Here is a 72,089-nt window from a genome sequence, read left to right as displayed (position 1 = left end):
CAATTGATTGAGGAATTAATCAGCAGAATAATCAGTCATGAAAATAACTACTGCAGTCCTACAAAAAACACATTTCATTGCATTGTCTCCAACTACAATCTGTAGTAAAGATACAAGTTTCATTACAATAACAGATTTATTTGTACAAAAACGTTCAAGTTTTATTCATTTTAAACTGACATGTATAGTGTAGGTTACAGCATAACTTTCAACCTACACACACTCCTTCAGTGGGTATGTATGACTTCATATCTTGTCCTCACAGAATTGTACACTCATAAAAATCCCCTTGATCAAATCACAGAGGCGACATTTGATGATTTTTTTACTGAGGTTATATACGATCCCAAAAGATATGTCATCACCCACACTAAATCAAAGCAGGAAGTTGAAATAAAAAGCACAGATTTATGAAGGACAAGTTGATTACCAAAGGCAAGAAGTTTGGAAAGATCGCATAAATTTTCCTTTAAGACAATAATATTTATGTGCCTCCGGTCAGACTTTAAAACAGCAACACCCCCCGCCCCCTTTCACATCTTACTCATCCTCACAGCTTCCTGAAAACAGTGATTCACTGCAAACACAAAGCACCAGCACCAGCAGAAACACACACATACAATCACTGAAACAGCAGAGCGCACACGTCCTCTCTCTCAGCTAATTCATGCACACACACACAGACAAATTCCGTTGTGCCCCTTCCCTGTAGTCCTGAATCCAATTACCTCTAAAGCATCTTTCGGATGCTTCATCAAGTAATAGGACAGACCGTGCTCAGAGGAAAAACCTGGAGATATAGAAGAGGACAACACATGCCAAGTAGGGTTTCAAACCAAACTGCTTTGATGCAAACAGAAAAACACAAAATCAGACAGAAGAACAGACAGCCGAAGACAGACAGACAGGGAGAGACAGGGAGAGGAACAGATCTGGCGGATGGAGACAGACATGAAATCAATTAGTTTGTCTTCCTCTCTTTAACCCAAAATGTCACCGCAGCCATGTTGCTGGAGGCTCCAAATTAAGTTAAAAGCAGTCCTTGGTATTTAGAACAAATGCATATGGCTATTTGGTATTAAGAAACACTGACTCATGCAGGAAACAACAGAGGGATAAACATCAAACTGCCCTGAGGGCAAGAGAGCTTTTTGCTTTGCTCAGATACATGTGAGCTACTGGAAATTTGGTCAAGCCTTACAGTCATGCAAATTAGGAGAATTCTCTTCAGTCAAATAGAAAAAACCTTTCCTAGAAAACAGAGGAGGCTCAACACTAAACGTGTGGGTTTACAGAATGCAATCATTGTAATAAATTCACAACAGAGCAGTTTTGGTAAGGCTGTTCACTGACTTGGCCCCAAAAAACAGAATAACTAACATTTGATAGGAACACTGGGGAAAGCATCCACTAATTCAGCATTGGGATCACTACAGTAGATTGTCAATCATCTTTAAGACTGTGACTATATTAATGTATTCAGATGCAAAACAGAGACAAACACTGAGGATGGCTTCAAATCTGTGTACTACCCTGAATGATGTATCTGTGTTAAAAGGGAATTCAAACATCTGTCTCAACACATCAACATCTTCCTCCTGTGTGTTGAATTCCTCTGAACATCGTGGTGCATTCATTATTCATTTTCTGTTTAAAACGATCCTAGTGGTTAAGACACGCGTCCAATTAACCCAAATGCAAGTCTGTTAATGCTGTGAATGGATACTGTGCACGTCTGTCAGTGTGCAATAAGGCAGCCGTTCAAATTGATTAGTTCTTGGCAGCTTTGTTAATGTTCTTGTGTGATAATCATACAGGCCGTATATAGCTTACATTACAGGAACAACAGTTTGTCTCTGCTGCTAAAAAAACCATCTTATTATTTAAATTGCAGCTCGCAGAATGTAAAGAGGTTTGTGGGCAAATCGTAGCGAAATGAAAAACGCAAAACAGTCTTAGTTACATTCAATCAGTGACAAATGATTGTTCCCTTGGTGGTGCAGAATCAATGGGCTAATTTAGCCCAGCCTTATCCCCTATTTTCCGCATTCGCAAACGTTTAATTCATCAATGCATGTGGGTGACCTTCGCTTTGCACATGGAAAACATCAGCAAGAAATGCACCTACCTCCCCCTTATTCAATGTCCACTCTCACTCGCAATTTATTCTTGGCTAATGCCATTTTATGAGAATTCATCTTTTTCTTTTTCTTTTTTTAAACATATAGGATTCAATGAAAGCCTTCTTAATTGATCAGCCGCAGCGAAAGATGTGAGTAAAAGCGCGCAGCAGTCACCGAAAACAAGTCAAAAGGAACTTACCGATGCGTAATTTTCAGAGGGGCACATTTCAACACATGAAGCCATCGGTATTCACGGGCAACAGGGGTGTTGGGGTGTGAATTTCTCAGGTTAATATCTCGTCTTTACTCCTAAGACGTGCCACGGTTATCGTCCTGAAAACGACAGGTGCCGTGACTGCTTCTGCTGCTGTTGCTGCTGCTGCAGGACTCACTCACCGTGTTGGCTGCTGCTGCTGCTGCACCACGACGAGGTGGAGGAGGAAGAGGAGGAGGATGAGGAGGAGGTGGAGGGGGGTGGGTGGATGTCAGTTCCTTAGGGATTTGCACCTCGTCAGACAGAGAGGGCAACAAAGTGAGACAACAGTTTAGTCTATAAATGCAGGTACCGAAAGCAGCTGGAGGAGAGAGAGAGAGAGAGAGAGAGAGAGAGAGAGAGAGAGAGAGAGAGAGAGAGAGAGAGAGAGAGAGAGAGAGAGAGAGAGAGAGAGAGAGAGAGCGCTGAACTGAAAGTGAAAAATCCTCTGATACGTCTCCGGGTCGTAAGCGTGGTAGTTTATTCCAAAAAAACAACTACTCATAAAACTCCCGCTGCTGACATTTGCGCCTGCGCTTCTCAGATGCTCCAGAAGGCACACGGTCCGGTTCCCTGCTGAGTGCAATTTGTGAGGCACTGAGTCGACTGGCTGTGACTGACATTCAGTCAAAAGTTGAACATCTGAATTCCAGCATGTTGAAGTGATCTGCAGTGGCCACAGTGGCTGCTGGCAATCTTGTTTACTTTCAGCACCACGGACAGCGATCATACAACCGCCTGCGGGCATTAATGAGCTGAAAACAAAAGCCTCAAATAAACTCAATCAAGCATTTGATCTGCAAATAAACAATCATTTCCAAGAGCTGCTTTACTTAAATCTCATCGGAACTGTAGTGATCCAGGTTAGACAGTTTTTAGTGGCAGCTGCATGCAGGCTAGTGTTTTGAGTGCAGCACAACACAGAAGTGATTGATCACCCAACTGAGGCCTTTTGATGGGTTGGACATAAATCAATGAGGCATAAAAAGTATTAAACCCCGCCATGATGTGGATATTCTGGACGAACAAAACAGGAAATGGGAAAGGCCGCAATAAGACACTGACCCTATCAAAATGTATTAAATGTAAGAAAAAAAAGGAAAAGAAAAATCAATGAAAACGCCTGATTGGATGAAGGGTAGTGACGCATGTTTCCTATCGTTCCCGGAACATTTTAACACTGTTACTGGACCTGCCTCAAGGACATGCATGGAAATGCTCCCATTGAGAGAAATTCAAAACATTCTCTGTGTAGCCGTCAGTCAGCAATCTTCAGGCTATTTTTGTCGCATAATAGCAGGCAAGACAATGATTTGAGTCTTGTTTCCATGGCAAACACTCAGCTGCATCTTCCAGTGGCTTCAAGTGTTTTGGCTTTTCAGTCATCTGTGAACTTTAAATCGAGCACGGACGGAGGCAAAGACTGTGTTTTTACTGCTGCGATAATTACAGCTGCATGTGAGCAGAACAACTAGAGAGAAAGGAGAGAACAACTGTAATTACTGTGCTTTTATTTAGATTTCTTTTCAGGAATATCTCTCAGACACAGACACAGTTAGTTTAGTTGCTTTGCACAATAATGAGGATACAAATATATTCAATAGAAAAGACAGTAATTACAGTGCAGGAGAGGAAGGAAGCCAAAAAGACTTATTCAGAGTCCTTATTCAAAAAAATAAAAATGACATTGTTACTTGTCAAAAAATTAGCAAGACAGACAAACAAACCAGTCTAGAATAAGTAGATATGTACAGCAAACAGAAACATCTTACCATGAGGTTCAAGATGACATAAGACATTTTTCAACTGTGTCCTAAAAACTGGCAAAGACAACAATGACTTCAGTCTCATATTCAATGATTTCCATGACTGTGGACCCTTAAATGTGATCAAAATTGATGTGTCGGTGTATAACAATAAGATGGGTCTTGTTACAAACTGTGAAATCATTCTCAAACATCTCTTCTGAAATAAATGTCATTTGGTAAGATATGATAGATATGTAGCTGCCTAAAATACACTGCAGTTCATGATTCAGCTTTGAGTTGGAGCAGCAGATCCTTTCTTTTTTTGTCGGACACTTTTGGAGAAGTCATCGATAAAGAAGTTAGCACCATTCAGATACTTTGCTCGCTTCAGAATGTCCTCCTTATCTTTTAAGCAGTAGCTTCAGCAGTATTGATCTTGGGCGTCCTGTGGGATCATATATTTTCCTACGCAATGTGCTCTCTCAATTTAATTGAGTTTCGGGTCAATTTTGAGGTGGTTGGTAAACAGTTTTTTTTTTTTGCCTTGATCTCGATGTAAGATCATGATTCAGTTTTAGCTTCAGGTATGTCATCAATAATCACATTACTTCTTCTGGACTGGTTTTCCAGGTATTCCAGTTTTGCAGAAAATCATTCATAGAGCTTTGGTAACCTTAGATGCTCCCAGAGATTGCTTGCATTTCCTCTGTACTTTTCATGTTGCTGGTTTTCAAGTCATCCAGATCCACCTGAGAAAACTGCAGACAGGTTTTCAGATTCAGATTCAGATTTATTTATCCCCGAGGGGCAATTCAGTTTCTACAAGCCCAACCTCACATAAACAAACAGTAATCAACAACTTTCGTTTCTACACAACAATATCAGAGGAGGCGATAAATGACCAGCGGGGAAATAAAATACAATACTACACAATACTATACTAATACAGCTGAATGAGAAACAGCTGAATAAAGTGCTTGAGAATATTGCACAAAAGTGTTGCTCTGAATAGAGTGAAGTGCAAAATGCAAAGTGCAAAGTGCAAAGTGCAAAGTGCAAAGTGCAAAGTGCAAAGTGCAAAGTGAAGTGCCAAGGTTCCTTGCACACAAAATAAACATAAATAAATATATACATATATATATACATATACATATACACGTACACATATAAGAGCCCTAAGTGCAAAGGACAGTACCAGGCACCAAGGAAAAGAAAAAGAGATCTATTCTGCATTCAGCAGCTTAATGGCAGAGGGAATGAATGAACTGGAGTAGCGGTTTGTCTTTCTTTGTGGGGGCAAGTAACGCCGCCCTGACGTCATTAATGTAAATTCTTTGGATAGAGCATGCTCGCTGTTAATGATACTTACTGCTTTCTGGAGGACCCGACGCTCCCAGAGAGAGTTTAGATCAGTCAACTTCACTCCAATAATTTTTGAACAGACTTTGACCACACTGCCAAGACAATTTTTGTCTTTCACCGACAAACCGCCAAACCAGCGGTTTTTAGGTCTTCAATATCCACATTAGCAATAGTACAATCAACAAAAACTTGTGGGCACAATTTAAAAACTCCTTTCTTGCTGCTTAAATAAGTCTTTGAAATACGTTTTCTGTTATAATTTGTATACCACTGATATGGTAACAAAACCTTCACAACTTGACTTAACCATTGCACAAACAGCAGACCACTTTAGAGTTGCAGTCTAGCCTCGGCTAATATGGCTAGCCAGGCTAAACACAGCTCAAAAAAACAAACGTGCTGATGTTACTCCTGATTAATGGTTGTTTTGGAAAAGGCTGATAGTGAATGACGATGAGAAAAACAATCCTGCAATGAAACGCTTCAAAGGTGGCATTTCAGTTTTAGTTCAAGAACTAAGCTCAAATTCAAGAATGAACACAGGCAGGAAGATCCAGCAAGACTGCGACCACACTTTGAGTCTTCAGTGCAGCCCCAGAATATAATAATCGATTTAAGGTTTCAGACATTTCCTCAAGGACGTAGTGACACTCATAGTGGGTGCCATAATTGAAATGTCTGTCAGTGTCAAAGGTCAAAACAGCACCCTTCTGGCTGTTAAATGGCCTGCACCCCCCTTACTTCTCTCTACATACACGCACACACACGCACACACACGAACACACGAACACACGCACACACACGCACACACAGGTTTTTATATCAACCAAATGCTACAACAGGTAATTCCACATATTTGAAGCCAATGCTTCTGGTTTCAAATTCTTAAATAAATAATAGTAATGTATAGATCAGCAGCAATGAAATTTCTAGTTAGGAAACAAAAGTAACCCCTGAAAACTGTTTTATCAAGACTGTGTGGGTGTAGTTTGATCTTATTTTATAGGCAGTGGTCTGGAAACTCAATAGGACTCAATAGCACAACTGAGATATAGACAGTTTTCAAACTCAGTATCTTACTTCACGTAAGGTTGTTACATGGTGATACAGTCTGACACAGGCAAACAGATCCAAGGAATAAGGCTGAGGCAGAATCGATATCAAGTCAATCAAATCAAAATAAACTTTATTGTCCTCAAGGAGGAAATTTGTCTTGGACAACAGTGTATAGTGGCTTCAATCACATTAAATTTACATACGACATAAGTGACATACAGGAACATCGACATTAATGTGGTTTCTGGATTTTCAATCAGATATTGCACTAAATCTAATAAGAAATATTGCACATACATTAAAGTGACTTTTGCTGGAACCGATTTAAACAAGAATAAAAGAAAGTTGAGACTACTGTGCACCAGGTAGCTCACCCTTAATAACTAGTGGCTTTAGTAAGAGAACAAGTACAATAATACAATAAAACACAGGGCAGGGACCAAGTTTTTAAAATGGATAAAGTGCAAGAGTTCCAATTTAATAAATAGATAATTAAATTAATATTGAAATTTGGCAGGTTGTTTATTAAGAAGAGCAAATAATGTTGGGAGGAAGGAGAACCTGTAATGGTTAGTTTTGTACCTGCAGGTTCTATTTCTCCTTCTTGAGTGTAGGAGTACATATTTTGGAAATAGAATATGTGAGGTATCGTTAAAGATACGATAAGATTGTTTGATTACCGTTTCCTCAAGGTTGTTTGAAGGGACATGTATATATTAATATATATACATATACATAACTGAATTCATACATTGGGAGGTTAACACAAGGAAATAAACAGGAGAAATCTTGTCACAAAGGAATGAAGACGCACTGGCACAAGGGACAGGGGAGATGCAGACTAAATACACCAGGACAGTGGAAACAATGGGGAATCAAGTGGGAGTAATCAGACACAGGTGAAACACATCAGGGCAAAGCAGACAATCACAGAAGAGGGAAACCACATGCAGTAGGTGACTCTAGGGGAGTGTGTCTATGTTCCCATAGCTCTATGTTCCCACAGCACCTATGTTCCCATAGCTCTATGTTCCCACAGCTCTATGTTCCCACAGCACCTACATGTATGTTCCCATAGCTCTATGTTCCCACAGCACCTATGTTCCCATAGCACTATGTTCCCACATTTCTAAGAGATTATTAAAATTTAGACCCTATGTTCTCACAGCCCTCCATCCCACAGACATGTGGGGTGTCCTGGCACCTCTGTGAGGCTACGAGTGAAAGTCCCTCATGAGCAATAATTTACAAATTAAGCACTGGAGCAGGCACAACGCTGTCCTGATTGGGCCGTCTTTTTGCACACGCAAGATCAGGTAGATCAGGCTTTTCTCCTCATTGGGTTGACCAATCCATCTGATACGGCACAGCACATGGGCTTTGAGCATTGGCATTACCAGGGACTTATGGAGCCGAATTTTAAAATGTCACAAACTTAAAACATTTAAATGTTAAAGTTCTATCCAATCTGCTGATGCCTGACCATCATGCTGGAGACTGGGGTTTGTTTCCCACTCAGGCCGAAAAGATTCATGTGTGACACTGGGTGCCGTACACCCGGAGGAGTTTGAGGAACATTTTGGGTGGTGAATGTAATGGATGCAGTTGTAAAATATAACCCTAACCCTAACCCTAAGCCTGTGGGAACATAGGGCATAATTTTGAAAAAAATGTGGGACCTGAGCTAAGCAGTGGAGTGGAGCATGAAACAAGGGACCAACCCCACAGTTATTGTCATGTTTTGATTAAAATATTTCTAATCCCTGTAGGGTCCATGGAAATATGTTTTTTGTTTTTCCAACTCAGACTCGCCCACTTGAAATTTATGTAAACAACATCAGAAAAGAAAATTACATAAATCTCTCAAGTTCATTAACCACAACTCAAAATTTTCCAGAACATGTGTGTATTTCCGTAGAGTGGAGGAGAAAACACATTTTCAGGTCCTTTAAAGAAAATCTTCAACAGAGCTGACATAAGGGTAGAGGAAGATAGGGAAATGGGATAGTTTTATTTGTATTGTATGGGCAAACTACATGGATTAATTTTACTTGGTTTGCACTGTAACCTCAGCATTAGAAATGATTTGACTTTTTTCTCCCTAAGATAAGCACATTTTGTTCCAGTTAGTGGAATTCAAAGGGTTTTATGGATGACTGACAAGCTGATAATAAGGTACAAATGTAAACAGTAAAACAAATTGAGACTGATGCAGGAAGAGGAATGACAACGATGAAGATTTAGACCTTTTAAAAAGGTGTATAGGGCAAACTTCCATGCTGGAAAGGCTTACAACATCCTAAGTTTCCAGTCTTGCCTTGTCAACATGATCTCAAAGACATGAGAAGAGTGGGTTTGTGTCTTCAGTTGCTTTATTGATATAACAGTCTCTTGAAGGTGTGTATGCTCTGTTGCACTGCCACTCAATGAGCCTCTCCACAGGACATCTCTCCCTCTCTCTGTCTGGCTTTCTTCTGCCATCAAGCGCCAATCAGACTCTAGGATTGCCATGGTGACTCGTCTTCGACAGAATGTGGGAGGGAAGCATCAAGTGGTTGAGTGCTGAGCCCACCTACCCAGCTCATCGCAAAGAGGACACCATGGGGAACCAGGCGAGACCTCATCCTCACCCTCGTTCCCTCTTCATTCTCCTCCCACATATCGGTCTCCCACTGAGTGTCTCACTTGTAGGGGATTAATCAATCAGCGGTGCACATGAAAAACAGCAGAGAAAGGGGTAAACAGTGCTATCCACTAAAACTGTGTTGGGTGAAGAAACCAAAAATAAAAAGAGTGAAAGGAGAAATAGAAAATATATTGCTAATCTGCCAGTAACTGAAAACAACACAAACCAATTTAAAGGAGAATGAGAACATTTCTTTTACAGTAATTGTTTTTTAAATGTGTGCTATGGCTATTTTGATAAAACAAGGGCCATCAAAACAACAAAAAAAGCAATTTGGAGCTTCCAATAAAAATCCCTGAGTTGCAATTAAAAAACAACAACAACAGTTTCAAACTTTGCCAGCAGCTTTAAAGCACAAGAAAACATCTGACATTTTAACACATTCATTCAGTAGGTGGTGAATCCACAGGTGTATGACAATCACACTCACTCAAACTCACAAAGCAAGATTGAAAGAAACTGGACTGGACTATTTCTTAAAATTTTCTTTCAGAAATATAATAAGTCTTGCAGCTCTGAGTTAATATAGACACATTTGCATGCAGGAATGTGCTTACTTGCCTTTATGTAGCACTGACCTGTTTTGCCATCGTCACTGAATAACATATTCAGCATGAGTGTCATTAAAATGTCTGTTTTTTAAATATTTAAGGTCCTGTGTGCAGCATTTTAACATTAACATATCATCAACTCTATTAATTTTGATAAATTGTTATACAGTAATTACCATAAGCAAAGAGACCACTGCCAAGATGATTGGCAGCCTCTGCTGGACCACATTTTGTGTGCTACCAGGTTAAGACTTCACAGGAAGTCTGTTAGGTTGCTTTATGGCACAAAAAGAAGAAAAAAAAAGAAGGAGGGGCATTTTCTAGTGTAGAAGGAGCAATTTCTTTTTCTTTTTTCGCAATGGCAGATGGTGATATGAGCAAAGGGCTGATGGAAAATTCTCAGTTCTCAGTTATGAGCTTGCACTCTCTTTCTTGCTCTTAAAAACTAAATCATGCAGATAGATGCCAGTGAAACAGAGGGGGGTTTGTGGAGAATGTGTCCTTAATTTTCTGACATGAGCGCCAACCAACTGTATGTATACAACTACAGTGTAAGAAGCATGCAAGTTGCTTTGAACATGGACTAACTTTATCACTTATAATATTGGACAAAAACTTTAAAATAGCACTGACCCACAGCTACTGAGGGCTTGTGTGCTACTAGAAGACGGTAAAACTACACAGCAGAATTGTACATTTCTTCTTGCAAATACAATATTGAATTCCAAGTTATTAACAATAATTTGAGAATGGTATATTGAGGTAAATATTTAACACAGAGAGACATAGCAAATGTTTAAACATTCTTTCACGAAGCTTGCTCTGAAGCTGTTAGTGTCAGTGCAACAGTATAAGGCCTGGCTTCCATTTTGTTACTGACAAGTCTGTTCAAAAGCTTTTGATTGCCTTTAATGTGAGGCTGGCAGCGTGGATTGACTTCTCTGAGCATACTGATGTAATTGCAGGTTGTCAGAGAGAGAGAAAAGCAGCTCAAAGAAATTTTCTGTAATGGATGACAAATGTCGTCATGAGGTCCTTTTGCTAGTGTGGGAGAAGAGGATGACAAATCACGCAGCAGAAGTCTCAGCAGGGGAGATTTTCAGTGCGTCTGAGTGTGTGAGAGTGTTTGTTTCGACTGTATCTATTGTTAGTTACCATGTTCAGGCATTCTAGACAATGGCGGTGGCAAAAAAAAAGATAAAGGAGAACTAATAATTACTTATGCCATTCGAATAAAATAACACACAAATAACCACTTAATGCAGAAAAATAAAAGTTCTGCACAAATCCTTCAAATTAAATAAATAGGGAGAGCACCTTTTACTACTTTATCTTTAAAACTACATGATATGTACTATATGTATATATCCTCTTCTGTTGTGAGACCAATTCGGCCAAAGACCGTTTTTCCTGGATCAGTCTGAATCATTTTTAAAAGGTCTGAAATGCATAAAATCATCCAGGAATTTAAAAGAAAAAGCAGAAGATTAGAAGAAAATCCTAAACTCTGCTTCCCTGTTCTTTAATACTCTCAACCCCTCAGACTGTATCAAGACAGGCAGTCTTGACCCCCCAAGTTGGGAACAATAACTTTCATTTTAGGGGAAAAGTTAGCATATCTGGTGTGTTAAGACACATAAAGAGGATTAATCCTTTATAGATCCCTTTAACCTCCATTTGGAAACACTCATGATATGCTTCAACATTTCACCAAATAAATGTTTGTTACAAGACCTTTGATTTATTTTGCGTTACACATCCATCACATGCAAACTTGCATGTGTCTTTGTTTTCTCAAGTTCAATAAAACCTTGGTTCTGTAGCTTTCACAAGCCAAAATACATAAACTAGAACATGAGGGACTAATTGGCTCAAGGGTCTGCTTCTCAACACATCATGTGGATCATCAAAGAGAGGAATGGAGTTATGGTTGATTGTGTTTTTGATATTCAACAAAATACTGAAGTGGGAGCACATGCAAGTTGCACAAAATACACAGATATTAGTTTTATATCTTCCTCCTCTTTTGTGGGTTTTGTAATGTATGCCAGGCATTCATGAACAAGTACTACAACGGCTTGAGAGTGTTAAAGATAGACAAGAGACTAAATTGTAATCTTTGCAGACAAAAATAAATAAATAATTAGCAGGACTGATATGGAAATCAGCGCATAGCAGGAGAGAAAAGTAGCTCTAATGTTGTACTCTGCACAGATTTGTTTATTTTAAAAAGTGTGGCATTGATGTCTTTGTTTCAACCGCTATGACTTTTATTTTTTAGTCATTGCCTCGCTAATGATGTCAGCCAACAGCACTACAAACTCTTCCAAATGGCATTTTGCAGGTTGTGTCTAAACATAATGGTTTGTTTGGAACATTATGTATCTCCTGCACATATTAAAGTTTAGAGAGAGACAATTAGGGAATAATGCCCACCCCCCAGTCAGTGAATAATCATGCTAAATGCACCTGAATCTAGAGAGCAGAAAACGAAAAGCCATTCCTCCTTGATGATGACAGCCACTGAGAGCAAATCTGAAACATTTTGTCTGCTCAGAGGGGTGTTTGTTTTCGTATGGCTGCAGATTGTAGACTGGAAAAACTTACATAAGGGAAGAAGACTGTTTTCAGTTTTTGTCAACATTTACTTCACTGCGACTGGTCATTCCAAACACATCTCCCACAGCTTGGTCAGACAGGTCTATCTATGAGCAAAGATCTGCCATATTGATCACTACGCAGTTGCACAGCTGATTAATGGTGCAATATAGTAATCACTGTCATTCTGCTTTAGACAACTAATTATAAGGCGAGTGGAAACCAGCTGCATGACCCCCAGGCTTTGTTCGAGCAGCTGGAGCTTTTCAACACGCTACAATGACCGTTTCTGATGGCTGAGATCTCATGAATCTCCTGAGGCTGGATTACAGTGTTATTACTGGATGCTACTTGTTGGTGATCCCTGAATATTAATTGTAGGACTAATAATAATAATCCTCATGAGATATTTTGTAATGATGGGACTGATTTCAGGTTGTGTAGCCTCTGGCTTATTCGTCTAGGGAAACTTTTGCCACATTTTTTGTGTGCTTGTTCATTAATCTACTACTCAGTCTTTTTTATATACACGTTCTTAGCCATGCTAGCAGTGTGGCTCTATGGATGGCAATGTTGGTCAGTCAGTCAGTCCACCACTTTGATCCAGACTGAAATATCTCAACAATTATCAAATGGATCACTATGATTCTTTTTTTACAAACATTCATAATCCCCAAAGGATGAATCTCTATGACTTTGGTGACTCCCTGACTTTTCATCTATCCCACCAGCAGGTCAAAATGTTCACTTGGTTATGTATCTTATTGAACTAAATCCCCTGACTTGTCTTAGCACCATTATGAAGTTGTGTTTTGTGGTTTCAAGTGAATTGTCTCAACAACTAAAAGATTGATTTGTCGTGAAACTTGGTAAACACTTTCACATCCCACTCAGGTGAAATTGTAGTAATACGTTTGGTAAACCCTTAACTTTTCATCTATTGACATCATCATTTAAATTTTCATTGGTTTCAGACCAAACACCTGCAAATCTAATGACTTTCCCATCAGCTTTAGCGGTGCTTTGTGTTTAGAGCTAATTAGCAAATGTCAGACTAAGATCATCACCATGTTAGCATTGTCACTGTGAGCATATTAGCATTCTGACATTAGCATTTAGCTCAAAGCAAAAATGTGCCTAAATACAGCCTCCAGGGAGCTGTTATCATGGTTGTAGACTTTTACTGGATGTGAGTTCTCTTTCCAATGTCTTTTATTTTTTCATACAAGCAGTTTTCTGATTGTGGCTCATGGCTGTGTGCAGATTATTTTACTTTCAATTTCATACTGAATATTTGCTGTTATTATAATGTCCTTTTTGAAGTTTGAAATGATTTCATCACTGTTCAGTTTCCCTTTTAAATATAATATACAGAAATCCTAATCATTATGTTTTCATTAATTGTGTGAGCTTTTCTCTCTTTTTATGCATAGGCTCTGTGATTTTAATGTCTATAGTGTGTCTATTAATTTGACCATCCTCTCACTTGTGCATTTAATGGAGTCAGAAGACACTTAATCAAAGATGCTGCAGCTGCTCTCTGCTTTTAATTCAGTGCTTTTGTTTTAAGGCTCTCTTACCTCTTCCTAATCCCTAATCCCTGCAACAGCATAAATGATCAAAGTTGTTACATCTAAACTGACACACATTAAAATGCTGCTTACATGTCAATGAATGAGTATTATGAGTGTATATATTTCAATAAAATATAAAGGGTTTAATTAATATAATACTAAAGGGGGGCATTTTGAATAATGAGTATTATACTTTTTTGATAATAATAACCTTTTGCTGCTCACTTTTATTTAAGATTTTGAATGCAGTAGTTTTAATTGTTATTTGTTTTTGTTTTTTTAATTGTAGTATTGTTACTTTTACTGAAGTAAAAGGTATCATTACTAGTACTAGTTCCAACACTTGTAACTGCTATGTGTAATTTTTTACTAATGCTGTTAAATAACTTTATAATTTAAACTAATTTATTGAATGTTGCATCTACAATATCTGTGAGCTGCACACCTGTTGTAGTCCAAATTAAAATCTTAAAGAAGAAGAAAACGCTTCATCATAAGATGCATTGTAACAAAAAGCAGTTTTGTGCTGCACACATCCTGCCAGTCACATACAGTATGGATATGGCTCCCACAGCTTGACATATAAAAAAATATAGAACAAGGAACACAACGTCTCAGTTGTCATGGATACCAAAAGAGTCTGACATGGTTTTACATATACAGTCTAGTATTTACTGGGTATATGCAGAAGTAAGATTTCAGTCTTCTCCATTTTCATCTGAAAAGAAAACGTATACAGTACAAACCCTGCTCTGTAAGCACAAACAGGACTTAAAGCAGAATGTTGTCTTGACACTTCCAACAACCAGACACAATGTTTTAGGGGGAGAAAAAGCACATAAGGGGGATTGAGAAGTTTGGAACTGAGACTTTGAAAATGTTATCTCCTTTGAATCTATAAGGAAAGAGACAAGAAGAAGCCCAATATTCTCAATTATGAACAAAACGGCAATTTTAGACCAATCAGTGACCATACATCTCTATTGCTTTGGTTTTCAGAGGTAAACAGACCTCTGGTCAAGATGAGGTCAGAGTCATTCCCACACTGATGAGGAAGTGGTCCCATGAGAGATGCATGATGATTACAAAAGACTATGTACGTGCGGAGAAAAACAAACCAATATGTGGCTGCACAGAATTTCACATCCTATTAGCCAGTGTATTTTCTGTGGAAAGCACAGGAGGGAATAAAGGTACTGTGAGGTCACATGAAGTGCCCTCCAGACTGTGGTTGAAAAAAAAAGCCATAGATCATGTTGGTGGAGTCTCACTGCAATTTTAGATACTTATAGATCCTTCATCTTCCAGCTGCAAAGCAAGGCAGGTTACTAAGATGATTAACTTCTTTCAAGGTCCCAGTATAGTGCTAATAAAAGATGATGTCACTAAACAGTGAGCTCAATGAGATTAGAAGACACTACGACTTTGTAAATGTGACATCTAGTTCATATGCTCAAAACATTCAGCATGAAGAGAGAGCTGCACAGATAACCTACGGAATATATACATACAGAAAAATACGTCAGACCAACTGAACTATTGAAAGGGTCTCATATCAGTGTTTTGGTCCACAGTATTTAGTCACAGATCAGTAAAAAAGAACTGGATGTAACAATGGCTATTAATGTCTGTGCACGTTGAAAGTGTTTCAACTTGACGGTAAAGTTTGCGTGTATCATGGAGATGTATTAATATACTCCATAAATGTACAGAGAGGAGATTAAAAGGAAGAGACACTGGAGGGAAAAAAAGAATAGGAGTCTCTGGTGAGTTCTGAGTTGAGTCAGAGGCTGAGGTGAACACAAATACACAGAAATACTGCAATACACACAGTCAGTGTGTCTGTTACTAGCTAGGTACAGCTAATTGTTATTTTGGCTATTTGGGGCAGAAAAACAAAAAAACGGTCCAGTGGTCAAATATGCACAAATGAGGTGAGGGAAAAATGTGTTTCATGTTCTCTCTGAACACGCAGTTAGATACCTTACTGCCAGATAAACTTGATGGCCTTTCAATCTTTGCAAAGATCCCTTCAGAACTGTTTCACATGCTGCGTAGGTGTCCTTATCAAGAGTTAACTGAACCTGATATGTAAAATCAGTGCAGTGTCTCTTTAATAAGTGAACCCTGCTCACCCAGTGCTTGTAAGCGTGCTTATAACATGATTAAAACCGGATTACGGCAATACTGAAATCATTGCAACTGCTGCACATATACCTTAACTGGATTAAATTAGTTGAATTAAGGTAAACATCTGAGCAAACATAATCCAATTAACAGACCTGAATTACTCATAAATCTAAAATGATTTTGTAGCATGTACACTCATTAGTCTCATTTCTTTAATTCTACACATGCTGAATGACTTGAGCAAAATCGCTTTTGGCTTGAAACAACATGAAAAACAAAATCCCTCCTTCTCTTATCTTATTTTCTTATTCTGTGTCACTACTAACATGTTTTGTGGTTGATTCTGTGGTTACTTTGAACCATGTGACACACACACACACACACACACACACACACACACACACACACACACACACACACACACACACACACACACACACACACACACACACACACACACACACACACACACACAATGTTTTACCAGCCTAACCGAGTTAATCTTCTCTGTGGGTGCTACTGAACAAACATCTGTATCAGCAGGTTTATTTGGCACATAGTATCACAAAAAGGCATCATTTCTCATTGTTGCTCGTGTGACAGGATCTAAGCCTACACATATGATATTACCCTTCATGTGAAAAGACTTAGGCATGCCAAGACTGTTTCCAATGAATATATCACTGAAGCGATCAGACTGCAAGACAGCACACAGCACAAGAGAAGTTCCTTCCCACACACACAAACATACATAGATGTTTGGTTTGGATTGCTGAAGAAAAAAACATGCCGTGCGAATCCAAAGCTTAGTGATGCAAACACTACATGAAATGTTGAGTTGAGACAGGGCACAGAACAAGCAAATCAATTGAAGGGGTTGTGGCTTAGAGAGTAAAATGATGTATGAAGAATGTGCAGTGTTAAGTTCAACAGCAGAAAGCAAACACTAGCTGTGTAAGGAATCAATAATGTGTGTGGGTCCCCTTAAGAGCATTATGCAGTAGTGAGTGCAGTATATTTCTGAGGTAAATCAGTGTGTAGTGAAAGTGCAGGTCTCAAGAGGTTTAAAAGAGTGGAGAGAGAGTCTTGGCCTCATCTGCTGTGAATCAGTCAGATTACTGTAAGTCATAACTAGACAAGACTGTATTTAGCATTAAAATAAAGGGAAAGGAGCAAGAATATCAGTAGTTTTTGTAAGAAATCATACTATGTTTACACACACTCACATAAATCCAGTTTCCATCCAAATGTGGCACACATTTTAACCAAATTTACAGATTTTCCAGTAAAACCAGCAAAAGAAAATGCAAAATCATGCATTTCAATCCTAAAAGTTATGCAAATATTTATTTGGTTCATTGAGAAAAACAGCTGGTGGTGCTTATTTTCCAGTTGGTGTCATAAAACCATTATACTGTAGAAGAAGAGGGTGCAACAAGATGGAATAATTAAAAGAGTGTCAGCTAAATTTATATTTGTTTCATCAAACACCAGTTCATTTTTTCGCTCTTCAGTGCAGCAGAAGCAGATGTTTAGGTCACATGCTTCATCCAAGTCATGATTTAAGTTTGTTTCAACTGAACTCAATATAACACATTTTTAAACAACAACAACTAAGCATGCAAATTCAATATTTTGAGTTTTTTTTGTGTTTTTTAAATTTTCAGCATTTCCACTTTTTAATATGAAATTTGAAAATGCATATTTACAATACCATTCAAAAATGTGGTTCAGTGAAGCACCTTTTCATGACATGACATATAATACTATATGTGATCACAAGCACATTGAGAATATAGGGGGAGTGACACTGAAATTGTCAACATCCTCTGCTAAAGACAAACACTTTCTCCTCTCATGTAGACATACTTCTTTGAAAAGACACTTTAAAATAGAAAAGAAGGCTGATTTTTATGCTATGAGCTAAAGTGTCCACTGCTCAGATGCCTGAATGACTTTCTTAAGTGCTAAAAGGACAGTCGTCTGTAACTACAAGAAAGAAGTTCACACACTAAAATCCACACTCTAGTTGGATTTGATGCAAGATTTTGATCATAGATCTTCTTCAGGTGCACAAGGCAAACAGAGAGAGAAAGAATACTCAAGTTTTTATATGGACACTTTAGTGATTAATGCCAATGCAAAAACACCTGTGTATCGTTGAGCCTTGACGCAGGACCACACAGCCAGATATATTGTAATCTCAAGGCATGCATGAACAATATAAATTAAGTTAAACAGTTACAAATGTATGACACAAAGAAACAATATTAAAAAGTAGACACTCACACACACAAACACAGATATATTACGTCACTTAAAATAACTTTACATGACAAAACTTGTGAATAGTTGATGATGTTGAAGTGAAATCGTAAAAGAACTGAAACAAAGTAAACAAAATAAATGTGATCACATTTGTCAAATTAAACATGCGGTGCTTTTATGACACACAAACAAAGCCACGGGCACATTTACTTTCTAGCAGTATAGACCTGTGCTTTGTCATGTTTATGAGTTTCACCTGGATCTTTACAGGTGTTTAACTGTTTGTCTTTACCTTCTAGCATCTGTTTTTTGTTTTTTCTTTCCTTCCACCTCAGGCAAAGCATGGCCGACAGTGAGAGTTGTTTTAGCATCCTTCCCTGCTGTTTGTACAACATGACAATGCAGACAGGTTTTTCGTCTACATCAAGTACTTGACTTTGGGTTAGATCTCTTGGCAGCAGCTAATGAAATCAGTGACTGTGCTTTCACCTGGAAATGCATATTTGAGCAGCTCCTGGGGATACAGTCATTGTCACAGCACTGTAATATCTGTGTATGCATTTATTATCAGAGAATGTCTTTTCCTTTAACCCATGTAGTGAGTCTCTTAGCATTACTTATGCACATAAGTGTGAGTGTGAATATCTCTAATTATTAACACAGAAGAAATGGGCTACTCTGCTTGCTGCGTGTACATTTTGACTGCTGACAAATATTCAAACACTGTCCCTGAGTTATCATAGATACAAACACACATTTGAAGAGGTGATGTGGCATAGGTGTCTCTGACCTTATAAACCTCTCTGTGGTTGCCAGTTTACTTTACATGTATTGTCACAGCATACGCGTACATCATTAAATCTTAAACTGGGGCCTAATGAACCCATGCCGTGCTCACACTGTGCTGCTTCTATTTCAGTACCAAGACAGGGCACTTGGGAAAATGTGATTTAATCAACTTGGGTCACAATATCTCGATTGCAGTGAGTCAAACTAAGTGCATATGGTGGACAAAATAAAACATGCAAAACACTCTTAAGTCTAAGTTTGTACATTTGATATAAATTTCCTTCAATTTGCAGTAAAAGTAGGCATTCACTAATGTGGAAATTTTATCCTTGAGTAAATGCTACTGAAAAGACGGCATTTCTCTCATACTGTACGTTTAAATAATGTTTATAAGATGTTGTGCTTTTGTAATAGATATACATAGAAATGTATAAATAATCCAAAGTATTAAATACAGAGACCTGGTATGGATTGCACCAGCTGTTGGTAAAACAATCACTAAATTTGTGTGTCTATAAGTTCTTAGTAACTACTAGCTTCAAAGTAGTGATTTACTAAATTAGGTTGCACCATTAAACCTTACAAAATGTCTTAATTAGTAAAAACTTTAGTAATATTTATCCGTTGCAAGAAAACATCGCTCTCCAATAAAAAGCGACTATGTAAACAGAAACTCACTGTTAACATTGCAAGCTGTTATTTGGTAATTTAGTCTAAAAGTATTGGCAGAGTGTTTTTTTTTTCTGTGAAATGCAACATGTCAGATCAGATATGTCGATCAGCTAGCAGTTCAACCTGGCAGTAAGTAGGTGTAAACATAGGTGCCTGAGCAATGGAACAAGTGGAGCAAATGCATCCCCATTATTCAATTAGGGGGAGCAAAGTTATGGTAAAGTCAAATAGACGATAAAGCAGAGTATGCTTTAGCGCGTGGCTACCAAGTTGCTGCCATGGCATACATTTTTATTAAGTACGTTATATAACCTAACCGCAGATTAGAATTAGAGTATGTTTTCAGTTCATTATGTTTATTGTAACATTTTGGTCATCTAAAAAGTCTTTGTTCAGTGTTTGATGTACAAAAAGATCCTTTATGAAGTCAGCTGTTCATTTTGTCTAATAAGTACATTTTGTTTTTTTTTGTTTTTTTTAACCCAATTCAAATAAGCCAGAGGGCTAGGCAGGATTCTCTCGTCTGCATGTACAATGGTGCATGGGGGCTATAGAGTGTGTGGAGTATGCATAAATCTAGGTAATTTGTTTCCAATAGGAAGTGGCTTTTTTGGCTTAATGCTCCACTGAGCAACTTTAATAGTAATGAATGGGGCCCTGCTTCCCATGCTGTATCCTGTTCCATTTATACAACAGTGCAAAAACCAATGGGTGATCTCATGGTGGCTACAGCCATTTTTTTTTTTTTTTTTAACAGTTTATTGTTTCATGCATGACAGACATCAAAATATTTGGTGTCATTGATGTTCTGTGACTTGAGTGACACTGTGTCAACCATAAATATTTTCTGTTGTGGTCTGATCTTTTAAGAAATGTGTCAGTGTTTTGGTCTCAACACTGTAAATGTGGGTTTTTTGCAGTAGTGCTGCTTGTTCATGTGTGAATGGCGGAATAGTGCCCCCTACAAAGTCCAAAAATGCCCATAGGGAATGCCCCACAGCGTTCGCCCGATCAAGTTCAAATTAGGTACCCAACATCTCCAAACCTAGCTGAGCTTAAGTTGTGCTCTGCGCATCCGTAGGTCAAAGGGCGTGTCTGCCAGGGCTCAACTAACTTTGGCGTGCTCGCCATGTACATACGAGTGGCTCTCACGCCCACATACTTCATCCAATCAGCTTCAAACTTGCTGGACATGATGATGGCTCCGCCCTGAACGTCCCGATATATTAACTTCCCACGTAACTCATAGCGCCCCCCGGTGGTAACAGGAAGTTAACTAAGATTCATTAAAATTACATACTTTGCCCCATCAACTTCATTCAGAACCAGTTGGTGAAGCTACATTATGAAGACTGTGAAGCTACGAGTAATGGCGTCCGTGTGGCGACGCAGCGACCATCAATTCCTCGCCATGAAAATACGTTTGGCTATTTGATGGCTTTATTGAACTCGTATCATCATGAAAATTGGTACACAGGTCCAGGGTGCCGACCTCAACGTCTCCATTCGCTCATAGGCGATCTCACTCGTGTCGCCCCCTAGTGGAAACAGGAAGTGCCATATTTTACATCATCATTGTGCGATTTCCACACAACTTCACATGTGTAATCACTGTCCCACCCTGAACGCAACCGCTTGTGTTTTGTTACACTCTACTGCCCCCTGGTGGATGAACCATCAACCTCTCATAACTCCTTCATGCTTTGTCCAATTCACTCCAAACTTCACATGACTGATGAGTGGCCGCCCTGAACACACCAGACCACACCAGACCATATGTGTAACTACCTGTGACTTCCCCCTACTGGATGAACGAAACATTGCATTTTTGGCCTCCTTCCAGGTTTTTTCTCACTTTCTGCTTCACGCCACAGCCCCGCCATGCCTCAGGCCTCGCGGTGGCATGGGTGAGCGAGGGCCCGCCATCGCCGCTTGCGGCTTTAATTCAGTTTACATTTCTATTTTTCCCCTCTTTACTTTCTTTTTTTCTCAGTTTTATCCTCACTGCTACTGCTATTTTCAGCAGTTAGTACAACTTAACCACCTCAACCACTTACAACAGAAAATGAGATATGTAGACCAACAGACTTTAGAATGACATTGCCAAACAGATAGAACAATTAAAAGGATAGTTCCTATTTTTTGAAGTGGACTTATATGGGAGATAAAACCTACTTTTCTGTCTTGCCACCACCTAGAATTTAATTGTTAGCACTTCAAAGGAAATTAAAATGGGAAGCAATAAAACAAAGAGGAGAAAAGTATTGTATACAGATTCTTTTGAGGGTACTTCATTTTGTCACTGTTCAGAATCAGTATGTATGTAACACAGAGCGTGGCACAAACAGCCCAGATTTAAATGATTAGATTAAAACAATTAACAATGGCTCTGTTCCATCTAGCAGCATGGGTAAACCAGTAAGCTTGCGCACACTGAGCCTGGCTCTGGAACATCTTAATGTAATGTTATCATAATTAATGTGTGTTGGAAAAGTCAAAATATCTGCTGGAGAAAGGTCTGAACTAAATACACAAGATGCATCCACACATATTATAATAAGCATAGTGATACAGTAAGACTATATAATCACACAGAAAGTAAAATGCAAAATGTTGAAATAGGTCAAATGAGGAAATGTTACATTATAAAATAAGCTAGGAGCTAAAATTAAAAGAAAAGGGAACTACAATAGGCAGAAGTGAAAAGGAAAGCAAACATTTTTATTTTTTATTTATTGTATTGCCCTGCGTGAACATACATTTTCTGATTTTCAATCAATCCATATTGGTAAATTAATAATGATATAATACCCTGCACACAAAATTTACTCAGGCATGTTTTCTTTTTTACTTTTTGCACAGGCAGAAATATGCATGACTACCTCAACAAAAGGAATAATTGCAATTGCAAATGACAGATTATGTAAAGCAGGATTTGCAAATGAATTCCAAATGCTACGTTACTGAAAAAGATTCAAAGACAAACGCCTCCACCACCTTTGATTGATGTTACAAAATCAGCACAGCATCCTGAATGACGCCAATCTTTGCTGCAAATTTTAATTGGCTGGAAAAGACTTTGGCTCAGTTCTCACCAAAAGTAATAACATGAGCAGGTCTGTGATGTGATAGTCAAAATCATGGCTATGCAGCACAACTATGGCAATCAACAGTTTTACCTCAGCCATTCAATCATAACTCCTTATCATCAGATTGCCATGGCAACTTGGAGCAGTATGTGTGTTTGTGTGTGTGTGTGTGTGTGTGTGTGTGTGTGTGTGTGTGTGTTTGTGTGTGTGTGTGTGTGTGTGTGTGTGTACTTTGAAGAACATAAAATAAGGCCAGAAATATCTGAGGTGACTGGCCTTCATCATTGCAGTGACACATACTGTATGTTAGATGACACAGAGTATCTGAAGAAAGTAGCAAAGCTCTCACCTGTCAGATTGGGACAGGTAGGCTGTGACATCCAGGGAAGGAACAATGGATGTGGAGGCTGTGGGAATGAAAAGAAGAGTAGAAGAAACACGTATAAGTCAGAGAAACAAAAACAGACGGACAAGAGACAGTAAAAGAGGTAGTTTCAGCTTTGTGAGAAGTTGAGATGAGTTTGCCGGTAAATTGACATGTAAGTCATGTTCTCACAACACGGCAAACTGCTTTTTCAGCTTTCTAGCCTCATTTCAGATCATACTGCTGGACTGTAACAGTGACAGACAGCGATATCATGTGTGTTGTTACAGCAGAGAAAGGTGTTTTGACAGGAGTTCAGCCTATAAACACAAAAGCAGTGGGAACATGTAGCGTGGCGTAATGTAAGTCCATTTAAGTCAAGTGCTATACTTTTGAGGTACTTGTAAGATTTTCCATTTTATGCAACTTTATACTTCTTACTCCATTACAATTACTGTGCTTTTTATTGCACTATGTGTATTTTTTAGTTTATGAATTAAGATTTTAAATAAAAAACATGAAAATCTTATAAGATTTCTAGTTGGTAGTGATCGTGCAATGCTGTAGGTTGAACCACCCAACAGCAGATAGTTAAAATTAAATGGACCTATTTTTGAAGTATTTTAAGTTGTGTCACACACATGCAAAAAAGAGGAGGACCCAAATGCAGACCAAGGCTGAGTTGTCAGAGAACGGATGGCAGAGGACTGATATATATGAGCTTCTGGGGTCAAAATCAAGAGAAAGGAAATAGATGGTCTGAGGGCAGTAACAGAGGCAGAATAGGCAAAGGAAAGAAAATAAAGACAAAGGCAGGAAGCTTGACAAATTGTTGTACTAACAGGACTAATTGTGGAATATTTAATAAAACAGCACAAAAGTAATCAGTTATGAGTTACAGTACAGTGTCCATGAATCACAACAAAAAAACTTTTAGAAACTCCATTTTGTGAAGTTGCTGACAGCATGTTAATGTGTCTTGACACTTGCACAACAGCATATAATGTCTATCCTACAAAGCCCAAACACAGAAAACACACAAAGTTACAGCCAGAATCTGACTTTCTGAGATTTGTTTTGCTGTATAAAAATAACCTCACCATATAAAAAACTCGGTTGAAAAAAAAGTTGGTGGTTGTTTGGTTGGGTGTCTTGGATAATTATCTGATTCTAGATGAGAAATGTTATGTGTTTTTTCACTCAAACACAGATTGCTATTATTTGTTTTATATGCATCAACACACCAGGCACCAGAAGCTACTATAATTAGTATTACCTGACTTTTTAACAGTCACCAGTTACATTTAAGAATTTCAATGTAATCTCCCAAGCATGTATCTTCATACTGCTGTGCTGCTGCTGTTGATTCAATTTCTTCCTACAGTACCTGCGATACCGTGTCATTACTGGTTGTGCAGGTTGATACTCTTTCATTTCTAACTGATCCTTACATATGATAAGAGCTTCAGGTTGAAATAATAATAAATACTTCTTTCTCACAGTTACAGTCCAGAAATCAATCTAGACTGTGAGAAGTATATCCATCCACCTGCTTTTATGCATTTTCAATGTGAACATTAAAAAAAACTTAAGTGTACATATTGGAAATTCAAGAAGTAGGAATATTGCAAACACATGTTTATGCTTGACTGGAGTGGAAAAGTTTGTGAATTGATTATTAAAATGATAAGGAAGTGAATCATGACATCACTTAAACTTCCTCTCATCTCCTTTGAAGAGATAAAAAAAAGCCACAGATGGAAACACCAGACTGGAGGAGACTGTAACGTAATACATGAAAAAAAAACTATTCCTGTGCAGTTGCTTAATGGCAACAGACAGGAGAATTAGCACCACCACATATTCAACCTGATGTTCCCAACTCTTAATGTTTGCATAACATAATTTTGTTATTTTCTTTTGCTGATTTCCTGGAAATTCAGATACATTTTGGGGGGAAAAATAGATGAAATTGACTGTTGTCATTGTGAGCATGAAAAATGTAGCTCAAAGCCCGAATACAGACACACAGAGCAGCTAGCACTGCAATCCTTTGGTTTATTAGATAATTGGTTTATTAAATAAATCTCTTAGCCTTAGCTTAGCTCTTAGCATCCTCTTAGCTTAGGATGTTTTATTGATTTAAAAAATGATGAAGATGTGTTTCACATTCTGAGAAATTACATTGCAAAATGCTATCAAAAATAAATTAGGAGAAAGTTAACTGAAATCTGAAAGTTCATTTTATTCAAAGCTTGTGACTCTTAAGTGGTCAGGTTTTGATCTGTCCTGACCATCTGCTCTGCTCCGAAAGCTGCGCTGCTGTCAGCACATTGTGCCCCTGACTGCCCTCCTGTCTCTGTCTGACACACACACACACACACACACACACACACACACACACACACACACACACACACACACACACACACACACACACACACACACACTCACACACACACACACACACACACACACACACACACACACACACACACACACAAACAGTCTCCACTCCCTTCCTCAGCACTCTTACCTCCTCCCTTCCTCCTCTCCTCTTGTTGTCACTCCAGCTGGTGGTTTTCGGTAAGGGCTGTCAGATGCTGAGCTCCCTGGTGCGGAGGCGAGGAGTGAGGAGAAGAGGACGAATGGATGAATAAAAGATCACAGGCTCGATATCACCCTATTCTGTATCCCAATCATAAGAAAAAAATCTGACGCAGATGCACATGAAATGAAAAATGCCACAATGTTCTGAGACTGTGTGGGTGTGAGAGAGAAATATAGAAAGGAAAAGACAGCAATAAATAGATTATGTGCAGTTTCAAAAATACATACAAATACAGGGGACAGGGAGAGGGAGGCATAAAAACTGTAATGACTTCTTTTCTTGAGTTTTGACATATATAATGCTCAGTGGTCATTGTCCAAACATCACTTGGCAAGCAGTCACTGTGGGCTCTGTGACAGCTTTTTACTTGGACTTTCTGTTTGAGTTTCAAAATGAATACATACTGCTCTTCCCTCATTCAGCTCAGTCAATAAGAAAGAAATAAAACTGTATTTGACAGGCTAATTTTCATGCTAATCACTCCTTTTATTCCCAACAGACACATATTGAAAGAAGCTTAAAACTGTGCATCAAGGGAACAACAAAAGTTTAATGAGCTGCTAATGAATTAATCATTCTTAAGTCCTTTTGTACTTCAGAACATTGAAAGAATGTTTTCTTGCTGTAATAATTCCTCCTGTTTATACTGACCAACGGAAGATCCCTTCATAATCAATGTAAGTGATGAAGGGTTAAAATCTTCAATCCTCATTTTGTGCAAAAAATGTTTTTACAAGTTAGCTCCCAGTTGTGGATCATAAAAATATTTTTTTATAGAGCACATTTCAAAACCCATGTCACAAATTGCTTTACGCCACTCAGCACATTACAATCTGCAAACTATAAAATCATTATATTTGACTGGAAAACAAGTAATATACTAGAAGATCAAAGAAGTAAAAGACATTTGAGAAAAAGTAAATTCAGAGTAAACTCTCCAATAAACTGACTCAGGTTGACCGCAGGTGTGCACTGTGCACTAATAAATATAAAGATCAGAAATCACAACCATTTTTAATCCTGTTTGTGTTTTTTTCCATCTCATAAACACAAAAATCAAATAATATTTTTTCTTTTTTCAAATTAGCTTAACAATCAGCCCTTTGGTAACTACAGAGGTACTTCTTGACCTTAACTTTGGAAAAACCTGTAACCTGTTGCACAAAACCAAATAATTTGTTTGCTATTATAGAGCATTTTGTCTAGTGGACATATCTCAGCTCATGAACAGAAAAAGACAGTTGATTTAAGTACATTCACAGATATTAACCCAGTTTCGGTGTCTCATGTTGCAAGAGCGGCCTTGCAAAACGAATCCTTGGCTTTCTATGTTAGAAAATAGCGCTTCAAGTCTAAAACCCTCTGTTCACGTTTCCATCCCATCCTCACAAAAAACAGAAAAAACCTCTTCCCTGGTGATCACACAATTTGTACACAGGAGCTCAATTTGGAAGCCTCTGCTGTGTAAACACCACATCCTCCCCACCTGTACTCCCCTCAGAATAAAAGCGAAAGTAATTGTGTGCTTTTCCTCGCCCTGAGGTCCACAACGTTTCATCCCCACGGTTCAACGTGGAGCTCGCTGTTGTAATTAGCGGGGTTAATATCCCGGGCAGCATCTCTAAATTAAATCTCTAACTCCATGACGATGCGGCTGAGTGATGCACCTGTTCACAGTAATTACAGATGCAGCCTGGGAGTGTGGTTGTAATGAGTTGGGATAGTCAAGGTTGAATCACTTTAAAGGCACATCCCACCACTTTGCCAGTAATGTTTTTTTCCTGTCTACATGGAAATTGACGTCACCTACTGGGAAATGAAGCCCGGATCTGACCCACTGGTTTCTGTTAATTTTTCTGAAAAACTAGACTAATGACCACAATCATCATAAAGGAGCAGGATGATGGTTTTAGCCATGTTGGCACCATCCAGACTGAAATACTACTCCTAAAATGGTTGCTACCAAATTTGGTACAGACATTCCTGGTTCCTATAGCTGACAAATCCTAATGGCTTTGGTGATATCCTGAACCTGCCTGTAGTGCCACCATGAGGTCAGCACAAGGTGTTCAGTGAAATGAAATATAATACACTTTCATACCCCTATAAGGATAAATTACAATTCTTTTGATAACCCCTTACTCTACCATCAGGTCATCATTACAGTTTGTCCAATTTGGTCTAAATTACCACTAAATACTTGCAAAACTAATGATATTTCCATCAGCCTCTGAAGTACTCAGTCAGTAGTGTGCTAATCATAGACTGTATATAAAATGGACGTAACATCCGTGACGTCACCCATTGGTTTGTGGACTGCTGCTTGGAAGCGAATAGTATCGGATCTGAGCAGCGCAATCTTGAAAATTTCAGGTGCATGCTGGATAAAAAAAAAAACACGGATTCTACTTATATGGGCATTAGGAGGAGCATGAGGCGCCCTCCTGAACCTGTGAACCAATCAACCTGTCAATCACAACGTAGCCACGCCCTAATGCATACCCTGCTTTATCGTCAAATATAAAATCAGGGAGGCCAACATTTCACAAATGAACATCATCAACATCAAGAAGGCTTTAAACTAGCGATTGAGACCATAAACACATTTTGAAAACGTTTACTGAGGTTAGAAATCAAGTGAGAAGTTGGTGAATTCTCTACTGACTTGTATAGAGACGGAAGTCCTTTTCACACCAAAACGGTCGCCCCCTGGTGGCCTTTTGATAGAATGCAGTTTTAAGTTACTTCCGCGTTCGCATCATTTCAGAGGACCAGAACTCCCCGCCTGGTGCTAATTAGCTATATTAGCATGCTAACCTGCTAATTTAAGATGGTGAACATACACATGGATGTATAACAAGAGCTGGATAGGGCGCTGCTGAGGTATGACCGTTTCGATTATACATTTTGGATCCATGGAGGTTTTATATTTGTAAAACTTTCATTGAGCTGAGAAAGTGATTTAAAAATCTGTGACAATGTAAAGTCTATGGGCTGAGCGGGAAGTCGAGGGCAGTGCCATCGGGGGAAACACTACTGTGCATATTTAGTGGGAAGCAGTGGAAGTGGAAGCAAACCCAGAAGCTAGATACTTGTTTGGAGGCATGTGTGGTATACTTTAGTATTCGAGCCAAAAATGGGCTGACTTTGGATATGCTATGATCCAAATCCCACAGCAAAAGGTAAATGAATATATCCTAATTGTTATATGTCTGATATATATGTTGTTTAATCAACATAAAGGATATTAAAAGCACCCCGCTTACAACATTGGAAATAGTTATTTGAGCTGACATGCTTAAAAAAAAAATCCTGAGCCAAACAGAAGAAAGAGGATGACTACTGTAGTGTGTACGATACCACTTTCTAATAAAGGCACCCTTTGTAAAGGGGTTATATGCTAATGGCCTAATTAAGGATTACATTTTTTTGTAGAACAGTTATAAGCCATTAATTACAACATATTTGTGGTTTTCAGGTTGCAAAAAATCCCCTATCTGATAAAGCAGTTTTAATATATTGGTAATCCCTTAATACTTTATTAATTAATAATTATTAATAAAAGGATTTTGCTGGCCTTTTTGATAAGGTACAGTACTGGTCTCATCAAAGCAGTATTTCCCAAACACTGCTTTGTGTAGGTATAGGCATTTAAGTTTTTCGCTTTTCAGATAATCTTTTCACTGTTTCCACTTTCTGCTTTTGACCTTATGAAGATCACATTTTGGTCTTAACACTAACTAATGTGGACTACACATAGTTATTTACAAGTCTAAAAAATGTTACAAAAACACCAAATCACTACTTCAATCAGACAATAGCATAAAAATATTAATTTAAAAGTCACGAGATCTATAATGGCAAATGGAGGACTTGTGCTCTAACAGAAAACCAACAAGTAAAATAAAATAAGGGGAAGGGGAAAAGGAATAACATAGTTGGCACAATTTTACAATATCAAGTCTAATTTGTGTAATTTCATCCCCAAAAAAGGCATAATTTCTTCATGTCTGTCAGAGAAAGGCTCCATCACAAGGGATTTAGCAGATTATCAGGTGCATTGTTATAATTTGTGATCTCTTTCTTGGACAGTTTCGGTTTATTATTGTAGCTTTGCAGTCTGTCTTATTGATGCAACGAAGGGGGGTGTCAGTTTAAATTTAAATGTCCTTGTTTTGACAATCTCCCAGTATTTAAATGAATGCCATTACACCATAAAGCCTTTCTGTCGCCCAAAGGTCCTCTGCAACGTTTCCTGCTCTCTCAGATCTCCTCTGCCAATTTTCTCCAACCCTTTGAGGCTGCTTTCTGTGTAAGTATGTGCTTAGGCAAGACGGCCTTCTGCACTAATTGAAGTCAATGACACACGCTGCAGGGGCGCGTGAACAAATTGCGTCACCATGGAAACACATGCTGTCAAGTGTGTCCATTGAGGAGCCTGCAGCGCTACATTGGAATTGCTGTATACACCCATCTGAAGCACCTCAACAATGCATTATATCTTATTCTACTGTATGTGGTGGAGGACATCAAGGTATCCCTTCTGGACATAGAGTCATACACCAAATGTGGGTTAGATCCATGATGCACATCAAAGGAGGCATGCCTGTAGACACAAAGACAAAACTGACAAAGTGACACATTTTGTTAATGTTAGTAACTGCAAGAAAAATGAACTCTCAGTAGACATACAGAAATCATTTAAAGTCTCTCTCCACTCAAAAATGTGTTTTTGTTCTTGTTACTTCATTTGGATGTTTGAGCATCACTGTGCAGAACTGATTTGTCTGCCCAAAAGGAAAAAGTTCCTCCAAGTTTAACAAGAATGATTTCTGACATCACAACTGGTTTGGAGTAGATTGTGGTTTAATGTCTTACACACACATACTGAGGACATATTTTTAAAAGACATCTGGTGTCAAACAGTTCAAGTGTTGAAATGACAAATATTTTCAAATTCATTGATTCTGGATTTTATGACACAGGAGAGGAATATTTGTGGAAAATGATATCAGGCACACATTACTGTTCAAAGCAGAGTATTTAAACATGACTGGAGGGATCTGCAAATATTCAGAAGGTTTGTAACTCATCAACGCAACTTCATAAAAAAGTTTGTTTTAATTTTAATAGTTTTTTTATTTGGCTTTTTTCTAGTAATTCAACAGGAACAGCAAAGAGTGACTGAGACCACATTCATTTGCTCTGCTTGTGAAAACAACATGTAATCAGTGCCTGCAGCAGGTGAAATACAGAACCAACAGGAAGCAGCTTCGTCATTCAGACAAAACAATGGAGTGACCACTCATATCCTAACCTGCTGCCCAGCTATCTTCCCACTTAAGAAGAGGAAACCGCTTAAGAAGCCACTGAAGAAGGGAAAACGTGGGTTGAACTTTCAAAAAATACAGTTATCACTTTGTGCCACTTGAGACCACCAAGTATAAAGTCATCTTATCGTCTTCAATTTTATGCCAATAAAGAAATCTAAAAAAATGCAAAGACAGCAAGAATATGGATATGAAGCTAGATCTGTGTCTTTTTAACTAAAGCAGTTAAAATATTCAAATTAGAAAAATTAAAACTTCTTTCAGTCTTGCTCTGTCAGTCTCTCAGAGTAATGTTATTACAGATCATGAATACAAATGGTTTTCAGCTCTCCCACTGCCTGTTGTGCAGGGACACTACCTCTATTAAAGTCCAACACAAAAGCACAGATGCTGCAGCCTCCACATTGCACTTCATCTTGTAATGGTGTAAATGTGTTCACCCGCTGTATGTGGCAGTTTGTGCCTGCATGGCAGTTTTGTGTGAGAATTCATGTTTTCTTCCCCCTCTCAAGCTTTAGACATCTTCTCGTCTTATGTTACTTTAAAAATAACATCTCTGATCTTTTGAGATGTTGTGGGCAGAGGTTGCTCGAACAGAGTTGCCATGGAAACAGTGGCCATCAAGCATTTCACTATCTACCTCTAGATAGAAGAAAGGATGTAATGAACAACTCCCCCCCAACCCACACACACACACACACACACACACACACACACACACACACTCCCTCCTTCCCTTGGCTCTTTCTATGTGATTTAAAACAGTGGGGATTTGTGGGTGGATCAATGTATGATTGGAAAAAAGGAATAAATATGGCTCAGCTATATATATGCATAAGCCAGAATACACTCATACACATATTGTGCATAAAGACAGATATACAGTACATTCAAATATACAGTACTGGCCTTTTTCTGTCTCACTCCAGCTTCTCTTCGTGAATCTGTTTCACTTAATGATCACCCTGCTGGATCTATATCCCCGGCATTGTGTGTAATTCTTGCACATTCATCATAACAACTCCGACAAGGCTGGCTGAGATGCTGCAGGGTCGTAACTAGAGAACCAAAACTCCAGACACTATGGATCATAAAGAGCCAGGGGGTATAAAAACATCACTACTTCATCTGATACCTGTGGCTAAGAAATACAGATTCAGATGTGGGAGAAGCAAATCCCACTGCTTTCAGAAAAAAAAACCCTGCAGTAATGATGCTTTCATCGGAGACCACTGCGGGATAAATGCAGAGTGATGAGGTCACTTTCATGCTCAGTGTGTATACTCGGGTCCATTATTCTCTGACTCATATCCGTCATCAGTGATGAAAAGTAATCAAATACATTTACTCAAGTACTGCAATTTTTCTTATGGGTACTTATGGGTACTTATGGGTATTTCCATTTTATACTACTTTATATCTCTGTTTCTCTACATTTTAGAGGAAAATATATTCTTAGTTAGTAGTAGTAGTAGTTTAGTTAGTAGTTACTTTGCATGTTAAGATTTCACATTCAAAAACACATGATGAGCTTATAAAAAAAACTATTTATTTATTAACATTTAACCACTGGCTCCCAGCCATTTTGGCTTGTCTAGTTATCCCCTCCCTTTTTTAAGTTTCATGTTAGTTAGATCCCTTCCAGTGTTTTAAGATATATACATTTCTTAAAGTTAAAATTTGATTTTTAATCAACTCAGAGAAACTTAAAAAAAAAATGTCAGTAGATGAATGTGAAAACAGCCCTTTAATGTCAAACTCCGTACATACATCATTCTGCACCATGAAGCTCAAACATTCAAGTGTAGGAACAATAAGAAAAACATAATTTTGAGAAAAGAACATTTTCTTTCAAAATGTGATGGCTAGATGACTGGGTCAGAGTATCTCTAAACTGGCAGGTCTTGTGGGGTCTTCCCTGTATGCAGTGGTCAGTACCTGCGACAGGGTCATGGCCACACAAGGCTCACTGATGCACGTGAAAAGCGAAGGCTAACCTACCTGGTCTGATCCCCCAGAAAAGCTACTGTAGCACAAACTGCTGAAAGAAATTAAGACGTGTCAGCACACAGTGCATTGCAAGTTGCTGCGTATGGGGCTGTGTAGCCGAAGATTGGTCAGGGTGCCCATAATGACCATTGTTCACCAGTGGAAGACGGTGGCCTGGTCTAGTGAATCACATTTTCTTTTAGATCATGTGGACGGCTGGGTGCCTGTGCATCATTTACCTGGGGCACCAGGATGCACTAGGAAAGAAAGGAAGCCAGCAGAGGCAGTGTGATGCTCTGAACAATGTTCTGCTGGGAAACGTTGGGTCCTGGTATTCATGTATATGTTACTTTGACATTTACCACCTACCTAAATGTTGTTGCAGACCAAGAACACCCCTTCATGGCAATAGTATTCCTGATGGCAGTGGCCTCTTACAGCAGGTAATGCACCCTGCCACACCACAAAAATTGTTCAGGAATGGTATACAAAGAGTGCAAGGTGTTGCCAGATATCAATCCCATTGAGCATCTGTGGGATGTGTGGAAAAATAAGTCGGATCCATGGATCCATGGAGACCCCACCTCGCAACTTTCAGGACTTCCTGCTAATGTCTTAGTGCCAGATACCAGAGGACTCCTTCTGGTCTTTTGAGTCCATGCACTGATAGATCAAAGCTGTTTTGGTGGCACAAAGGGGGACGAGGGGGAACTACACAAGGTGGTTTTAATGTTATTGCTGACTGGTGTATATCTTTGTATTTCTTATAACACTGTCACCAAAATTAAGGTTTGGATTACTTAAATGACTTCAAGAAAAAGGAGAAAGTAAGTATATTGCAATATTATGTATTGTAAAAAGCATGAGGCAATGAAGACAAGAACTTAGGAATCAGAGGAAAATGGAGTAAAGGAAAAGAAAAATAAACAATAGGGAGTCCAGTGGAGGACACAAGACCTGCTCCTGAGTGGGTAAAGTCTCTGACAGGCCTGCTGCTTGTGATGGAAGGTCCCAGTGCAGCAGGAGTTGAAACCGTCAGATGAAACTATGTTTGACAGGAGCAAACTATCTGAGAGGGGCCAACACGACCTGCCATTACTGCTACGGGGGGGGGGGGGGGGGGGGGGGCTGCTAAGCCTGAGGAGAGAAATTGGTGAGAGATGACACACACACACACACACACACAGTGAGCAGACAGATGGAGGTACCCTCACACTCACAAATACACATCAGTGTGCCTGTGTGTATAAACTCGCCTGCACACACACCGCCATGCATTCACTGCAGGGACACAGGGGCAAGTTCATCTCAGTGCTGCGCCCTCTGCACACAGAGAGTCTGCCAACTCACTCTGACCCATCTTTATTCAGTTATGATAATGCAGTGTCACGCAGGTACGGATTATGTTAAGGTGTCTGAGGGGAAAGTTTAAACAGTGGATGAGAGCTCTACAGCTGGGAGAGTTACTGTGAAGAGTGCGACTAAAGCTGCTCTGATTTGGAAATACTTCAAGCTCACAGTACAGTACTATAAATTAAGGGAAACAGCAACACTTTTTCTTCTGCTTGTAATAAGGGTAAGTTTGACCAAATAGGTATAATACAGTTGCTACTAGTTAAAGATGTTTCTAGTTCTCAGCATCTTCACCTGTAATCCACTGGAATCAGGTGGTATGGGATTACTAATAATCATAAATAGGACAACCTGTAGCTACACTGTTTACTGCAGTAACACAACTAGAACTCTGTGCACAAAAATAATCAGTAAATAATTTCCTTCCCAACCAAACAGGACTTGTGTTTCCCTTCAAAACAGAAAAAAAACATTCCATAATCTATAAATATCTTCACTGGATTATGGAGCCTGCATGCTCGTGCTGCTGCCACTAGATGTCATTTCCTACCGTGCTATTTGATTCATGACTCAGGACAGCCATCACAGTCACCACTGTGACTTGTAAGAAAAAGTTGGTTGTAAAAACAAAACAAAAACGTTGGTTTAATTTACAAAGTATTGCTATTCACATTGTCAAGATATTTATCATCCTTAGAGAAGATATGGATTATGTTAATTTGAAAATGTTTCAGTGTGTCAGAGGGTGTGATGACGGCTTTGTAAAACTGAATTGTCTGAATGTGATGTTTAATCCTTTTGGACTTCCTGAATAAATAAAGCTGAATGAACTTTTATGATCTTTCATGTCATCCATTATTTTCCAGGAGTTTGAAAACTGATGATAAAGAAGCTTGCTTTTAGTGCATAAAACAGCTCAACACCTTCCCAAACACAAATCTACAAAAGCATCTTTTGTTCATCTGAAATCATAGTAAAATTGCCTTTAACAAGTCTGCTTTGCTGTTTATGACACTTCATACGCAAACAAAGCACTAACTTGTCTGATTGATGTGTTTTCCTTGTTAACTTGTCCTTCTCTGGGTGTAATTATTTCATTTGGTCCTCTTCAACTCAACTGCCAGACATTTTTACCTGCTAGAGGGGTTAAACTGTGAAGAGTGCATCACTTCACATGAGAGCACTTTAGACAAATGATTTATGTCACATTCGCAGGCAAAAGCAGTGTGGCTGGCACTTTGCGGTCCCCGATTCTCTGTGGAAATACATTGCGAAATGTCTTACATCCTTTGTTTGAACAGCAGAGGACTTTGACAAGCTGCAAGACACAGATAATTAGTGTTTCCCTATTCTTTACTGAAAAAAGGAAGTAGAGCGTTACAGAGTTGTATCGCACGCTTTCAGAAGTGCTGCAAGTTCCCATTTAGCTGTCAGATACACAATATCCAGAACTGAGGAGGGGAGTGAGGATAAGCCATGTTTTTCATCTTATTATCCACGCGTTTGTGTACATGTGACAGATTTTCTCCAATATGAAGAGCATCATGCGAATGGGAAATATTAATATTGCTTGAGGTGGAGAGTGGTGTGTCTGTTAGAATATAGACATGTTATGTGCCTGTGTGTGCGTGAAGGCATTTATATCTACATACTTGCGTGTGTGAATGTCCCCATCTGTGAATGAAGAATGTGTGTGTGTGTGTGTGCTGAATGCTAATGCGCGCACACACACACACACACACATACACACCTTCATATATGTGCACACACAGCTTCTGTGAAGGTGGCAGGGGGAGACAGGGAAGTCTTGGAGGAAGAGGAGGGAAGGAGAGAGAGAGGTGGATGTGACATGATTTACAATGAGATCATTAACCTTGAGGAACAGAATGGCCTGTGCGACATAAACACTATCTCTCAGACAGACACCTTGCAAGAACAATACCTTGTGCACACACACAAAATACACTTGATGCTCTGAAAAAGAAAAACACATGCAAGCAGGCATGCATGTAAAAGCACACACACAAACTCACAATGTTCACAGCTCATTTTATCTTTAAAATAACAGGACGTTAGCCGTATCCCAAATTCATACAACATACACTATAAAAAGCTTGGTGGGAATTTTACAGTAATTTTCTGGCAGCTGGATGACAATCCAATGGAAAAAGTATATTTTGCATTAAATAGTGCCATTTAACCGTACCCATCCATCCATAGCTATACCTGCTTACGCTGGGCGAGAGGCAGGGTTGGCTTGGGAAGGTTGGCAGTCCATATAAAATAAATATATTTTTAGAAATTCCTTTACTTACTAATTAACCTGAAGTATATGTTGGCAGACAGTGGGAGGAAACTCACAGAAAGGTCCTGGCGGGCTAGCAGATACATACACAGTATGGTCTCACTTTGGTGTACGTATTGTGTAATTTTCTGTTAGAATCGAGCATTTAAAGCAACTAATATTTTTAATATTGACAATGTATAATGTCAGAGAAAGAAAAACAAAGCTAAAAGAGTATTGGACTTACATTCAACAACTCCAAATGAATGATAATGTTGCTCTGTAAAGTTGGATGTGTAAAGAAACAATTACATACTGTAGACACAGTAAACAGACCAACAATCACAAGAGTTATCACACAATCTTTAATTTATTTATCCATAAATCCATTCTAATATAAATCTTTAGTATGTAAACAATATTTCAATAAAACAACAATGTCAACAATCATTTACAGTTGAAGTCAAAGAGTTAAAATGTCCCTCCGGCAAATCCAGCTGTAAAAGTCTACAATCACACGCTCACTAGAAAAGTGATAGAAAGAAAAAACGTTCATCATCTGGCACAGAGGCTTGTGAGCTAGAGTCTGACAAAAAGCCCTTTCAAAAGTGCATCATACAACAGTGTTGTCCAAATGCCTTTCACTGGAAATTCACATTTGCATTACATGACAACAATAGAATAAACAAATGTGTTTCCAAATATATTTGGCAATATATTACTCTTCTTATTTAGATATGTATAAAAAGTGTTATTTGTAATGTTTCTTAATTTTTTCCATATGTCAGTAATGTTCAAAATATAAATGAGTCACAAAATGATTTTAAAATGTTGGAAGACATTTTGTAAATGTTGTGAACAGCAAAGCAGTATATTCAAGTCAGTATAATTAAATGAAGAAACTAATATGATTTGAAAAAAAAGGTCAACTTCAACATTAAAGCCTTCAAATAAAGGATAACTTCATGTATAAAAGTGATTTTTTGACTTATTTGAAGGTTGTATGCTAAAATGTGTACTTTTTCTGTTTGACACGCTGCAGGTTTGCACATTTCAGGTGACAGAATGATGCTACCACCCCAAAATAACATTACACGGCAACAATAAACAGCATGAAAAAACATCTCCTAACTAGAAAAACACTATAAAGTTCATTTTTTATATTTTTCTTTTCCAAAACAAACATTGTTTCCTCATCTAAAGGCTTTATGTACGTCATGAGATAAGATCATATACTCGTTTAAATGAATGAAAAATCCTCCCTGCTAAAACATGAGTTATATTTCAAGTTAAGCTCAAAGTGATGACTAAATATTTAAAGCACTGTAACTTTGATATTTAACATTTTGATATGTGCTCCCCCTGTTTACCCTTCAAGGGTTAAGTTGGGGAAACATTTACACATTCTTAGTGTTTGCATGCATAGAAATTGGAGAGGTACAGCAAACAGTAGCCGCAATGTCCTCTTTGCTCAACTGCTATTATCAGAACCCTGCACTTATTAAAGCCACTTTTCTAAAGAGACAAATATAACCGCATAAAGTGGTAATACTGTAGATTTGCAGAAGTCCTGCTTCTTCCAGTTATGCTTCATCATGATTGCATCACAACAAACGGATATTTTATCATCTCTGACAACTGAAAAGGCAACAATCTCAACAAATCTCATGACTGTGAACTTTAAAACAGATTATGGTTCATGATATGGACATAAATAGTGTTAGAACAGTTTCTCTACCACTAAAGGCTTATTCTACACCGTCATCACATCCACACACCAGTTTTAAGACTCACTTACTTGAAATGGTTCGTTAATGGTTACTATAACTTAGTAAAGCAAACTCTGTTAAGGTCCAAGTTAAATAAGGGTTAAGCATTTCTACTTGCAACAGTTTAGGCAAATTTGCCTGGTTCAAACAAATCTGTGTGTGGTGTGGGATTTCATCTCAGGTTGTCAACACAAACAACCACAAACTCCAAAAAATGTAATGTATTTATATGACTTTGCAACTTGATTTGACAGGTATTTAATTTTCTGGATTCACTAAAAGCAACTGACATTCATATATTAATATACTATATCAATATCACAAATTAAAGTTGCATTTACTGTGATAGAACATTTTAACCAGATCGTCCGCTCCAAGGAGGAAATGCATTTAAGTTGCTATGCAGAGAGCACAAATTCCCATTTTAATACCAGCAATTTTAATTCATGAGACCAGTATAATAGGGAATGGGAATAGGAACAAAACTTAATTTATCAAAGAATTCCACCGCAAGATAAAGCACAAAAGCAGCTTAATTTCTGCAGTAATGCAGTAAAAACAAAAGTTGCCTACAGGTTTTACATCTGTAGGTGCCAGCAAACCTGTATGTGTGCACACACAAGTTCCTCACATTCAAATAAGTAACAAACCTCCAGTCAGTTTCAGTGTAGTTTGATACGCTTCATGCTACATTTAAACTGCAAGCAAAAGGTAGTGCATGCTCACATTCAGTAAAGTAACACTGATTTACTTCACTTCTTTCAGCCTTTGTTCAGCCTTGCCATGATCTGAACACCTCATAAGCAGAAGCTAACTGTCAGAGACGTTTTTAATATGCCATAACCTTTCACTGAGGTTGCTGCACATCAGCAGACTTGGACACAATCACGTGTATGAGCTTGAACACCTTGAATGATGTGTCAAGAGTCAGTTTTACACCTGCTTTGTCCTGTCACGCTCACAGGAGGTCGCTTCCATCGTAGACCACGGGCTTGTCTAGACTCAGATGGTAAAGCACTTTCTTTGAGATGAACCTGATTAGCAGGAAAGACAGAAGAGCATTTGCTATTAGTGCTTCCTGTTTAGTTTTGAGGCCTATGCAGTAATAGTGGCTTTTTTAAAGAAAAAAAACAACAAAACACAAGCCCTCAAAAGATGAGATGTGTTATTAAAGCACAGGATGACTGACCTGGAAAAGGAGTTGTCAAAGATGAGTGTGTATTCTCCAGGGTTTCTGACTTTCATTTCTCCCTGGATTGTCTCCTTGTGGGAGTTGCAGCGGGTCAGTGGGATCAAGACCTGAGGAGAGCAAAGTACAGGAGTCTTGGCTAACATTTATAATTACAGCAGAGACAGACTTCATATTTCTGTATACATTAGGGACAGATCTGAAAGGGTGAAAGGTAATGTGTCAACATGATCCCTTTATCCATATACCAGTGTTTCACCTTAGCCTGCTCCAATGGAGTCTCTGTGCTCTCCCTGTAGACCACACTGAAGGAGATGCTCTTAGGTTCAGAGGTAAATGTCCAGGTGACGGTGGAGCCAGGACTGCTCATGGTGATGGGGATGGTGCTGTAACAGCTGGACTTAATGAAAAGCTCTCGGGAGCTGTCCCCAAACCCGGAGATGTCATCCACTGTGAAGTGGATAGAGAGCCTACAGCACAGAGCATAAAACAGGATACAAGAATATTGTTCAGAAGATTCAGGGCAGCAAGAAAACGAACAGTTCTTCAAAAAATGTTGGCACACTAAAGTTTATTTAAGGATAAAGTTGCACATTTTTTATCCAATTTCATCTCCCAAGAAGAGCTACAACCATTAGTAAATGAATTAATTAGTCAATCATTTCAATATTAATTGGTAACTATTTAATGCTATGTAATTTCTCAAGCAGAAATAGCAAACATCTGATGCATTCAACTTCTCTAATGTAGGATTTTGCTTTTAAAGAAATGTTCAAAAACATCAATTATGAAAACAAGTTGAAGCTTCATTTTCAAACAATAGCACAATACAAAGGAAGAAAACCCAGTCTGATTGAAGCACTGTATCAAATTAAAAATTCATGGTATATTTTTGTTTTGGGCCAGGGGTCAGCGCTCTACTCATTGGCTCTTCACTAAAACAGATACCTTTGTTTATATATTAAACAAACTTCTCCACAGTTACTATAGCAGAGGAACAAATTTAAGGAAGCTGTCCAGGCCACATGTAGATTTGTTTCATGTCTCGCTTCTTGTTGTGGGATTTAGCTTCTAGTTTTGACCGAAGGAGTACATTAGAAACTTTCTCTGGAAATCCAAAGCCCAAGCTTGTAACCTACATGTAAACACACGTTAACTTGTGTTTTGCTGGAGTAACTTTCATGTGAAACTCACGTAAGTTCACCAGACTTTAGCAGGCAGATCTCTGCATCCTGTACTGTGGCACTGAGGTCCTCAGTGTCTTCTGATGCAATGTCTCCTGCACTAGCACTGCTTTTTCTGGAGAGAGACAAATAAAAAAAACACTCAAAAGGGAAAAACAAACATTTTCAGGGTTAACACTAACATAACTGTAAAAGTATGTGTTTGGCTTGTGTTTTCTATAACACCTTATTCTACTATTTGCAATTCCTCATTGGATGTAAAACCGCATTTTACTGTACTTGAACTACACACGATGAAAATAACATTGAGTCTAATCTAATTTTAATATTCATACATAATGTTATTAAAAGTATTTTCTGATGATCAGTGTCTAATCTAAGTACATCCACTGTAACTGTAACTTCAAGTCTGAGTGGAGTTAAATACTTTTTTATTACACACAAAGTAGAAAACTGAGAAAGCTTGAAAATATATTCAAACTTTGAGTTACAATGCTGCAGTTCTCATTCATCTTTAAATATCATGCTGTTGACTTTTGTTTCCACTGCTGACACATTTAAAGTTTTGGAAGTCTGTTGCTATGACAGCCTGTAAAATTAAACTGAAACGACTTAAACACATTGTTTCAGAGGTGCCATTTTTGTAAAGGAGGCAGCTGTAAATATTAATTTGTTTCTGTGGCTGATATTAATCTGTCATGTCACAGTTTATGATCTGTAAACTATCTCTGCTATCAGTAATCTTAATGAAGTGAATGCATGAGATGCTTACAGTTGTGCTGCCCCCTGCTGTCCATGTCCAGGAGAGCAGGCGGTGGAAAAAGAGAGGGAGTCGCTGTCGTAGACCCCACTCACTTCCTCCTCTGTGATGATGTCAAAAACACCATCCTCCAGCTTGTCACCTTCATCTGCCCCTAGAAAACACACATTACTTACTTGTTCACTGTGGCATTCTCTATTCTGATTTTACTGTGCCCTTAAATATCATAACATACACACCACACTATGTTCTAATACCTTACTATCTGTAAGATTACAGTCCTCTGTGTATGTGTGTGCTGTCACCTGAAACACTCATCGCAGATCTCCCAGCCTGCAGCAGATGGCTGAAAGGTGTGCCTAGCGTGCTGGCGGTCACGTTCTCCTGTGGGTGGCGCTCAACTACTGCGCTGTGCTGGTTATAACAGTCCCTGCAGCAGCGTTCTCGGCTGCCCTGCTGGGTGCTCACTGTGTTGCTGCAGCAGTAGTAGCAGAAGGGACGCCCACACAGTCTGTGAATAGACATAATATAATTGATGTAAAAATGGCTTGTTTTTTTGAAATGTAGATAATTATAGTGTCGAGAGGAATAATTAGTATGCAAGGAAAACGTCTTTTTTTTAACAGAGCACAATTTAAGTTTTTCATCTTTTAAGAAAGACAACATATAAAAGGAACATAAAGTCATAATAAAAGTGTTTTTGGTTTGGTTTGTATGAGATTTTGCTCCAAAGTTAATCGGTCACAAAAAAGGTCATTTTTAGTTTTCAGCCTTGCAGTCTCTGATCTGATGACCTGAGAGTCCTTGCAATAATGCTGAGGGACAAACAAGTATCTTACTGTAAACACAGATGGGCCTGAAGCCAAAAGTAAAATTATGAGATAAATCGCATATGCAATAGGAGCCCAGTGCGGATGTGTAATCTACATCTCTTTTATTTCTTTTCTTTTTTAAATACAGCTTTTCTTTGTTGCTTTGACACAATTTTCAAATGAAAATCATGATTCTTAAAATACTGCATGTTCTTACAATAGAACATTCTCTTCCTGTTGCTTTAATGCAATTCATTCTAGTTTATCATTACTTTACAGGTGCATCTTATTATGTACTATGATTACTCAGAAACATCAACACTGAGTTTTATGTACTGTAGGTATGATCGTTCCTGCACATGGAGCTGCAAACAAAATTTGTATTGATTTTTGATGGATACACTTCAGCAGACTTCATTCATAAAGTTACAAGTTACAAAAATGTCACCGGATCTCAGTGACACAGTTCCTCTATACATTTACGAAATGTCAGTATGCTGGCAGTGATGCACCAACTGAGGAATTATTTGCATTTGACGCATTAGTGACTTCCTTTGGTAAGAAATACTACATGTTGTGTTGCACAGTATAATATGGTGTGGTTATTACTGTGTTTTGAGAACCGCAGCACTTTCATGGTAAGTGCTTAAGGAACTGAGAAAAACTGTTTTCATGTCATAACAAATTCAAGCAGTACTGACACCAGTTTTAATGGCTGACGTAGTGATATGTGCTGTAGGTTTTTCTATTATTATATGTAAAAATCCACCTGACCTGCAGTTATACTTGCGGATCCACCAGCTAAACTGACTGTGACAGTCCAAACAGTAGTTGACGTCCCTCTCTGTCTCCTCATCCCGAAGTTTCTGCTCAAACTCCAGAGCATCCGTCTTCTGCCACAGTGCATCTTTCTCCCTGCAGAGAGAGCCGTCAAACACATTTGTATGTGCAATAAAAATCACTAAAGATGACACAATATGGATGGTTTGGATGCCATGGCAATTTAAAAGGACAACGGGCAATGCATTTTGGTATCACGTCTCTGTGTGCAAGGTGTGCAAAGTAAATCTGAGTAAGAAGGGGGGATGTTTATACCTGATGAGTTCTACAAGCCTTTCCTCCAAATTTATTTTGGTGCGGTAAAGATCATCAAGTTCAGCAGCCGTCTTAAAATCAAAGTTCTGCTTGTCCTGTGTGATTCTCCGTAGATTTTCAGTCAACTCCTTACAGGCCCGCTGAGCTACTGCTTGTTTCTCCTGAGATCTGCACACACACACACAGGTTGATTCATAGTATGGTCAAATACCACAGGGATTCTCATGTGATTTTCTCCATGCAGATATTATTTGTAGGCTTAAATTGTAAAAACAGCAGCAACACGTATGTCGAAACGCTTTAGGCATTATGAAAAAAACAAAATCCTAATTTAAACACACAAGATTAGAAACATTTTCTTAACAGCTTTAATTTGGTCCAGAATGTGTGATTATGAATACAGTATCTCACCTTGATAAATTCCCTTTCAGATGGATTATCTCGTCTTCTTTCTGCTGGATGAGATTTTCACACTGGGCCATCTGGATGTTTTTCTCCTCAATCTGTTGGCAATGTCTTTGATTCTCAGCCTGCAATCAGTACAGCAAAGCGAGACATTATTTCTGCTTCTACGTGAGATATGCTCGTGACCATAACATCATGATTATTTTACATGCCAAAACACACAATCTAACTGCAATTTGTATTTTCATTTATCAATCCCAGACACACACACACACACACACACGCCGCTGCACATACTGTATATGCACAGAAACTTAAAGTGTTGTCTGCAGGGTTGGCCATATCACAGTTATATTTTCATTTCCTTGCTTGAAACCACTTATAATACTGCTACACTTAATTTTCAACCATGATTTAAAAGCTACCTCAGAGTGTTAGAGTGATTAGAAGTGGCCACCTGGAAATCATAATGTACCCAAAGTAGCAGAGTATCATCTCACCTCTAGCTGTTTGAGTTTGTTCTCCAGGTCGACAATCTTCTCCCGCTCAGTCGCCAGCTGTAATCTCACCTCCTGTAACTCCTGATTCACACTCTGGATGAGAAAATGTGAACACATGGTTAATATCCAGATATCACAGTAGTTTGTTGATGAACATCTACAGTATCCTAGCAGATAATACCTAACATAAAACAATACAGCAGTACATTTACATGCACTCAAGCAACCAGGTCATGCAGGTTATTGGAAAATGTGTTAACATGCACTGTAGTAACATTGTTATAAATCCACGTATACAGTGCAAATGTGTGTGAACAGTGACATATTCAGTGGTGGAAATCAACTTATTTAGATTTCTAGATGCTACTTTCTGTTAGTTTCTGTTTTATAATTGCATTAAATACCAGAATGTATTGCTACATATTAAGATCTTCCCTTTCATCCTGTCACCGTGATGTCTTTCTATATTTGGCAGACAAATTGGCGCTCTCCAGGAGAAATCTAGCTGGGGAAATTAGGCTTCTCTAATCTAACTCAGTTACAGAAACTGTTTGTGATGTTTAAGACATCAGCTCACAGCAGAAATCCGACAGTAACCCGGTTCCTTGAGTGCATGTAAACACTTTGAAGCATACTGCATGTTCTTTAGCTAATCTGTTTGTGGCTGACCTCAAGTTGGCTGCCATGGCTCATGGCTTGGCTGCTGATTTGGAACCGGAGTGCATGAATCTCCTCCTGGCTCGTCTCCTGCACAGCTTCAGCCTCCTGCTGGGCCTTGTTCAGCTCTTCCTGCAGCTCCTGCTTGGTTGCCAACAAACCTTCTTCCTTATTGAGCTTACTGAGGAGCTGTTGGTTCTCTTGATGCAGCTCCAGCACACAGGTATTCGATCTCTCTGACTCCTGAGCTGCCTCTTTCTCCAGCTCATGCAGCTTTGTTTGCAGGTCTTCCCAGCGCAGACGAGCCTCTTCGTTCTCAGCGGTTAACATACACACATGCACACCAAGTTCAGCTGTTTCTGTGTTGGCTCTATGCAGTGCTTCTCTGGATTCACTGTTCTCCAGACATAAGGCTTCATAACGCAGCTTAAGTTTATTCAGCTCCTCTCTGGTGGATGTCACCTCTGTAGCCAGACCTGCCCGAGCCTGAGCTTCACCGTCTCGCTCACGAATAAGAGCCTCCTCTCGCTCCCGAGAATGTAGAATCTCCTCAACATGTCTGCGATTTAGCTCCTCTACCTGGGCCTTAAGTTGTTCTGCTAAGACACGGAGGTCGTCTCTGGAGGACTCTGTCACTTCCTTGAGGGCCTGAGCTTTCATCCTCTCCTCAGTCCCTGCCAGCAGCTGAGCCCTGAGCTCCACCACCTCTTCCTGGAGCCGGTGTACCTCCCGAATGTTGAGTTCCAGTTGAGCTTCAGCTATCACCAATCTAAAAGGAGCCTCTTTGGTTTCCACTGAGGATGTCTGATGCTGATCGTGAAGCTTCTGCATTTTTTCATTGCTCTCCGCAGCTCCTTTTTCATCGTGCACTTCCCCACTCCTGCTCTCCAGCTCCTCGGCTCTCGCCTGCAGAAGACCACATTTAACAGTCTGGTCTCTGAGTTTAGACTCAGTTTCCTGGAGTTTTTCAAGTAAGTCTGCTTGGCTTCTTTGGGACGCTGTGAGGTTTTTCTCCAACCTTGAAGCTTTGGCAGTAAGCGAGTCAAGTTCCTCTTGAGTTTTGGCTAACTGTTTTTTCAATGAGGACTGAACCTCAAGAAGCTCCTCATTTTCATGCTCAAACCTCTTCAACTGAGCATCTAACGCTTCCTTCTGGACGAGTGTCTTCTGCACAATCTCCTCCAATTGCAGGTTTTCATCTAAAAGCTTCTTCTCTCTGTCTTCAACACACAGCTTGGCAGTTTCAACCCTCCCCTTTAAGTGGGTCTCAGAGGCCCTCAAGGCAGCTAGCTGGTCTAACAAGGCTGCCCTGCTCGCAGCCAGCTCTGTAGTGCTCTCCTCACTCTTCTTAATTGTTTGGAGTAACTTAGTGTTTATTTCCATGAGATTGCTGCATTGGGTTTTGTAGTCCTCAAGTTTCTGTGCTTGATCGCAGGAATTGACTTCATTATCAGAAAGTCTTGAGATCAGACTTTCCTTCTCAACATTAAGCTTTTCCAACTGTTCCTCTAAATGCTTGATTCTCTCTGAGCCAATAAAGAGCTCTTTCTCTCTGTTTCTGAGAGTTTTTCTTAAATCCAGGAGCTGGCCCTCTAGTGTTTCACTCTGGCTGCTACTATTGCTACATCTTTGCTCGACCTCCTGCCTCTCTTCCTGCAATCTTTTCCTTAGATCTTCTGCTTGTCGTTCTCTGCACTCCAGTGAGGCTTGCAGATCCTGAAGCTGGGCTCTCAAGTTTCCTGTCTCCTTCTCTTTCAATGTCAGTGCCCCCTGAATTCGACCAACTGCACCTTGGAGCTCCTCCAACCGTTTGAGGGCCTCCTCCTGCTCATCATGGGCCCCGGCTTTTACTTCAGCCAGCTTCTCCTCACAGCTTCTCAGCTCTTGTTCCCTGAGTTTTAGTTCCTGAGACAGGCGCTCAGAATGCCTGGCCCTGTCCTCAGCCTCTCTCTTTGCCTCCAACCTCTCCTCCTCTGCAGTCTTGAGTTTATCCAGAAGATCCTGGATTTTCCAGGCTGAATCACAGTAGCTAGCTGTTTGCTGGCCCTTTTCCTTTAGAGCCTCGTCCAATTTAGACAAAAGCTCCATATTTTTGTTCTCAGCGGCTGTGAGTCTGTCTTTAAGTTCACTGTTTATTGCTTCTCTACAAGTTTGATGATGACTGGCTCCGTCCTGTTTAGCAATATCTGTTTTAGTTTTGGGCTCTGAAGATAGAGAGTGGCCAGAGGTCTTCTGAGTTGCTGATAGCTGGCCTTGAAGATCTTTCACTACATCTTTCAGCTGAGCCGACTCCTTCCCTAACTCCTCAACCCGTACCAAAAGCTCTTGCTGTCTCAGTTCTGACTGGTCGAGCTCAACGCGGAGATTCTCTGCAATGCTGCACGTAGAGGGCTCCCCCAGTTCTCCCAGATCACAGAGGAGACTGTGACTCAAGTCTGGGATTGGGAGAAACTCCTGTGCCTGGACAGTAGACAGAAAAGAGAGTTCTGGTCAGGTGCTTTAAACTTCAGTCGCACTTAGGCATATACTTTTACTTTATATTAGTACAAAGTGTATACCTGTGAGTGCGAATAGCTGCTAACCAAGCTGTTGATGCTGGAGCAGCGACTGGGAGCCCTCCACAGGAAAGCTGATGAGGCACCACCTATTGTTCGCCTTTGACATGATAAGACACCAAATGTTACTGTCATATAAACCAAGAAAAATAGCACTCCATGTAAGACGAGCATTCAGGGACAGCTGCATGTCATCTAACTGATGGGAAAAAATCCACATATACAGTATCATTACACAAAAAAGGGACTTAAATTTACAGAAGAGAGTATATTATACATATATATATATATATATATATATATGCTCTATGGCAACACTTAAGTTTAAAAGTCCCCTAATTTCAGTATAATTTCCAGGGAAGTTCACTTGAAAGGACTATGTAACTATCAGTTTCTTTTTTTAAGAAAGAACCAAGACATGATGTAATGTCTCTGTATGTAATGTTTTGGTTATGTTATGCAATTATGTAGAAGGTAACTGTGTGACGTTTACAAGTGCGTGTTGAAGGGAATTGTTAAAAACCATTTCAAACATACTGTTAGAAATAAAACTTATTTTTCACTAAATAGTAATCATTTTGTCAAATCTTCACATTTGTTAAATATGCTGCATGATTTTACAACTGCACACCATGTTCAGCTCATGTCACCATCGATTACATCAGAAGATTATACCACCACTCTACCAAGTAGTACTGCAATGCACAAAATTGTTTTAGGAAGCAGTCATTTTCTAGGAAACTTTTAGGAAGCTGTAAGTGTTACACAATAAAGCGTTACTAGTCTTGTTTCATCAAGCAACTGTTGCATACTCTCCATGCCCTCGTTGTAAAGGTTCAACTATCTTTAATTTGACTTTTGTAGACATGAGTTATGTCATGATTTAACTTTATTCATATGGCACCTGTCATGCAAACCTTCAGTGCTTCACATAGCAAGATTAAAAAAGTACAGACAAACAAAACAATTAAAAAGCAAAATAGACAAGTGTTGAAAATAGATAAATAAGAGCAGCAAAAAAAATCGGTTGATATTCAAAGTGTGCATATTTGCGTGGTTTCAGTGTGAAACCATTTCAGTTTAGTCGTGGTAAACAATAAGCAGAAGTGTAAATATTTGGTCTCAAATGCGTGCTAAAAGAACAAAACAACCTTTCATAGAATATCTATAAAAACTGATGTAATCTTGTACAACAGCCCTTCAAAAAGCACTACACTTGTGAATTATATAGAATATATATTTTTTGTTTATGAAAACGTGTTGAGTAACTTTTAAAGCCATAGTTTTTGTTGTTGCACTGCATTGTAGTGTAACATTTACATAATGATCATTATAATGAAACACCACAAATTATACTTAAATTGTCTACTGCCTGTAGAGTGACTGCAAATTGATGACAAGTAGGTGAAGGGTTTGACAAAGGTGCTGACATGAGGATAACATGCTCTCTTCACACACTCTGACACACAGACACACACACTCAAGGAAAAAAAAAGAGCTGTGAATGTTCAGAGTGATCAGATAATTAAGTGTTACTTAGACTGTGAAGTACCCAATACTGCTTCAACACAATTTTATATTAGCTGCTCCAAAGTTGTGAGTTAATACCAATTGGTTTAGGTGTCTCCGATCAATTTACAAATTATTTCCAACCCCAAGGTGGAAGAAATAAATATTTTATTTCTTAGTTAATTGTCTGTTTTCACCAACTCGACACCAACGATGAATGCAACACCAGACTAAAGTTTGTGTTTGCTTGAGCAAAATGAAGGAAATCTTCAACTGCTGATTGGAAAAATGTGAAGAGATAATTGTCAGCATTATTTACCTTGCAAAGTTTGGCCAGTCAGCATCAAGGTCGTAGCCTCTGGCTGCGACATCAAATTGGATCTGGTTGAGCTCATAAAGATGGTTTATTATGTCAGCAGTGAGGTGAGACTTGAGGAAGGGGCTTCGGGCATAATACCAGTCACTGAATAAGGAGGAATATAAACCAAAAAACATAAACAGTACCATTAATCACACAAACACACACAGTTTGTATTTGACACAAAACATTGTTCATACGATTTTTCAAACATTATGTTTTAAGCTTATATTGTGTTAATGATGTTTAGTTTAGATATAAGAGTAGAGACGCAAGTAAGCATGAAAAATGGTTAATAACGCACAGTTGAGACTGTTGAAGGTGCAGGATGCATAAACAATGCGTATGCACAAAAAAGCATGCATACATGACTTCCCTCACAGATTGTGGTGAGAATAAGGGCTGTGTGACATGATGATAAACATCACGTGACCAGAGAAAAATGCCTATGTTTTCATATTTTGCTCTATAGTTTATTTCGCTGTGATGCACTCTTCACTGTAATATTTTTCGGCATTTGGAATCTGTCCATCTTTTGCGCTCATTCATTACATTGATACATTTTTCTACTTGGGTTTGAACACGCAAAGCTTTTATTGCACGTACAGTTATGCAACAAGTTAAGTTGTCAACTCTCCAAGGCTGTCTGTCTAGGCGTTGGGAGAACAGACAAACTATTTACTCATTGTATTTAAGGTTGCGCTATCAGGGTAGGTATCGTTATTTGGATATGAAATTATCGATATTGGGATATGCAATTTTGTCATATCGCCCAGCCCAAGTAAGAATGTATGCACCTCACACATTCTTCAGACCAGGCGTACACGTCTTTATAAAAAAGCAATGAGGGTCATGTGATGAGGTGGAGATGATATTCAGGCTAAATTACCAGCTACACTGACTTTTTTTTTTTTGCTCTTGATATTCTTTTTATTTTATCCTTAGTTGTGACAAGGATAATAATTTGGCAGGTTCAGGCAGGGTGTGTCATCCTCCAATAATGGCTAATTGTGGAAGTGGAAATGAGGCGTGTGTATGTTTTCCCAGTTCCTCAGTGACTGATTTTTATAAAACATAACTATGCATACGCACAGCTTTATAAATCTGACAAAAAAGAATGTATAAGCACATTTCTGGCTCATCTCCTTTACCATCCTGGTGAACTCTATCAAAATAGTCATTTAGATCATAAAATACTGTCCTGGCTAAATAAAGGTGAAATAAAGTAAAAATAACATTGACATTTAGTCTGAAAGACTGAGGAAGTAAGAAGTGTCTGTAGGTGTCTATGGTCAGCTATGTGGCTGGTTGTTTTATCTGAAAACGGAAATAAAACAAGAATAAGGAACAACAAGTCCCACTTCCTGAGAAAGGACATGGCATGTCAGTAACAGAGGCCTAACGCATGACATCTAGTTTACCTCAAGATAACATGTTTAATATCATACAAATGTATGCGTGCATGTGTGTGTCTGTGTCCTCTGACCTTGTGACTTTCTGATTTATAAGACACTGCTGCAGTGTGTCAGCAAGACGCTGGTGGACGAGTGAGTAGCGGATGAAGGCCCTTCCTTTCCCCAGCGATGTTTTTAGCTGAATACACACAAAAAATAAACTTTAGTGTACATTCACACTCATACGCACACATTACCTTACTGCAACGTGGACTGAGACTGTTTAATACAGAGTAGCTTCCACTTTCTTTATGAACTGTTTAAAAGTAACAACAGTTGCAGGACATTTAAATTGGGCTGTAACTAAAGATTATTGCCATTCTTGAGTAATGTGCCTATTATTTTCCAGAAAAAAAAGAAAAACCCAGAAAATACAAAAAACAATAAACAGAATCCAAGATGACATCTTCAACTGGCTTGTTTTGTCTGACAAACTGCCCAAAACCCAAATCAACTAATCGTATCAGTTCCGGTTTTAAATGACCCCAATTTAAAATTATGTTTGGTTAAAATCCGTCCAAGTACTGAGCGTTTTATAATGTCTAAGTTTTAAGGTCATCACTGCGTAGACGCTAAATCTACTGTATCTGTCTGGAAGCCCAAACTCTCTGACACATTAGCAGATGGAGGGATTTAGGTAAGACAACAGACTCACAGATCTACCATAAGGACACCAGCTGGGGAGTCATGTCATGTCTGTGACTGACAAGCAAGAGAGGACAGGAGTAAAAGTACAATTTTTATATAAAAGTACCAAAGGTTTCCAAAAATAATTAGCAATCAGCTGTTATTGACTGAACTATGTAACTTCTAAAGAAAAACATACTGACCCATGAAAATCCCTGAAGAAACTTTAACGACGGATAGGTTTTGCTAACGAATAAACCTAGCATAAAATTAGACATGGGGTTTTATTATGCAGGACTTAAATTAGCTCTCACGCTAGACTACAGCTAACCAGTAACATGTTTATCCCTGAAGAACAGAGAAATACAAACATATAAAATTGAGATGATGGGTCTAATTAACTATCAACTACTATCAGCAACTATTCTAAAAAGTTACAAATCGATTAACCATTTAAGTAATTTTTCAAGCAAAAATGTGAAAACATTTGTTGTTTCTAGTTTATCAAATGTGAAGGTTTGCTGCTTTTTTTGTCATACTTGATACTAAGCTGGATATCTTTCAGTTTTGGACAATTTGTCAGACAAAACAAGCAATCTGAAGAATTTGGCATACAAAGGGGTATAAAATACGTTGGTAATACATGTTTAAAAGCTTATAGTACCATCAAACTCACAAAATTTGTAATAACTACAAGTAACAACTGGCTAATAGACACTAAAGGAAATTCATTACAGTCTAGACACCCCATATTTATTGTATAGATCAGATTATTAGCACTTCTTATCGAGACCAACATGTGTTCCAACAAGACAAGAGAAATCATGTCATTTGTAAACAACTTTTAAGTCAAGAGTACTCGTTTCATATTTTCAAACATGAAAACATCAAGCACACAGACGAGGTTAACAAGCTACAAATTACATATTGTAGAAACAGGTTATAGAAATGTCTAATAAATGGGACTACAGTTATTCCTCTACGGAGCTCACCACTGTAGATTTCCAGGACAGAAGATGAGGAAAAAACAGCACAGTGGGTACAAATAGAAAGTAAATTAGCAGCACTGAGTCTTACCTGACCGTCCAGAGGATTAGTCACGTGGTTATACAGTCGCTGTGTATTTGTGCATGTGTGCATACAGTATGTGTTGAATGCCATGGCAACACTGATGCACTGTGTGTGTGTGTGTGTGTGTGTGTGTGTGTGTGTGTGTGTGTGTGTGTGTGTGTGTGTGTGTGTGTGTGTGTTACAGAGGAGGATTACCTCAGGGATGGATTTAACAAAACGGATGCCATCGTTAGCTCCCTTGATCTTAATCAGGCACTCGCAGAAATAATCCCAGTAGTCTTTCCTCTGGCCAAGAAAGGTTGTCTTTTCTTTCTGGTCAAACTAAAAAAAAAAACATTATCTTATTATTGCATTACTAAACTACCTCCTCAACAATGTTTTTTTTGTCTGAAACTGCTGTGTTCAAGGAATTTGGTTTGTAATTATTCTACTTCCTGTGAACCTTCACCCCTTTAATCTCAGCTGTCTAGAGCTGTGGTACCTAAACTGGAGGTTGAAACCCCACCAAGGGTCACAAAAGGCTTAATTGGACAGGAGAGACAGAAAAGTACTTCAGCTACTCAGATTTATATTTTTTCTTGTATTTGCTACTTTTCTATCAGAACAGTTTAGAGAAAAATAAATTCCTCACAACTCATAGACACCTGAAACTTGTGATGAGAGATCACAAGTGCTTGAAGTTCAACATTTTTCAAGTCTGTTTTGAACAAGACTAGGTAAAAACCTAATATCTGGCTGGATTGTGTACAGTCAATATGCAAAATTGTGTCCAATTTATTACAGGGATAGTCAGTGGTAGTGTATAATGTCTATACTGTGAATTCCTAGATATTAAATATTCATCTGCAATTGTCTGTAGTAGCCCTAGTTAAACTGTTTTAAAAATAAATATTATGAATGTAGTTGAAAAAACAATGGCCTACTTTTCACTCGTCTTCATCATATCTTCATATCATGTCTTGGGATGTTTGATTTAAAAGATCATTTATTTTGAATTTAATTATCTATTAACTGCTCTTTCATCTGTTTCAATCTGTGGTTGTCTGTAAACATATGGCCTCATCCAATTGTTTATGTAGGATTAGCATGCTATGCTAAGAGTCCATCAGCTGTGTGACACAAATGACACTGTCACCTACATTGAAAGTGCATTTGAATGGATTTTTTAATAACCATTATGAAGAGCAGGAATAATTACAGCAAGGAAAACTTATTTCACTTTTCATATGGGCACCTTACAGCTGATATTAGACAGACTTGATATACTGTAAACCTATTACTATTACAGTAATCCTGGGAACCATTTGTCTAGAGCACTGGGGAACCAGCGCTTTTTAACTTAAGACTTTTTGAAACCGAGCAATATTTACTCACGAGCATGTTTTACTGGTTTCATATAGAGTTGTAATTGTACTACAGGTATTAAGACACTTGAAAACATAATACTTGCCACTACTTCACAAGAAAAAAAGCAAACATTTGAGTGTTGCCTTTTTAAAAACTCCACTTCATTTTCCTTACAAAATTGTAAATAAGTAGATTTGGGTACCATACCTGTAGCAGGTATTCTAGTTTATAGAAAAACTTGTGCAGGTTGCCGCTGTCATCAGTTATGGGTTCACCGCACTCCTTGTGTTCTTTACTTAACTCTAACACAGCATCTAAAACAAGACAGTAATTAACACTTACATACACGAATACCAAACATATGCTTTTGTGCACATACACAAGACAAAGGATAGATCTTTTACAGTCACATGAGAGTTGTTTTGATGTGATATATTTCTACTTCACTTGTGTACACATTACAAAGAGACTGTAAGTAAGAGATGGTGTTTACTGTTTGTGTAGACAGCTTAATTACCATGCAGATCTCTGATTATCCTCTGCAGTTGATTATCTCCAACTGATGAGGAGGAGGCCATTGTGTGTGGGGGGGCAAAGGGGGCAATGTTGTCAGGAAGCAAAATTCTGCATTAAGGATTAGAAATACAGAGATTCACATTATTTTGGGGTATTTCAGAAATGTGATCACTCTTACTAAATTCCCTGACTTGCCAAGAAAAATACCCCCCAAAATGAACAGATGACTGTAAAATATGCTTAAACTGATACAACTGAGAAGTAAACAAAAACAAATCATGTGGTCTTATATTTATCTCTTTTATCTATCTATTATTGTAATAATAATAATAAAAACAACGCCAAATCCTGCTTTCTAAAAACCGTGATGAGGCAACTAAAACATATCCCACACAGAGGTGTTTATGACTTAGTTAAGATCACACACACAAGATGACGAAACCACAGCAGCTAAAGGAAAAGTTAGCAAAATCCCCCCTGTACACAGAGGAGGTTACAACATTTGCATCGCGACGACAGGTGGAAAGAAATCAGCGTTAGGAGCCACTGTGTCGTTATCAAACCTCACGGAGACCATATCTATCTGCTATCACCATTACAGAGCCGAAAAAGTTGACTTACATCACGTAAAAACAGCTTTAACACGCAACACACCGCAGCATAAACACCGATATATCATTATTAATAGGACATGCACCTGCTCTCAGCTCCTTATTCCCCTGGTGTTATTTCACTATTAAACGTGAATTTACGCTTCAAGACAAAGCAGCCTGGTCGTAAATAACGCAAAATACCTCTACATTAAAGAAATTGTGAAATAAAAGACGTACTTGATGTGTAAAAATTGTCCAGAGTGTGCAGTTTGGAGGCGATTCAGCAGAAACTTGCTACTGTTGGGGGTGGGACGCAGAGGTTGATTGACAGGCCGAATGGACAAATAGGCGCCAGTGAAGTCCTAGTTTGGTTGAGAGACACTAAATAAATAAATAAAGGTGAAACGCATAAAAAACAAATTATTTTACATTTATTTTTTATTATTTTAACATTTTATTGTATACAAATAATATTTATATTAACACGGGGTCATTATTTACAATATATTTCTTTTAAATCAATTTTAAAAAGGAGTACAATGTTAGATGCGGTTATACACTGTAGCAGTTTAACTGTGCAATATATATTTATTTTTCACTTTAAATCTGCAGTAACAATATCAAACTCAGGAATATTATCACTTAACATCAATATTATTCTTGTGCATAATGTTACTATTACTATTTTTGTTCTTTATTCTTTTTTATTAATGCTCTTCTATCTTTACTGCCCACTTTGCTTTGCTAATAATGTACATTTCCCCACCACGGGACTAATAAAGGAATTATCTTATCTTATTTTATCTTGTCTTATCTTACAACCTTAAAATGTAGACTAATAAATTGCGAATAGCATCAAAATGCAAGAAAACAATACACGACAAAACATATTTTACTATTTGTTGTAGAAAAAAACAAAACATATATATATATATTTTTTTTAATATTCTCTTATTTGATCTTTGTTTTTTATTTTGTTGTATATTTATATGTCTTATTTATTATTTTGTTTTAGGTTTTCAATAATGTTTAATTAATTTCATCAACAGAATCAGTTGGACATTCAGATAAGAAAATAAAAAGGAATAAATGGATGGGTCCATTAAAAAAAAGAAAGAAACATAAACCAACCAACAATTTAAGAACAATTTAACAAAGTGATTTTTTAAAATATGTCTATACTAAACTACGAGTCAGTGAATATTTAAGATTCTTCAGGAGCTCCAAACCAGAACTTATCTAAAAACATATATATATTTTAATTAATCAATTACTCTATAGGAAGAAAATTAATTGATTAGTATTAGGATAATAATCTCTATTTTATATAATTATAATTATCATAATAATAAAATATATTTAAATAAAATATTAATGAAAATAATTGTTAGTTGTAGCCCTGATGTTTAGATAAAAATGATAAGTGATAAAAACAGATAACAGTGTGGGGGAATTTCATTTCCATGTCACATGCACGGTTGAAACCAAATCATGTTTCATTTCTGTACACCTTGGTGGTCAATACTTAAGGAAGTATTCCCACTGAGTTTTTGCAAATATTTGCAGCAAGGACTGGTGTGTTCACTACCTTTGTGCAGGTACAGTATGTTTCCATTTTTCTAGGTCATATATTATGGTGGAGGTCTCACATTACAAATATGTTTATTATGCAGTATTGTCTTGATTCTATTACATTTTAGAGATGTATTTTAACCATGAAAATTTGAAATTCCATTAAATTTGGGCCATGAAAGTACAAAGTGGGGGAAATAAGTATTACTTTCTTCCAAAGAAACAGTCTATAAACATTTCACAGTTAGGCCTGTTGGTTATTCTGAGTAATGGCACCTCTCTTTATGAAAGGAGATTTTTGCTTAAAATTGCTTACATTTCTTGAAATTAAATTTTGCTAATGACCTTTTTTATGATCTGCATTGGTGTCCTTAATGAACACACTCAGGTGGAAAATTCAAAGGCATCTCAGTGACATTGCCACAGCTTTATAACAGCACAAAGTCAACTGAGAGGAAACAAATGTAGTACATAAACATTGCACAATAAATCAAGATAAGAACATTTTACTGCCAGAGGTCCTAAAATTACACTGATGTTTAGAACAGCTTATTCTGTGAGCTAAATGTTGGCATGGTACTTTATTGTTTAAAAATGTATTTCAAAGTGCATTCAACTGCAGCCTCACTGGAGCAAGAAGACTGTGGTGGAGTCATGTGGTTCTTTTTGTTTAAATGATAAGTTGTTTACTGTGAAAGATGCTAAAACACATGCCCATTAGATCATTTGTGAGTGCTGGTGGAAAAGGTCAAGACTGCCTGTGAGGGGGTTCAATGGGTTTGCATTACTGTACTGTTATGTCACACAGAGAGAAGAGATGTTCTCTCTGTATTCGTTTTGCTGATTTGAATTGTAGGGCTCAGTTTGACAAACGTGATGTTAATCAATAATCCAACTCTGATAATACTTGAGGAGTTGTATTGCCATCACTGACATTATTTCCATGCACCTGTCTTAACAAATTAGTGCTAATCTTTTAATAAATAATACTTTTCCCCCCCTGAAATCTAACTTTGAGTTTGCATGAATATTTAATTTAATGTAGAAGTACAATGTTGTTAGCACAAGAACTGAGAGTCCATTCACTTTTGTACACATAGCCCAAGCAAATAAATACATAATTATCTACATCGTTAGATACAATTGAGTGATAGAGAAAATATGTTTTTTGTCATTTGAGCGAAATGAGGCACTTGGAAATTAAGATGGTGCAGTATCATGTATTTTGTTTCATATTGCCCAATAAAGTTTTTATACTTGTCTATGAAACACATAATGTAAATATACACTGTACTCTGTATAATTAGGTATGTGTAGTTTGTTCTATTTGATTTAACCCCTTTAACAATGCTGTTTTTTATTTACATTTTCCTTTGTAGAAAAATGGCTGCAACTGATTCCAACAGCACAACCACATCCGATGATCAATACTATACGGTTGAATATGAAAATGAAATATGCGACAGAACAAGCACGAATGAGTTTGCAGCGATCTTCATTCCAGTGTTCTTCTCCATTGTGGTGATCCTCAGTCTGTTCGGCAACATCCTGGTCATTGTGATTTTGGCCAAGTATGAGAATCTCAAATCCCTCACAAATGCTTTCATCCTGAACCTGGCTATGTCGGATCTCCTCTTCACCGCAGGTCTGCCCTTCTGGGCCTACTCCCACATGTACGGATGGACTTTAGGGGAGCCTGCATGCAAAATAGTTAACTTCGTCTTCTTCATTGGGTTCGACAGCAGTGGTATCATCCTCATCCTGATGACTGTTCACCGTTACGTAGCTGTCATGAATCCTTTTTCTGACATTGTGTCTACCAAAGGCTTCTACAGTGTCCTGGCGTCTGTCATGATTTGGGCTGTGAGTATCCTGGTTGCCAGTCCAGCCTTCGTCTTCACCAAAGTCAACACTGACTTAGACCCGAATCTCTGTGAATACATTAATTCTAACTCGAAGTTGTGGGGAATCTACCAGCAAAATATTCTCTTTTTAGTGATTTCTGTGGTGTTTGTTTTTTGCTATTCTCTGATCATATACAGGCTGCTGAGGCCTACTGCCCAAAGAAGAAAGAACAAAACTTTAAAACTTATTTTTATTCTAATGGTTGTTTTCTTTGTAAGCTGGGGACCTTACAATATAGTCCTTTTTCTAAACTCATTCTATTATTTTCCAAAAGAATCTGTTAATTCAACAGATGCAGCTCGAGCTTGTGAAAAAGACAAACAACAGTATTACACCATTTATGTGAGTAGTTTTTTTGCCTACTCACACTGCTGTCTTAACCCTGTGTTTTATGTGTTTGTTGGGGTTAAATTCAAAAACCACTTGAAGAAAATGATGAAGAGCTGGGGTCACAAAAACACGAGCATCCGCAGTAGACACAGCCGACTCACAATCACATCTCTAACTGGTGGTGAAGAGTTGTCCATGTAGTTCATATAGAGAGCCTAAGTACAACCTGAACTTCTGGTTACTGTTACAAAAGAAGGAAAACATATAAAGGACCAGTGTGTAAGATATCGCGGCATCTAGCAGTGAGATTGCAGACTGCAATCAACTTAATGCCGCTCCTCTCACCCTCCCCTTCCCAGCATAAAGAATATCCTACAGGGGCCATGTGAAAGACCCTGTCTAGAGCCATTGTTTGGATTGACCATTCTGGGGTTACTATTGAAACATAATGGGCTCTGTGGAAGAGAACCTGCTCCCTGTAGATATAAAGGGCTCATTCTAAGGTAACGAAAACACTAGGATTCAGCAAAATTTAATCCAACTCTTATAATAGTCGATAGTTACCATCACTGACAGTCCTTGTGTAAACTTGTCTAAATGGAGGCTCAGTGGAAGAGGACCTACTCCCTGTAGATATAAAAGGCTCATTCTAAGGTAGTGAAAACACAACAATTCTTATTTTCAGGTGATCATACACTAATGAAAACCTATTTATAAATATTGTATTCCATTTGTGCCATGTCTGTTCTGCTAGATGCCACAAAATCTTACACACAAGTCCTTTTAAAATTACATTTACCATTTGGAATACAGCACATAACTAAAAATCAAAACTTGGATTAACTCAACAGCATGTCATATGGTTTACTCAATATCTAGGGCTCTCTGAGTCTAGATGAGGACTTAAGTTTAACAGTAACATCATAGTTTTCAGATTTTAACAACCACCATTTGCCCCAAGTTCTATATTATCGGGGCTAAAACATCACAGCTTGACAGAAGAGGCAAGTTCAGTGTAACAACAAGACAGAGAAGACCAAATAGTTTTATAAAAGTTGTTAGACAGCAGAGAAATGACAGGAGAAGAGAGGATTTGTGACACACAATGGATGTGTGCCACCAAACTGTTACAATGACGTCAGAATCTGCACCATTTTTCATTTTTCATGAGAGATGTAGTTTGTTATGTGCTAACAAATGTATTTTTTATTTTCTTAAAAAATCTGAATATATATCTCAAATAACCTGATACCAGTTTGTCTTAAAATGAAATTAATAATAGGAACACGCAACATTTTTCAGAAATTAAGCGATTGCATCAACAAACAGAAGGTAGGCTATGTTCAGGATTCTGCTCTCTATACCCTCTATATTTTCTATATTTTGGTGATTAACAGTGGCTTTGTGAAAGACAGGCACAACGCCAGTGCTTTGAGCTAAACACAAAGTACAGCAGAACAAGCTAAATTAATGAATGAGGTTCAATCATTAGCCTGGGTTTTTCCACTTTAGCTGCGCCACCAAGTCAAGCCAACCCGTGATGATGGGTGTCATCATTCTCCACATTGGCAAACAAATGGCAGAGCCAGCGCAGAGTGGGTTAAACTGGGCACCTTAGCCAGCAGGCTTTAACTGCATTTTCTGCAGCAGCAAATAACACCAATGAGAAAAGCATGATAAGGACAAACATGGCAAATTGAATTAAACCTTCTCAACCACAGCATTTTAGCATCATCATTGTGAGCTGTTATCATACTGACGTTAGCCTTTAGTTCAAACCATTTTGAGCTATACAGCCTCACAGAGCTCCTAACAGAGACTCTCATAAGTCAGTCTCTAAATGCTCAAGTAGAGACTGGGGACAATCTCCCAGCTTTCGTTGTAAAACTGGGTGGAAACAATTATAGTTAAAAAAAATCCAACACAATTCATATTGGAGCAGGGAAATACAGTTCACCGAGAGGAATGAGAAAGAGAGCTTCATTTCTGGTATAAATGTCCTTGACAAAATGTGGAGGGCATAGGGTTTTTAGCCGCTGCCATTCAAATACCTACCTTGCATTTAGACATCCTCAGATGATCGTTAGGTGGAGATATCTCTGATTGTCTGGTACTGCAAGACTACTCTTTTTTATATTTACCCATTAGCCTGCACAGCATGCAAGCAATACTTGCTTCCTTAGTGTAATAGCTGACATACTAATGCATGAGGCTTTCATCTGACAAGTTATATATAAAATATTGTTTCATCCATATTTTCATGTATTTTTTATTTCTTAGCTCAATGTACCTATCAAGCCTACATTCTTCCTATCAAACTGTATATGTTATTATTAACAGTGAGCCCTGTGTATCATAATGCATGTTGATAAATTGTACTGAATATCTGTATGTGATTCATTTTAAATACATTACATTTGACATTTTTACATAAAACATTTTTGCATTCATTATTTTATGTTTTCACATTTTAAGGGGATATTTTGATTCATTTTTAAAGTAAATATTTTTGCTTTTGATCAGTTAGACTGTTACAGTATATAATGTATATTTCTACCTGACAATGTCATCATTATTGCCATGCTTTACAATTGAATAAACTCAGATCCTATTCATTTTAAACCATGGCTGTGTCTGTGTTTGAAATAAGATAACCCCTACTGCTGTTTCTGGTCATGTCCTGAAAGGCTTAGACTCATTGTGCATACATGCTTTAATTGCACCATCTCTGACTTAATGCGAAACAAAAAGAGGAACCTTAAGTTGTTCTGATATAAGCACAATTTTTCCATCACAGTGCAAACACAGCACAAGACTTGACAGACGTTCAAGGTATGTGGCTTGGTACTTACTGTAACTACTCTCAATATTCTTAGGTATTTTATGTACTTAAATGTTCTTCTTTTTTGTAAGACTTTACAAGGAAGTGCAAATGATTTTTAGGACATCAGAAATTGCTGAACGGTTGTAGGCATTCGCACAGTTTGAATGACATTTGGTCAATTTTAGTTTTGTGCTCATGTTTCCCAGATAATCTATAATGGCGAACAACAGTACAGACGACTCTGGCGAAGTGGAATATCTTTGTGATTTGATGGACTTTTCAACTGTCAATGCTGCCTTCTTTATTGTGATCTTCATCATCAGTGTCACAGGAAACAGTCTCCTCTTAGTTGTTCTTGTCTGCTACGAGAACCTGAAAAATGCCACAAATCTGTTTGTCCTGAACCTGGCCTGCTCAGATTTGCTCTTCACTTTCACCCTTCCATTCTGGGCTGTCGACCACCTGCACCACTGGGTGTTTGGTGACCTTGCCTGCAAATTTCTGACCGCAGCTTACTATGTCGGTTTGTACAGCAGCACCATTTTACTGACTGCCATTACTGTGGATCGTTTCATAACAGTGGTGTTGAACAAGTGGCCACGCAAACCTGTAAGGGAGAGGTGTGCAGTGGGTGTCTGTGCAGCTGCTTGGATCATCAGCGTCGCTGCATCCCTGAGTGATGCCATCAAAGTGAAGGAATCCAAAATTGATGATGAGGAATTAATTTGTGAGTCTGATGATCTTGATGTTAACCTGAGCTATTATCTCCAAGTGTCATTGCTTTTTTTCCTCCCACTTGCCATCATTATTTTTTGTTATTCTGCCATCCTCAAAACAGTTCTGCAGTTTTCAAACAGAAAAAGGCTTAGGACTGTGGTGGTGGTGTTATGCATTGTTGCGGCCTTCTTCATCTGCTGGGGACCTCACCATGTGTTACTTTTTGTTGAAACGTTGTATGAACCCGAACGCTGTGATGCAAAGGAAAGCTGGAATATCGCCTATAATATTTGTCGTTTACTTGCATATTCACACTGCTGTATGAACCCTCTACTCTATATGCTCTCACAAAACTTGCGAAGACATCTGTTGAATTTTTTACACTGTGATAATGTCATGAGTAGGAACATGGAGAGAGTTACTAGCAATTCAGGTATTAGACCACGAACATCTGTAGTTATGATGGACTTACAATCCAATTAGACATTAATTTTTATCATTTTTTTTTTAAATCTGAATGTTTTAAAATGTGCAAAGTAAATGGTGAATAAATGTTTAAAAAGCTAAGCATGTCACTGTGTATGATAAATTATGGAAATGCTTTCACTGCTGCATTTGCCAGACTTTTTGAAAGACTTTTGCTGTGCTATTACATATTTTTGAATAAAATCCATTGTATTTGCTCTAATTTCTTTTGTTTTCTTAGATAGATAGATAGCCTTCATTGTCCCATGGGGAAATTCATTTTCACAAACTGTCAACATCATGTTCTTCACCATTTAAACCATTAGGTTGCATTTTAAATTATGCAGTGTAAGTGCTTCTCTCTTGGAAAAACCTAGACTTAGTAAAACTGGACATGTCAGATTTAGAACAGAACAAACTGAAATAATATTGCTGAGACAAACAAGCTATATCTCTAATTACTCTGCATGCAAGGTTAAGTTTCTTTGACATTTTGTCACCTCACTGAATTACCACATATTTATTCATTCATTTTATGAAGTTAGTTGTGTAAGAAATGAATGGAAAACCTTTGGATTCAAAATTCAAGAATATGGATCAAAAATCCAAATCAAATTAAAGTTTGAAATGGAAAAAAAGTCTTTTTTTTTCTTCTAAGCTGCAACCAGCTGCTAGAACCAAGTCCCTGCTGGTGCAACTACACATAAATAGTGGGCGCTGTTGCCTTTCATATATGCTCCATTCTCACACAAACCTACAATAGCAATTGTGATTGTTAAAACAACAGGATAGTGTCTGGACTCAGTCGTAAATAATTCTTCATTATAATACTATTCAAATTATTTATTTTTTACAACTAAAAAAAGACAAATAAAATAGTAATTAATAAAAAGAGAAATGAACCTGGGTAAGGCAGCTTAGACGTTTTGATGTGTGTGATTTTTCTGACAAAGGAGTAAGGAGTTTTTTTGGTTTTGACAAATGAAAATTAGTTTGAAAACATACATTATCATCTCCAGAATATTCTATTTAAACCTTCATATACTTCACAGCTAAGTGAGCTACAGTGACACTGCAGAGTCACTGTAGCCAACTTCAGTCAACTTCTCCTCCAAACAAAAAAATACATAACATCAATACACATTCTTATTGGTTGCATATCAGTGTGCCCAAATATCATTTTGTTGAAACAGAAATTCATTCAATACGACCCCAAACATAAACCAATAAACTGTGCACTGTGCATCATACTCATACATGCCACCTCTATGGAAGCATGTAATATCTCATGACAGCTTCTCATGAATTACGTTTGCTTGTTTGTTTTCCACAAAAGGAAAATGTGGTGAGACCATGTTTTTATTTTATTTAGTTTTTTAACTTTTGTTTAACAAATGACACTGACCTGACTCCCTCGGTGGGGAGCATATTTCAGGGTATCTACAACACAGGTTTCAACTGTCTTCTGCAGCACCTTAAGGTGGTTCTTATGGTAGGCCTTAAGGAAGACAAAGAGAAAAACAAAGAACTAGTAAAGGCTAAATTCTTGCTTCAGTTTAAAAATATAGTTTTTGAGGCAGTGGTTGAAGAATCATTACATACACTACTTGAAGAAGTAATGGCTGATCATGTCTTCATTAATCAACAAGTCCTGAAAATGCAAAATATGTATTTGGCTTATCTGCTTACAAGCAAAATTTACTGTTAGCATTTTTGCGTTTGTGGATTAATTGGGGAAGTGGAAGTAATCAGCCATAATATGTACAGTTGCCTTTTTTAAATCAAGGCCAGAAACAACATGCACCACCTAAATTGAATTTAACTTTACCTTTGGACTATCATTTAGTTTTGTGCTATTGGTTTGTAGCCCAACTAATGCAAACTTGAACGAACCTTAAAATCTTACCTGTAAGTATCAGTGTCTCATCCAAATCCCTGTAGTAGGATGGCTACTGAGTACAGAATGTTCTCTTAAAAAAAGACGTCATTATTTAAGTCAACAAGTATTGAATTCATATTTTAAGGACACACTTTCACCACAATACACTACAGTGACAATAATTATTAATAAGACTTAAAGAAACAGCACATTGATCATCTTATGCAGCAGCTAACTGTTGCTTTTTCCAAACAACACACACAGGCTCAAAATTTTGTGTATGTCAAAAAGGAAGTTCTTATAGATAACTTCTCCTGACCCACGGTCAGAGTCCGGTGGGTCCTATCACGACCTAAAATGGTCCCCATGCAGTACTATAAGAATTGTTCAGCTGGCACAAAGAAAGCTTCTAGCTTCCAGGTTTACTTCTGCATTATGTGGCCCACTGAATATGTGTGATGACATAACTGATTTTAAAATTGATTTTCTCTGCTCGAGGAAGATTTTATACATATACTGTAAGACCTCCATGGATCAAAAGTTCACAGAAAGAGTCATAATTTACCTTGTCTGCTGTTCGAGTGTCCTATCAACAGTTTAACAAACGTCTCTTTTACAATGGGGAAAATGCTTTTTGGGCTGCAGGGGGATTTTTTGCAGCAATACCGCGAGTGGCTAGTGGGAAAAATCAGCTGATGCCTGAGCAGTAGCGCCCTATAATACATCAATGGTGTGCATGCATGTAAGTGTGTCATAAAGCAGCAGGAAAGTCTTGCATATTTTTATAGATATTTTTATAGTTTACACAACACATGTTTTCATAGAGATATATTTCCCCACTTTCTGCATTATAATCTTATTTTCATGGCTGTATATGTAGTTCAAAAAAGATGTTTATCTTGGGCTAAGTTTGAACCAAATCAGATGGACTACAGTCACATTTTCAAGAACAATTTTTGAGCTAAATAAAGTTCACAGGTAACACTGGGCCCACCAGAAAATGTCATGTCACACCCCCCTCTCTCTCCCATGTTTCCTGTCGGTCTAATGATAAATAAAGGCGTCTATGCCAACTAAATCTTGAAAAAAACCCGAAACCACTCCATCAACCCCCAGCCTCAGAGGATAGAAGAGCTGAGCGGACTACATTTATTTCTGATGGCAACGTCCAAGCTACAGTTGGTAAAAACCTGGACCTGCACCTCCTGTCAGACTGCTTCACCAACCTGGGTCAGTACATCACACAGGACTGGCTACCAAACTATTCCTGAGAGGATCAATTCCAGCTGCCCTTAACAAACCTGAAGCAAGGGAGATGTAAGTATTTTAAAATAAAGTTCTGTGTGTTTCCTTTTAGCACTGGCGTTTAGTGTTTTGCCGTTTAGCACTAGCTAACACTAACAGCAGGTTAGGATGCAGCAGCAGGGTTGTGACGTAGTACCAGGCAGTACTCAATGTACTGGGCACGATGAAATTGGTTTCATCCTCTCATGTTTACAAACAAGAACAAAAATGCAGTAAAATGAGAATAATTGGAACTGCACAATGGACCGCATGAAAGCACACACACATACATAATATTACCCGAACGATCCTCTGGCAGTCCATGACATCACATTTGGGAGGCCTTGATTGAAGGCTGACCACCCGGTTGTTCACAAAATGTGGTGGGGTCATATGAACGTGGTAAAGTCATTTGTCAGACCCTAACAATAGTGTATGGTTCTTAATGCCTGCCTTTTTGATAATTTGTGAGTGCTGGTGGAAAGGGTCAAGATTGCCTGTGAGGGGGCCCAATGGGTTTGTATTATTGTACTGTTATTTCACATCAGATATTTTTGTCTGTGTGCTTGTCACTGGTTTGAATTGCAGGGTTCAGTTGACATTACATACTAGGATTCAGCAAAATTTAATCCAACTCTTATAATAGTCGATAGTTGCCATCACTGACAGTCCTTGTGTAAACTTGTCTAAATGGAGGCTCAGTGGAAGAGGACCTACTCCCTGTAGATATAAAAGGCTCATTCTAAGGTAGTGAAAACACAAAGATCCTTATTTTCATGGGATTATACACTAATTGAATTCCAGTAGATGCCACTAAATCTTACACACCGGTCCTTTAAAATCACATTTACCATTTGGAATACAGCACATGACTAAAAATCTAAATTTGGATTAACTCAACAGCATGTCGGATAGTTTACTCAATCTCTAGGTCTCTCCGTGTCTAGATAAGGACTTTAGTTTAACAGTAATATCATAGTTTTCAGCCTTTAACAAACACCATTTGCCCCAAGTTCTACATTATCAGGTCTAAAATATCACAGCTTGACAGAAGATGCAAGTTCAGTGTAACAGCAAGACAGAGAAGACTAAGTCATTAAAACATTTTTTTTACACAGCAGATAAATGACAGGAGAGGAGGGCATGGGTGACACACAATGGATGTGGACAAAACTATTTTGCACTGACATCAGAATGTGCACCACAAATTTTTCATGAGAGACATTTTTTTATGTGCTAGCAAATGTATGTATAACTCTATTAAAATGGCAAAGGTTATAACCCTAATAGCAGACACTGTAGAGGACACCAATTTGTCTTAAAATGAAGTGAAAAGAAGAATAACGTTATTTCTTTTCCAATGTGAGCGATGAATTGACTCACAGAAGCTAGTGAAACACATTCTATGTTTGGGACTTGAGCTGTGAGAAGGATCAGAATGACCGAAGAATGAGAAATAAAACTATGACGTGAGCATACGAAAAGATGGTCTTCCTGTCTGAACTTTCGCTAAGCTTCATATCTGTACACAGTCAGTCTCTACACACTTTGCTCAACTAGAGACTGAGAACAATATCCCAACTTTTGTTGCATCACTCAAACCACTCACTGAGGTGGCCTAAGACGCAAGCATTTGACCACATACCCCAGCAAGGACGTAACAGGCAAAATTTGTCGTCAATGCAAGATGTGGCAGTTTTATTTTGGTAAAAGCATGACAACGGTTGAAAAAGTGTACAAGTGTACAGATCTACATGATTGGAGTTATCTGAACAGTTGGAATAGCGTGTACATGTATGTTAGCTCTTGAAACATTTTTATTAGCTCTCAGCTCTTTTGCCTGCACTAAAAACAAATCTGGCCCCAACACTTGTCTAGCAATATTGGCTTCCTTACTGTAATAGCTGACAAGTTACATGTATGAGGCTTTCGTCTGACCACAGTCATATATAATATACAGTGTTTAATCCATGTTTTCATCTGTTTTTATTTTATTTTCATTCAGTCTGCCTATCTACAATCTATAAAGCTATGTTATTATTAGCAATGAGTCCTATGTATCAAAATGTTTGTCGACACACTAATTATGCATTGTATGGAAACAATATGTCTGTATGTGATTCACTCTAACTGCATTTTTACATAAATACGTTTTGAATTCATTATTTTATGTTTTCTCATTGATTGTTTTCAGGAGAAATCTTGAATCCTTTTAAGTAAATATTTTTGTTTTTGGTCAGTTAGACTGTTATTGTTACTATTATATTGTTATTGTTACTGTTTCTGTATATTTCTACCTGACAATGTCATCATTATTGCCATGCTTTACAATTGAATAAACTCAGATCCTATTCATTTTATTGCCATGCTTTACAGTTGAATAAACTCAGATCCTATTGAATTTAAACCCTGGGTGTCTGTTTAATAGTATAAGCCTCACTGCTGTTTTCTGGTAATGCCATGAAAGGTTTGTATTGACTGTACATTCAGACTCAAATTGCACCATCATTGACTTAATGCGAAACAAAAAAGAGGAACCATAAGTTTCTCTGAAATAACACAACATTTCCATCACAGTGCAAACTCAGCACAAGACTTGACAGACGTTCAAGGTATGTGGCTTGGTACTTACTGTAACTACTCTCAATATTTTTGGGTAACTTATTTACTTAATGTTCTTATTTTTTAAACACTTTATTAGGAATTACATTGTGAGAGATCACAAGTTTTAATGACATTTGGTCAATTTTAGTTTTGTGCTCATGTTTCCCAGATAATCTATAATGGCGAACAACAGTACAGACGACTCTGGCGAAGTGGAATATCTTTGTGATTTGATGGACTTTTCAACTGTCAATGCTGCCTTCTTTATTGTGATCTTCATCATCAGTGTCACAGGAAACAGTCTCCTCTTAGTTGTTCTTGTCTGCCACGGGAACCTGAAAAATGCCACAAATCTGTTTGTCCTGAACCTGGCCTGCTCAGATTTGCTCTTCGCTGTCACCCTTCCATTCTGGGCTGTCGACCACCTGCACCACTGGGTGTTTGGTGACCTTGCCTGCAAATTTCTGACTTCAGCTTACTATGTCGGTTTGTACAGCAGCACCATTTTACTGACTGCCATTACTGTGGATCGTTTCATAACAGTGGTGTTGAACAAGTGGCCGAGCAAACCTGTAAGGGAGAGGTGTGCAGTGGGTGTCTGTGCAGCTGCGTGGATCATCAGCGTCACTGCATCCCTGAGTGATGCCATCAAAGTGAAGGAATCCGCAATTGATGATGATGAATTAACTTGTGAGTCTGATAATACTGATGTTAACCTGAGCTATTATCTCCAAGTGTCATTGCTTTTTTTCCTCCCACTTGCCATCATTATTTTTTGTTATTCTGCCATCCTCAAAACAGTTGTGCAGGTTTCAAACAAAAAAAGGCTTAGGACTGTGGTGGCAGTTTTATGCATTGTTGCGGCCTTCTTCATCTGCTGGGGACCTCACCATGTGTTACTTTTTGTTGAAACTTTGTATAAACCCGAAAGCTGTGATGCAAAGGAAAGCTGGAATATCGCCTATAATATTTGTCGTATACTTGCATATTCACACTGCTGTCTGAACCCTCTACTCTATATGCTCTCACAAAACTTGCGAGGACATCTGTTGAATTTTTTACACCATGATAATATCAGGAGTAGGAACATAGATAAAGCTGCCCCTATAGCACAAAATGCTACTGATATGCTAGAGTTAAAATGCATATAGAAATGCACTTATTACATCTGTATATAATCTTATATAATATGGTTTGTATTTATTTAATTTGTTTTAATGTTTTAATTTGTAAGCCTAATTTCTATTTTATTATTTTTAAATGTGCCAAGTAAATGGTGAATATATGTTCAAAACATTGCATCACTTTTTACAATCATCTATGGAAATGCTTTACTGCTGCATTTGCTGTGCTGTTACATATAGTTTAATAAATCCAGTCTAGCTGTTCTCACTTATTTGTTTTAACCATTGATACAAGTTTGGCTGGTACATCTGCTAATTCTATGCTAATACCCGAAAGGCAGAAAATGATGAGGTTGACGATGGGCATAAACGCTAAAGCTGCAGGTGTGGAAATAAAAAAAATTGAACTTTTACTGCAGTGTAGAACTAATTCATAGAGTTATTTCATTCTAACATTTTGGCCACCTTACTTAAATACCTAAATACTACTATTTTCAAAGAGTAGGCTTTCGCTTAGAAAGGGCTTTCAGGATGTGGACAAGTCATGTGTTTGGCCAATGTTACTAAATCCAGTAAAGAGCAGACACAAACTGATGAATCATTCGAAAGTCTGTACGTTTTTTTTTTTAAACTAACACATAGTGAAAGAAGACACATAAAGAAACAAAACACTTGAATATATTTTTCTTATGTAGCTAAGAGGAAGAGTGCCTTTTGTATTGAAAAAAAAAATCATGAAATGAAAATTAAGCTTTTTTGAATAATTAACAGCAGCATACAGAACATGTAACATTAAAACTCCAAATCTACATTAAAAAATCTGTAACATGACAATAGAAATGATTTAAAGGATCAGTGTGTGGGATTTAGTGGTATCTAGCAGTGAGGTTGCAGCTTGCACTTCTAGATGTTAAAAATGAGAAAGGCCCCTTTCTGGAGCCAGTGTTTTTGATTTGTCCGTTCTGGGCTACCGTAGAACAAGGCAGTAAAATATGTTGTGCTCCATAGAAGATGACCCTCTCCCTATGTAGATATAAAACACAATATTTCTTCTTTTCAGGTGATCATACAGTAATTAAAACATATTTATGAATATTATATTGTATTTCTCCCGAGACGGTTGTACTAGATGCCACTAAATTACGCACTGCACCTTTAACAAAACACCGAAAAAAATCAATCCACAAATGACAATAATAATAAAAGTAATAAAAATAATAATAATAACAGTTATAGTTTCTTGATGTCTATTATCTACAAAAAAGAAAATAATTACAATTATGATGCTTATTCTTGTCATTTGTTGATGTGAATATGATAGTCATTATTTTTAATTGTTTTTTACTGCACAGAAGTAGCTGCCAATATTTTCCAGTGCATTGGTCGTCCACAAACTAACACTTAACAAACATTTATATCTAAGATTTCATCTATAATTAATGTTGTATGATGTGATTAAATGTTTTTAAAGTAAGTTAAGCCTGTACTGTATGTTTTGAATTATGATCCAATAATCACAATCTTCTGAATGTTCATCTATAGCTTAAACTCTTTACTGTGAGGCAAAACATTGCAGATAGTGCCATAATATGGTGACATAGCTGTATTAACTGTATTCCCAAAATGGTTTAACTATTTTTACTGTGTATCAGATGCTGTATTTCTGTCCACATCTGTTTGGCCTCTGTCTGTCTTTCTATGTACAAGCATCAATTAACCAGACAGTGTTCTTTGTGCATCCACTGTAACTGCAAATAAATCCATCCTAAATCAGGTTAATTTACTTATTCTTTCGTCTTTTTTTCTTTTCTTTTTTTTTTTTTACACTTACAGTTTATAGTCCAGCCAATATGTTAGGGCACCATTTCCCTCCAGAGTGACCTTGTCTATGTGACACAGAATAAACAAATTCTCTTTCTGCTCTCAGCAGCAGGATCTGTAAACTATAATCTATAACAGACTGCGTATTTGTGATTAAAATCATAGCCAGTCAAGTATATCCAGCTCAGCAGTCCATTTCTACTGTTTTTATTTAACTCAAACATTCTGACAGTAGAGCAACTTTGCTGTATTATTATAACAGTAACTAAAATACTACAAGAGTCTTTTTCCCCCTCTTTTTGTGGTCCAAATCTTTTAACTCCATTACATGTA

General features: G+C 38.0%; 4 protein-coding genes across 7 annotated transcripts; 3 read left to right on the top strand and 1 right to left on the bottom strand.

The window, feature by feature from the left end:
- Positions 1 to 37,172: 37,172 nt before the first annotated feature.
- Positions 37,173 to 55,527, bottom strand: LOC133991066 (FYVE and coiled-coil domain-containing protein 1-like). 4 transcript variants are annotated; one of them, XM_062429526.1, is made up of 18 exons: positions 55,469 to 55,527; positions 54,640 to 54,746; positions 54,330 to 54,436; positions 52,971 to 53,096; positions 51,110 to 51,216; positions 49,585 to 49,728; positions 47,760 to 47,856; positions 45,214 to 47,661; positions 44,545 to 44,637; positions 44,051 to 44,169; positions 43,640 to 43,807; positions 43,319 to 43,459; positions 42,038 to 42,243; positions 41,745 to 41,886; positions 40,983 to 41,087; positions 40,048 to 40,258; positions 39,789 to 39,898; positions 37,173 to 39,633 (listed from the first exon to the last, which is right to left on the bottom strand). In XM_062429526.1, exons 2-18 carry the CDS (start codon positions 54,698 to 54,700, stop codon positions 39,558 to 39,560), a joined length of 4,461 nt encoding a protein of 1,486 aa, XP_062285510.1. In that variant the 5' UTR covers positions 54,701 to 54,746; positions 55,469 to 55,527; the 3' UTR covers positions 37,173 to 39,557. The 4 variants fall into 4 exon arrangements, with proteins under 4 accessions (XP_062285510.1, XP_062285507.1, XP_062285508.1 ...); XM_062429523.1 differs by having other exon boundaries at positions 39,547 to 39,898; XM_062429524.1 differs by having other exon boundaries at positions 39,547 to 39,898; positions 41,745 to 41,880.
- Positions 55,528 to 58,186: 2,659 nt separating this feature from the next.
- On the top strand, positions 58,187 to 59,239 carry LOC133990052 (chemokine XC receptor 1-like). The gene has a single exon (XM_062428233.1). It carries the CDS (start codon positions 58,187 to 58,189, stop codon positions 59,237 to 59,239), a length of 1,053 nt encoding a protein of 350 aa, XP_062284217.1.
- Positions 59,240 to 62,078: 2,839 nt separating this feature from the next.
- On the top strand, positions 62,079 to 66,194 carry LOC133990051 (chemokine XC receptor 1-like). The gene is made up of 2 exons (XM_062428231.1): positions 62,079 to 62,979; positions 66,040 to 66,194. Exons 1-2 carry the CDS (start codon positions 62,079 to 62,081, stop codon positions 66,192 to 66,194), a joined length of 1,056 nt encoding a protein of 351 aa, XP_062284215.1.
- A 2,796-nt stretch (positions 66,195 to 68,990) lies between these two features.
- On the top strand, positions 68,991 to 69,962 carry LOC133990050 (chemokine XC receptor 1-like). Its single transcript, XM_062428230.1, has one exon. The coding sequence runs from the start codon at positions 68,991 to 68,993 to the stop codon at positions 69,960 to 69,962; it is 972 nt and encodes a 323-aa protein (XP_062284214.1).
- The last annotated feature ends 2,127 nt before the right edge of the window (positions 69,963 to 72,089 follow it).

The sequence above is a fragment of the Scomber scombrus genome, chromosome 11 (genome assembly GCF_963691925.1).
Source record: "Scomber scombrus chromosome 11, fScoSco1.1, whole genome shotgun sequence".
In the NCBI taxonomy this organism is placed as follows: domain Eukaryota; kingdom Metazoa; phylum Chordata; class Actinopteri; order Scombriformes; family Scombridae; genus Scomber; species Scomber scombrus.
Note: the sequence above shows the minus strand (reverse complement) of the source record. Positions and strands in the feature narration are given on the sequence as shown.

Coding starts and splice junctions, on each gene's coding strand:
- LOC133990050 (XM_062428230.1), top strand. CDS start 68,991: ATGGCGAACAACAGTACAGACGACTCTGGCGAAGTGGAATATCTTTGT.
- LOC133991066 (XM_062429523.1), bottom strand. CDS start 54,700: ATGGCCTCCTCCTCATCAGTTGGAGATAATCAACTGCAGAGGATAATC. Junction 51,217..52,970: donor TTGTTAAATCCATCCCTGAG/GTAATCCTCCTC, acceptor GTGTGTATTCAG/CTAAAAACATCGCTGGGGAA. Junction 43,808..44,050: donor CTGAAAGGGAATTTATCAAG/GTGAGATACTGT, acceptor GTGTGTGTGCAG/ATCTCAGGAGAAACAAGCAG.
- LOC133990051 (XM_062428231.1), top strand. CDS start 62,079: ATGGCGAACAACAGTACAGACGACTCTGGCGAAGTGGAATATCTTTGT. Junction 62,980..66,039: donor ACACTGTGATAATGTCATGA/GTAGGAACATGG, acceptor ATCAACCCCCAG/CCTCAGAGGATAGAAGAGCT.
- LOC133990052 (XM_062428233.1), top strand. CDS start 58,187: ATGGCTGCAACTGATTCCAACAGCACAACCACATCCGATGATCAATAC.